The following is a 66,991-nucleotide window of genomic DNA, read 5'->3' as shown; positions in this document are numbered from 1 at the left end:
GGTGAGGGTGTGAGTGAGGGTTCGGGTTCGGGTTAGCTTTAGGGTTAGGGTGAGGTTGAGGGTGATGGTTAGGGTAATCATTAGGTTTAGGGTGAATTTAGGGTTAGGGTGAGGTTTAGGGTTAGGCTTAGGGTGAGGGTGATGGTGAGGGTGAGGTTTAGGGTTAGGGTTCATTTTAGTGTGAGGTTGAGGGTGAGGGTTACGTTTAGGATTAGGATTAGGTTTAGGGTTAGACTGAGGGTGAGGGTGAGGGTGAGGGTTAGGGTTATTGTTAGGGTGAGGTTTAGGGTTAGGGTGAGGGTTAGGGTTAGAGTTAGAGTTAGGGTGAGGTTGTGGGTGACGGTGAGGGTTCAGGGTAGCTATAGGGTTAGGGTGAGGTTGAGGGTGACGGTTAGGGTTATCATTAGGGTTAGGGTGAGGTTTAGGGTTAGGGTGAGGGTTAGGGTTAGGGTTAGAATTAAGGTGAGGGTGTTAGTGAGGGTGAGGGTTAGGGTTAGGTTTAGGGGTAGGGTGTGGGTGAGGGTGAGGGGTAGGTTTAGGAATAGGTTTAGGGTTAGGCTTAGGCTGAGGGTGAGGGTTTGGTTTTGGGTTAAAGTTAGGGTGAGGGTAAGTGAGGGTGAGGGTTAAGGTTAGGGTGAGGGTTAGGAATAGGTTAGGGTGAGGCTTGGGTTAGGGTGATGTTTAGGGTGAGGGTGAGGGTTAGTGTGAGGGTGAGGGTAAGGGTGAGGTTTAGGGTTAGGGTTAGAGTTATGTGAGGGCTAGGGTGAGGGTAAGGGTTAGCGGTAGGTTTAGGGATAGGGTGAGAATTAGGGTTAGGGTTAGGGTGTGTGTTAGGGTTAGGGTTAGGGTTAGGGTAAGGGTTAGGGTGAGGGTGAGGGTAAGGGTTAATGTGAGTGTTAGATTGAGAGTGAGGGTAAGGGATAGGTTGAGGCTTAAGGTGAGTGGGACGATTAGTGTTAGGGTTTGGGTTAAGGTGAAGCTTAGGTTGAGGGTTAGGGTTAAGGTTAGGGATAGGTTTCGGGTGAGGGTTAGGTTTAATGTTAAGGTTAGGGTTAGCATAAGGGTTAGGTTGAGGGTTAGGGTTAGGGTTAGGCATAGAGTTAGGGTGAGAGTTAGCATTAGTTTTAGGGTTAGGTGAGGTTTAGGTTTAGGTTTAGGGTGAGGGTTAGGTTTAGTGTGAGGGTTAGGGTTCGGGTTTGGGTTAGGGTTAGGGTGAGGATAAGCTTTAGGGTGAGGGTTAGTGTGAGAGATAGGGTTAGGGTTATCGTGAGTGTTTGGGTGAGTGTTAGGGTGAGGGTTAGTGTGAGGGTTAGGTTTAGGGTTGTGGTTAGGGTGAGCGTTAGGGTATGGGTTAGGGTTAGTGTTAGATTTAGGTTTAGGGTTAGGCTTAGTGTTAGTGTTAGGGTTAGGGTTATTTTTAGGGTTAGGGTTAGGCTGAGGGTGAGGGTGACGATGAGGGTGAGGTTTAGGTTTCCAGTTAGGGTTAGGTTTAGTCTGAGGATGAGGATGAAGGTTAGGGTTAGGGTTAGTGTTATGCTTAATTTTAGGTTGAGGTTTGGGTGTGTGAGTGTTAGGTTTAGGGTTAGGTTTAGTTTGAGGGTAAGGGTTAGCGTGAGTTTTATGGTGAGCGTGAGGTTTAGGCTTAGGGTTAGGGTTAGGAGTAGTGTGTAGATGTGAGTGAGGGTTAGGGTTAGGGTGAGGTTTAGGGTTAGTTTGAGGGTTAGGGTTAGGGTTAGGGTGAGAGAAAGGCTTAGGGTGAGGGTGAGGTTTAGGATTAGGATTAGGGTTAGGGTTAGGGTGAGGGTTCGGGATAGGTTTAGGGTTAGTGTTAGGGTTAGGCTGAGGGTGAGTTTGAGGGTGAGGGTTAGGGTTAGGGTGAGGGTTTGGTTTAGGGTTAGGTTTAAGGGTAAGGTGAGGGTTAGGGTTAGGGTTAGGTTTAATATGAGTTTTAGGCTGAGTGTTAGGGATAGGGTTGGTGTGATGGTAAGGGTTAGGGTGAGGGTTAGGGTGAGGGTGAGGGTTAGGTTAGGCTTAGGTTTAGGGTGAGGGTTAGTGTTATGGTAAGGGTTAGGGTGAGTGTTAGGGTTAGGGCTAGTGTTAGGGTGAGGGTTAGGGTTTGGGTTAGTGTTAGGTTTAGGGTTAGGGTTAGGGTGAGGTTTAGGGTGAGGGTAAAGTTTAGGGTGAAGTTTAGGGTGACGGTGAGGTTTAGGATGAAGGAGAGGGATAGGGTTAGGGTTAGGGTAAGGGTTAGGGTTAGAGTGAGGGCTAGTGTGAGCTTGAGGGTTAGGGTGAGTGTGAGGGTTAGGGGTAGGGTTAGGTTTAGGGTTAGGTTTAGGCTGGTGTTTTGGATAGTGTGAGTGTGAGGGCTAATTTTAGCATTAGGGTTATGGTTAGGGTTATGTTGAGGGTGGGGGGGAGGGTGATGGTGAGGGTGAGGGTTAGGCTTAGTTTTAGGGTGAGGGCTAGGGTGAGGGTGACGGTTAGGGTGACGGTTATGGTAAGCGTGAGAGTTTCCATTAGGAAAGGCTTAGGGTTAGGATTAGGGTGAGGATTAGGGTGAGGGTGAGTTTTAAGGTGAGTGTTAGGTTTAGGGTGAGGATTAGGGTTAGGGTTAGGGTGAGGGTTAGGATTAGGGTGATGTTTAGGGTGAGGGTGAGTGTTAGGGTGAAGGCAAGTGTGAGGTTTCGGGTTTAGGTGAGGGTTAGGGTTAGGGTGAGTGTTAGCGTGATGGTGAAGTTTAGGGTTAGGGTGAGGGTTAGGTTTAGGGATAGGGTGAGGGGATGGATGAGTGGTAGGGTAAGGGTTTGGTGTGAGGGTTAGGGTTAATGTGAGGGTTAGGGTTAGGTTTAGGGTTAGGGTGAAGTTTAGTATTAGGGTTTGGGTTAGGGTGAGGGTTAGTGTGAGGGCTAGGGTTCGTGTTGGGGTGAGGGTTAGGGTTAGTGTGAGGGTTACGGTTAGGGACAGGGTTAGGGATAGTGTGAGGATAAGGGTTAGGTTGAGGGTTAGATTGAGGGTGAGGGTTAGGGTTAGCGTTAGGGTTAGGGTGAGGGTTATGGTGAGTTTTAGGGTTAAAGTGAGTGTTAGGTTTGGGGTTAGGATGAGGGTTAGTGTTAGGGTGAGGATTCGTTTTAGGATTGGTGTTAGGGTGAGTTTTATGGTTAGGTTTAGGGTTAGGGTGAGGGTTAGGGTTAGGAATAGTGTTAGGGTTAGTGTTAGGATAATTGTTAGTGTTTCCGATAGGGTTAGGGTGAGTGTAAGAGTTAGTGTTAGGGTTAGGGTGAGTGTTAGGTTGAGGTTTAGGGTTAGGGTGAGGGTTAGGGTTAGGAATAGGGTTAGGGTTATTGTTAGGGTAATTGTTAGTGTTTCCGATAGGGTTAGGGTGAGTGTAAGAGTTAGTGTTAGGGTTAGGGTGAGTTTTAGGTTGAGGTTTAGGGTTAGGGTGAGGGTGAGTGTAGTGGTGAGGGGTAGGTTTAGGATTAGGGTTAGTGTTAGGGTTGGGGGAGGGGAGGGAAGGGGGAGCGTGAGGTTTAGAGTTAGGGTTATGGTGAGGGCTAGCATGAGGGTGAAAGTTAGGGTGAGGGTGAGGGTGAGGGTGAGTGTTTCGGTTAGGAAAGGGTTAGGGTTATTGTTAGGGTGAGGATTAGGTTGAGCTTGAGGGTTAGTGTGAGATTTAGGGTTGGGTGAGTGTTAGGGTTAGGGTTTTGGTGAGTGTTAGGATTAGTGTGAGGTTTAGGGTGAGAGTGAGCTTTAGGGTGATGGTTAAGTTTCGGTTGAGTTTGAGATTTAGGGTGTGGGTGAGGATGAAGGTTAGGTTGAGGGTTAGGTTTAGGGTGAGGGTATGGTGACTGTGAGGGTTAGGGAAAGGTTGAGGGTGAGGGTTAGGGTTAGAGTTAGGGTTAGGGTTAGGGTGATGGTTAGGGTGAGGGGTAGGGTTAGGTTTAGGATGAGGCTTAGGGTTAGGGTTAGTGTGAGGGTGAGGGTTAGGGTGAGGGTTAGGTTTAGGGTTTGGGTTAGGATGAGAGTGAGGGTCAGGGTTAGGGTTAGGGTTACGGTGAGGTTTAGGGTGAGAGTGAGGGTGAGGGTTTCAGTAAGGTAAGGTTAATGTTAGGGTTAGGGAGAGGATTAGGTTGAGGGTGAGGTTTAGGTGGATGGTTAGGATTAGGGTGAGGGTTAGGGTTATGGATAGAGTGTGGGTTTTGGTAAGTGTGAGGTTTCGGGTAGGGTTAGGGTTAGGGTTAGGTTAGAGTTAGGGTTAAGGTTAGTGTTAGGGTTAGGATTATTTTTAGGGTTAGGGATAAGGTTAGGATGTGGGTGAGGGTTAACCTTAAGGTTAGGGTGAAGGTTAGGTTTCGAGTGAGGTTGAGCCATAGCGTGTGGGTGAGGTTGAGGTTTAGGTTGAGGGTTAGGTTGACGGTGAGGCTTAGGGTGACTGTGACGTTTAGGGATAAGTTTAGGATGAGGGTTAGGGTTAGGGTAAGGGTTAGGGTTAGGGTGACGCTTAGGGTGAAGGGTAGGATTAGGATTAGGTTGAGGTTCAAGTTTAGTGTGAGGGTTAGTGTTAGTGTTAGGGTTAGAGTTAGGTTGAGGGGAAGGGTTAGGGTGAGTGTTAGAGTGAGGGTAAGCGTTAGGGTTAGGGTTAATGTGAGGGTTACTGTTAGGATTAGGGTTAGGTTTATGGTTAGGGTGCGGGTGAGGGTGAATGTTAGGGTTAGGGTTAGGGTTAAGCTGAGGCCGAGGGTGAGGGTGAGGGTTAGGGTTTGGGTTAGGCTTACGGTGATGGTGAGGGCTTGGGTGAGGCTGAGCTTTTGGGTGAGGATGAGGGTTTGTGTGAGGGTTATGGTTCGGGTGAGTTTTTGGGTGACGGTGAGGGTAAGGGTGAGGGTGAGTGTTAGGGATAGGGTTAGGGTTAGAATTAGGGTGAGGGTGTGGGTGAGGTTTAGCATTAGGATTAGGGTTAGGGTTAGAGTTAGGGTGAGGGTGAGGGTGAGTGTGAGGGTTAGGGTTAGGATTAGGGTTTTATGTGAATTTGAGTGTTAGGGTTAGGTTTAGGGTTTGTGTGAGGATCAGGGTTAGGATGAGGTTTAGAGTGAGGGTGAGGGTGAGGGTTAGAATGAGCTTGAGGATTAGGGTGAGGGTGAGGGTTTGGGTGAGGTTTAGGTTTAGGGTGAGTGTTAGGTATAGGTTTAGGGTAAGGTTTTGATTTAGGGTAACGGTGAGGGTTAGGTTTAGAGTTAGGATGAGAGTGAGGGTGAGGGTAAGGGTTAGTTTTCAGGTTAGGAGGAGGGTGGGGGTGAGGGTTTGGTTTAGCATTAGAGTTAGGTTTAGGGTTAGGTTTAGGTCGAGTCTGAGGGTGAGTGTGAGGTTTAGGGTTAGGGTGAGGATAAGGGTGAGGGTGAGTGTTAGGTTCAGTGTTATATTTAGGGTGAGGGTTAGTGTTGGGGTTAGGGTGAAGGTTATGTTTAGGGTGAGGTTTAGGTTGAGCGTGAGGGTTAATGTGAGGGTGACGGTTCGGGTTAACGTGAGCATGAGGGTTAGGTTGTGGGTTAGGTTTAGGGTTCGGGTGAGTTTTAGGGTGACGGTGAGGGTGAGGGTTAGGATTAAAGTTATGATTAGGGTGTGTGTTAGCGTTAGGGGTAGGGTTAGGGTGAGGTTTAGGGTGAGGGGTAGGGTTAGGTTTAGGGTGAGGGTTAGGGTTAGTGTGAGAGTTAGGGTTATGTATAGGGTTATTATTAGTGTGAGGATAAAGGTTAGGGTTAGGGTTAGGGTGAGGGTGAGGATTAGGGTTATCCTTAGGGTTAGGGTGCGGTTTAGGATGAGGGTTAGTTTTAGGGTTAGGGTGAATGTTAGGGTGAGGTTTAGGGTTAGGGTGATATTTAGGGTTAGGGTGAGGGTTAGGGTGAGACTGAGGCTTAGGGTTAAAGTTAGGGTTAGGGTTAGGGTTAGGGTTATGGTGAGTGTGAGTATGAACGTGAGAGTTCTGGCCAGGTTGAGTGTTAGGTTGTGGTTGACGGTTAGGGTTAGGGTGAGGATTAGGGTTAGGGGTAGGTTTAGGGTTATCGTGAGGGTAAGGGTTAGGGTTAGTGTGAGGGTGAGGTTGAGAGTTAGGGTTAGCAATAATGTTAGGGTGATGGTGAGAGTTAGGGATAGGGTTAGACTTTTGGTGAGGCTGAGGTATAGGTTTAGGGTTAGGGTTAGGATTGGGGTTAGGTTAAGGTTAGGCTGAGGCTGAGGGTGAGGATGCGTGTTAGGGTTTTGAGAGAGGGTTAGGGTTAGGGTTCGGTTTAGGATGAGCGTTAGGCTGAGGGTTAGGTTTAGGGTTAGTGTGAAGATTAGGGTTAGTGTTAAAGTTAGGTTGAGGGTAAGTGTTACGGTGAGGGTTAGGGTGAGTTTCAGGTTTAGGGTTAGGGTGAGCTTTAGGGTTAGGGTTAGGGTTAGGGTTAGGGTTAGGGGGAGGTTTAGGGTGAGGTTTAGGGTGAGGGTTAGGGTTAGTTTTAGGGTGAGGGTTAGGGTGAGGGTAAGGATTAGAGTGAGGGTTATGATGAGGGTGAGAGTTAGGGTTATGGTGAGGGTAAGATTTAGGGTGAGGGTGAGGGTGAGGGTTAGTATTAGGGTTAGGTTGAGGGTGAGGGTTAGTTATAGGGTTTGTGATAGAGTTAGTATGAGTGTAAGGGTGAGGGTTAGAGTGAGGGTGTGGGTTAGGGTTAGCCTTAGGTTTAGGGTGAGGGTTAGTGTTGGGGTAAGGGTTAAGGTGAGGGTTAGGGTGAGGCTTAGGATTAGAGTTAGGGTAAGGGTTAGGGTTAGGGTGAGAGTTAGGGTTAAGTTTAGAGTTAGGGTCAGGGTGAGGGTTACGGTTAAGGTTAGGGTTAGAGTGAGATTTAGGGTTAGTGTTAGGGTTAGGGTTAGTGTAAGGGATAGATTTAGGGTGAGGGTTAGGGTTAGGGTTAGGGTGAAGGTGAGGGTTAGGGTTAGGGTTAGGGTTAGGGTTAGTGTTAGGGTGAGGGTGAGGTTGAGGGTTAGTGTGAGGTTTAGGTTTAGGGTGAAGGCTACAGTGATGGTGAGGGTTAGGGTGAGTGTGAGGATGAGGGTGAGTTTTTCCCTTAGATAAGGGTTAGCGTTAGGGTTAAGGTGAGTATTAGGTTAGGTGAGGGTTATGTTGAGAGTTAGGGTTAGGGTGAGGGTTAGGGTGAGGGTGAGGGTTCAGGTGAGTGTGAGAGTTCAGTTGAGGGTGAGGGTGAGGGAGGGGGTGAGGGTTAGGGTGTGGGTTAAGGCTAGGTTTAGGGTAATTATTAGAGTGATGATGATGGTTAGAGTGAGGGTGAGGGTTAGGGTTAGGGTGAGGGTTAGGGTTAGGTTTAGGGTTAGGGTGAGGTTAGGGTGAGGTGTAGGGTTAGGGTTAGGGAGAGGCTTAGGGTTAGTGTGAGGGTTAATGTTAGCTTTAGAGTAAGGTTTAGTCTGAAGATAATGGTTAGGGTGAGGTTTAGGGTTAGGTTTAGGTTTAACGTTAGGGTTAGGGTGAGGTTTATTGTTAGGTGATATTTAATGTGAGGGTGAATGTTAGGATGAGGGTGAGGTTGAGTATGAGGGTTAGGGTGTGGGTTAGGGTGAGGTTGACGGTGAGGGTTATGTTTAGTTTGAGGGCAAGGCTTAGGTTTAGGATTCGGGTTAAGTTTAGGGTTAGGCTGAGGGTGAGGGTGAAGGTGCGGGTTAGGGTTAGGGTTAGGGTGAGGGTTAGGGTGCGTTTGAGGGTTAGGGTGAAAGTGAGTTTGAGGGTGAGGGTTAGGGTGAGGGTGATGGTGAGGGTGAGGGTTAGGTTTAGGATTAGGGTTAGGGTAGGGTGACGGTTAGGGTTAGAATTCGGGTTAGGGTGAGGGTGAGGTTGAGGGTTAGGGTTAGGATTAGGTTTAGGGTGAGGGTTAGGTTTAGGTTTAGGGTTAGGGTGAGGGTTAGCGTGAGGGTTTGGGTTAGTGTTAGGGTTAGTGTGAGAATGAGGGTTAGGATTAGGGTTAGTTTTAGGGTTAGAGTTAGGGTGAGGGTTAGGCTTAAGGTGATATTTAGGGTGAGGGTGAGGTTTAGGGTTAGGGTTAGGGTTAGGGTGAGGGTGAGGGTGAGGGTTAGGTGTAGGGTTAGTGTTAGGGTTAGGGTTAGAATGAGTGTGAGCATTAGGGTGAGGTTGAGGGTGAGGTTGAGTGTTAGGGTGTAGTTGAGGGTTAGGGTTAGGGTGAGGATTAGGGTTAGGTTTAGGTTTAAAGTGAGCTTTAGAGTTAAAGTGAGGTTTAGGTTGAGGGTGAGGTTTAGGGATAGCAATAGGTTTAGGGTGAGGATTAGTGTAAGTGTTAGGTTTAGGGATAGGATGAGGATGAGGGTTAGGTTTAGGATTAGGGTTAGGGTTAGAGTTTTGGTGTGGCTAAGGGTGAGGCTTAGGGTTAGGATTAGCGTTAGGGTTAGGGTTAGGATGAGGGTTAGGTTTAGGGCGAAGGTTAGGGTTAGGGTGAGTGTTACTGTGAGGTTTAGGGTTAATGTTAGGGTTAGGGTGAGGGTTAGGGTTACAGTGAGGGTTAGGGTTAGGGTGATTTTTAGGTTGAGGGTGAGGGTTAGGGTTAGTGTTAGGGTTAGGCTGAGGGTGAGGTTGAGCCTCAGTGTGAGGGTTAGGGTAAGGTTGAGGGTTAGTTTTAGGTTTAGAGTTAGGGTTAGTGTTAGGATGAGGGTTAGGGCTAGGGCGAGGGTTAGGTTTAGTGTGATGGCAAGGGTTAGGTTGAGGCTTAGGCAGAGTTTGAGAGTTAGGGTAAGGGTGAGTGTTAAGTTGAGTTTTAGGTTTAATGTTAGGGTTGGGGTTAGGGTGAGGGTTAGGGTTAGGTTGAGGGTTAGGTTTAGGGTGCGGGTAGGGTGAGGGTTATCTTTAGGTTTAGGCTTAGGGTTAGGGTGAAAGTTAGGGTTAGGGTGAAGTTTAGGGTGATGGTGAGGGTTAGGGTGCAGGTGAGGTTGAGTGTGAGGATTAGGGTGAGGGTGAGTTTGAGGGTTTTAGTGAGGGTTATTGTTAGTGTTAGGGTTAGGGTGAGTGTGAGGGTTAGGGTTAGGTTATGGGTTAGGCTGAGTGTGAGCGTGAGGGTGTGGGTTAGATTTAGGGTTAGGGTGAAGGTTAGGTTTAATGTGAGGTTAGGGTTAGGGTGAGGTTGAGGGTCAGGATTAGGGTGAAGGTGAGAGTGTGTGTGAGGGTTAGGTTTAGGATTAGGGTTAGGGTGAGTTTAAGCTTAGGGTTAGGGTTAGTGTGAAGGTTAAGATTAAGATTAGGGTTAGGGTTTGGGTTAGGGTTATTGTTAGGTTTAGGGTTAGGGTTAGAGTTGAGAATGAGGTTTAGGTTAGGGTTAGGATGAGGTTTAGGTTTAGGGTGAGGGCTACGATGAAGTTGAGGTTTAGGGTGAGGGTAATGGTTAGGATTTGGTTTAGAATTATGGTTAAGGTGAGGATGACGGTGTGGGTGAGGGTGAAGGTTAGGGTTAGTGTGAGGGTTAGGATTAGTGTGAGTGTTAGGGTTAGTGTTAGGGTTAGGGTAAGGGTTAGGTTGAGGGATAGGGTGAGGGTGATGGTTAGGGTTAGCGTTAGGGTTCATGTGAGGGTTAGGGCTAGGGTTAGGGTTAGGGTGAGGCTGAGGGTTAAAATGAGGGTTAGGGTTAGGGTGAGGATGAGGGTTAGACTTAGCATTCGGGTTAGATTGAGGGTGAGGGTTAGGGTGAGGTTTAGGGTTAGGGTTAGGGATAGGGTGAGGATTAGGGTTATTGGGAGGGTGAGGGTTAGGTTTAGGGTTAGGGTTACATTTAGGGTGAGGTTTAGGGTTAGAATTAGGATTAGAGTTAGGATTAGAGTTAGGATGAGGGTGAGGGTGAGGGTTAGGGTTTGGATTAGGGTGAGGGTTACGGTGAGGTTTAGGGTTAGGGTGAGGGTTAGGGCTAGGGTGAGGTTTAAGTTGAGGGTGAGGGTGACGTTGTGGGTTAGGTTGAGCTTTAGGTTTAGGTTTAGGGTGAGGGTTAGGGTGTTATTTAGGGTTAGGGTGAGGATTAGAGCTAGGGTGATGTTTATTGTGAGGGTGAGGGTTAGGGTGAGGGATTTGGTAAGGGTTTGGGTTAGGTTCAGGGTGAGGCTTATGGTAAGGACTAGGTTTAGGTTTAGGTTTAGGGTGAGGGTGAAGGTGAGGTTTAGTGTTAGGGTTCGGGTAAGGATTAAGTTTAGGGCGAGGGCTAGGGTAAGGGGGAGGGTTAGGGTGAGGGTGAGCATTTCAGTTAGGAAAGTGTTTCGTTTTGGGTTACGGTGAATATTGGGTTGAGGGTGTGGGTTAGATTGAGTGTTAGGTTTAGGGTGAGGGTTAGGGTTAGGGTTAGTGTGAGAGTTAATGTTAGGGTGATGTTTAGGGTGAGGGTTCGGGTGAGGGCTCAGGTGAGGGTGAAGATTAGTGTTAGGGTTAGGGTTTGGGTGAGGGTTAGTATTAGCGTTAGGGTTGGGGTCAGGGTTAGGGTCAGGGTTAGGGTTAGGGTTAGGGTTAGTGTGAGGATAAGGGTTAGGGTTAGGTTTAGTTTGAGGGTGAGGGTTAGGGTTAGATTTAGGGTTAGTGTGAGGTTTAGGGTGAGGGTTTTGTTTAGGGTGAGCGTTAGGTGTATGGTTAGGGTGAGGTTTAGTGTAAGGGTGAGGGTTAGGGTTAGGTTAAGGGTTAGTGTGAGTTATAGGGTTAGGTTTAGTATTAGTGTGAGGGTTAGCATTATGATTAGGTTTAGGTTTAGGGTTACCATTATTCTTAGGGTGAGGGTTAGGGTTAGGTTGAGGGTGAGGGTGCGGGTTAACATTAGGGTTATGGTTAGTGTAAGTGTGAGTGAGGGGGTAATGGTTAGTTTTAGGGTTAGGGTTAGGTTTAGGGTTAGGCTGAGGCTGAGAGTGAGGCTGAGGTTGATGGTAAGGCTGATTGTGAGGGTTATTTTTAGGATTAGGGTTAGGGTGAGTGTGAGGGTTAGGGTTTGGTTAAGGGTTAGGCTGAGTATGAGGGTGAGGCTGAGGGTTAGGGTTAGGGTTAGGGTGAGGGCTTGGGTTAGTGTGAGGTTTAGGGTGAGGGTGATGTTGAGGGTCAGGGTTAGGGTGAAAGTTACAGTGAGGGTGAGGTTTAGGGTTAGGATTAGGGTTAGGGTGACTTTTAGGTTTAGGGTTAGGGTTAGTTTGAGGGTTAGGGTTAGTATTAGGGTTAGGGTTGGGGTTATTGTTAGGGTTAGGTTTAGGTTTAGGGTTAGGGTAAGAGTGAGCTTTAGGGTTAGGTTTAATATGTTTTGGTTTAGGCTGAGGGCTATGTTGAGGGTGAGGTTTAGGTGAGGGTAAGGTTTACGATTTGGGTGAGGGTTATGGTTAGGCTGAGGGTGATGGTGAGGGTGAGGGCGAAGGTTAGGGTTAGGGTTAGGGTAAGGTTAGGCTGAGCGTGATGATGAGTGTGAGGTTGAAGTTTAGGTTTAGGGTTAGGGTTATGGTTAAGGTGAGGTCCAGGGTGAGTGTGCAGGTTAGGGTGAGAATGAGAGTGAAGGTGAGTGTTTTGGTTAGGTAAGAGTTAAGTTTATTGTTTGGGTGAGGATTAGGTTGAATGTGAGGGTTAGTGTGAGGGTTAGGGTTATGGTGAGGGTTAGGTTTAGTGTTAAGGTTAGGGTGAGGGTGAGGTTGAGGGTGACGGTGAGGGTGAGGGTGACAGTGAGGGTTAGGTTTAGGGTGAATGTGAGGGTTACGTTTAGAATAGGGTTAGGTTTTGGGTTAGGCTGAAGTTGCCGGTCAGGGTGAGGGTTAGGTTTAGGGTTAGGGTGAGTGTTAGAGTTACTTTGAGGGTTAGGGTGAAGGTGAGTTTGAGGGTGAGGATTAGGGTGAGGGTGACAGTGAGGGTGACGGTTAGGGTTAGGGTTACGGTTAGGGTTAGGGTGATGGTGAGTGTGAGGGTTATGGTTAGGTTTAGGGTAAGGATTAGTGTTAGGGTGAGGGTTAGGGTTAGGGTTAGTTTGAGGTTTAGGGTTAGGGTTAGTTTTAGGTTGAGGGTTAGGGTTAGGGTGAGGGTGAGCGTGAGGGTGAGGGGTAGGTTTAGGTTTAGGGTTAGGTTGAGGGTGATGGTGAGGGTTAGGGTTAGGGTTAGGATTAGGGTGAGTGTTAGCGTTAGGTTTAGGGTTAGTGTGAGGTTTAGGGTGAGGGGTATGGTTAGTGTTAGTGTGACGGTTAGGTTAGTGTGAGGGTTAGGGTTAGGTATAGGGTTAGGGTTAGTGTGAGGATGAGGGTTACGATGAGGGTGAGGGTTTGGGTTAGCGTTAGGGTTATGCTGAGGTTACGATGAAGGTTAGGGTTAGGGTTAGTGTTAGGGTTAGGGTTAGGGTGAGGGTTAGGGTTAGGGTGATATTTTGGGTGAAGGTGAGGGTTAGGTTCTAAGGTTAGGGTTAGTGTGATTGTGAGGTTGAATTTTAGGGTTAGAGTTAGGGTTGGGTTGAGGGTAAGGGTTAGGTTTAGGGTTAGGGGAAGGGTTAGGTTTAGTTTGAGGTTTAGGGTTAGGGTTAGGGTAAGAGTTAGGGTGAGGGTTAGTGTTAGGGTTAGTGTGAGGTTTAGAGTGAGGTTTAGGGTTAGGGTTAGGGTGAGGGTGAGGGTTAGGGGGAGGGGGATGGTTAGGGTTAGAGTAAGGGTTGAAAGACCCTAGTACCCTAGGATACTTTCGTCAATGGGAGGGCGTCCAAGAAAACTCAGACTCCAGGCCGGGAGATGCAATAAGCAAGAGGAGTTTATTCGACGTTTGTGCAAACGGACTCCCTGCCCCGGGTGGTCAGGGAGCCCTGAGCAGCGGTTACAAGCCTTCTTTTAAAGGCAAAAACCACAAGATTAATGCATAACACAAAGCATGCCATGATTGGTCCATTTAAAGGTCATCATATACGCCAACAATCACTTTGCCAAGCGGAAAATTTTGTAACACTCTTTGTAAAATGACTGGCCCATGGTTGGTTTAAGGGGGGGGTTACATGGTTACAGGCCCATGATTGGTTGACACTTGGCTCAGCTTGTGGTCTTGCCAGGTGGTCGTTATCTCAAGGTCCTGTCTGGGGAATTTCTAAAAGGGAACTGAGGAACACGTACTGTCTGTTCTTTATCTACGACCACTGCCCTTGTCCTGGGGCCAGCATCTGGTCCCTGAAACTTCTTAACTCATTTCTGGGAAGGGAAGGGTCAATGCTAGCGTAAGCAAGTTTACAGAAGCAGAATCAGCAGTTAGCAAGTTAGTAATGGTAATGGTCAATTTTTAATCTTTCATTTTCCCCACTTCTTCTCTGAACTAATTTTAATCTTAAAATTTAGGGTGTCTCTATATTATTTTGTGGGGTGTCACTTGTTCTTAGTGCTTGGTAATGAGACCCCAGAACTAATAGACGGACTGCGCTGATTTTTTTTTTTACAAAAGACATCAGTCTGTTGAGTATACAAGGTCCGATTGTAACAAAAGTAACAGTACCAGAGCCCCTTACATTTTTTTTTACCAGTCCTGCGTCCGTGTATCACAGTTAACTTAATTTTATACCAGTTGTACTTGTAAGCTCCAATTTTAAGACATACTCATACTATTTGCGACATACTCATACCATTTGCTACATACTTAAACTTTCTGAGGTTTGTCTTCTTTCCCTTTTCCAAACAATAAAAGACAATCCTTACTTTTCAAATCCTTCCTTATCTAAAGGGGATACCAATTTTTCCCCAATTCCCTTCCCAAGGCTTTCTTTACTACCCCCTCTCCTTTATAATTCCTTTTCCAAGGCTTTCTTTACCACCCCCCTCTCCTTTACAATTTTCATTGATAACACACTCAGTTTATTACCATACCAGAGCCAAACTAGGCTGTGACCATAGAGTGGATTTTCAGTCACTATGCACTGAAGTGCCTAAGACAAGCAAGCCACCGATATCCTTGTCCTCAGTATCCACTGTGGGAAGAGAGTGTTTCTGGATATCACCCAAAAGAATGTCTCACAAGAACTTAGATTTAGCAGCAGTCAACCAGGAAGCAGACTCAGGTGATGGAATCAGGCAGGAGTTCCTCCAGGTGGCTGTCAGGCCGTCCTTGAACTTTACCCATCAGGGTATGCAGCAGCAGCAGCAACAGCAGCAGCAGGGTCTGTCAGTGGCTCCAAGGGACTGTCACACCTCATGCTCGGCTGTAAATTCCTACACAGACTGGTTAAAAATACATTGCATAGGCTTGGCAGGCTTTGATCCTGCTGATTGTTATGATCTTTAAACAATAGTCCAGGACAATTTACCAAAATCACAACTTTCTACTAACCAGATATTTTTGTAAATAGACACAGAAGGCTCAGAAGGCTTAGTCTTGTAGCCATCTCTGACAGATACAGTCTTTACACCTTGTACACCGACAACTGTTAACACTATTTTTTATGCCATCTATTTTGTCTCATTTTTTTCAAAACTGACTCTGGACACTTGATCTTAAAATGGGGTAGAAGGGCGAAGGTCCATCTTCTGTAACTTCTTCAAGCTGACTTCAGGGGAGTTGATCCTACCTAGCCAGGAACCTATAACCTTAGCCTATTTTACAAAGAGGCCATCAGGGTTAGATATCATTAAGAACAGTATTTAACTGTTGACAACTCCACAGACCTTTTTTCCGGCTACAGCAGTGTAGCTTGTTTAGCACTCTGGTTTGCAAAAGCATCTTTCTAGATGGCTTAGGAATGTGATCTCTAATGATCCCAAACAATGCCTAAGTTACCTTTGCAGGCCTTTAGACAGATATCAAATAGAAACACACTCTCAGGTTTACAAACTTTTTCCTTAGCAGATGAACTTCATGTAACTAGTGTCAGCTCAATTAGAGCTTTTGGCACATAAAGGGGTTGAGATTTAAACTATCCCCCACATTTTATAACATTGGCTTTTACTGTCACAGAGGACTGGCACGTTCCTGTCCCTGACAAGGTAGATAGTCATGGACATTTGGCATGCTTATAAACTCTTTTTATGACCTCCCGGCTCTGACCAGTTTTGAAGGTCCACGCACAAGTGACTCTAGGATCTCACATTTCTGCCATCCAAGCAATAGCTTACTTCCTCTGGATGCTCCTCCATTGCTTTTGTCCCAGGAGTGTCTTCTTCACATTGGGAAAAATGCCTCATTGGCATTTCCCGTTAGCTGGTCGCTGGACTTGAACTCGGGGCCTGAGCACTGTCCCTCAGCTCTACAGCTCAAGGCTAGCCCTCTGCCACTTTGAGTCCCAGACTTGGGGCTTGAATGCTGTCCCCTAACTCTTCAGTCCAGGGCTAGTACTCTGCCACTGTGAGTCTCGAGCTTGGGGCTTGAGTACTGTCCCCTGACTCTTCAGTCCAGGGCTAGTACTCTGCTGGCTGAATAGAGGTGACAGTCTCACAGGAACCTTTTTGTGCCTGGGCTGGCTTTGAACCAGTTTGCAGATCAGTGAGTCTTATAAAAGGCCATTTTACTCCAATTAAAAGCAACAAGGTGGTCAACATAGAAGTAGCTTTTAAGCATGCTCTTACCTGAAACTTATTAAGAGTCAAAGTTACATCTGACAAACTTTTAAGAATCCTCTGTGCTTTGCTCTGGGCTTGCTGGAAACTTAAAAAAACAACCTATAAGACCAAACTGGAATAGCAATTATTTTGGTAATCCTAATTTTTTCCTTTGTGTACATTGAGGCCAATTTTAAGGACAATTTTACATTTAAACTTTATATCCAAAAATCCATTTCTATTTTTTTTAAACCTCTTATTTGCATTTTGAAAAGATCCCTTGAAATCTTGAGGCCAAGTGTCACTCATTGCCTCTTAGTTGCTTGTTTTAAAACAGACACACATTTAGATTTTTAAACTCAAATGACAATTTTTCCTTAATGCGAAAATAACAATCATCATAACTGAACCAAAAAGCCAGACTTAGCGTCTTTATGACCTTTAATCATCCTAATTGTAAAACATTAAAAGCAAGTCACATTATACAAATAACTTTTTAGCCCTCTTTTTAAGGCCTTCCTAATTTTAATGTTAACATATCCAAGGGGAAGTTTTAGCAATAATAATCAGATCATCACATCCCTTATTTTAACCATCATGTTTTCAGTGTCTATCTGCATGGAAAAGAGAGAACAAAGATGGGCCACTCAGCCCCTTCTATGGAATGGGTACACACCCAATCCGACTCTTTAGGGTTAGATGAACTGCGTTTGTGCCAGCTTGCCATCTTTCACCATGCATGGACTCTTCCCAGGACCTGTCCCACCATGCATGACTAGCTGAATTGCACTTCTGCTTGTTCACCCTTTATCCCTAAAGATAGGTCTTCTGTTGGCTTCTAAGTTTTTCCCCGTCTCTTTTCTTGGTTCTTGAATGAAATACACAGTTTTTAGACAGACAGAACAGGTAACATCTTTGACAGTGTTAAACTAACTTTTACATTTAAATTTTTAATATTTATCCCAAATTTTAGCCAAGGGAACCAGATCCCAAACAGCCAATGCATTTTGTTAAGCCAGATAACTTGATTACAGTATAAACAGTCTTATGCATTTAAAATATAAGTTTTTTAAAATACCAGATTTTCTAATTTGCAAGTTAAAAAAATCTTTAAAAAGCCATTTAAAACAATGTGAAGATTTTTTTAGAATTTTTGGTAATGTCCAAACCTCATAACCTTTTGAATTTTAAATTTAAACTCACCCAATTGTTACAGCATGCTGACACTTCTTATCTTTGAACATGTTCACAGACACACACAAAACACTCACACAGATAGACAAGAACACTATACAAATTGTTACATTGTCAGGACTAGTTGAAAAAGTCCAAACTAGGCACACAGCCTTCTACACCCTCCCTGCTGGCAGCCTCTACAAGGAGAAAATGCAGCTTAAGGCTTGAAGGGAACCAAACTAGCCCAGTAACCTTCCATGCCTCGGGGGGGGGGGTGGGGGTGGGGGGTGGGCATAGCAGGTCTGTGACTGAGCCCAGCTGGAACTTTTATTTCCCCAGAGATGTTCAAATAAATAACAAAAACACAGATAAACACAAAAACCAAGGATCCACATTTAAAACTGGTACCAATTCTAAAACAGAACTAGACAAGAACTGAAGGCTGAGTTGGGGACTAATGGGCCCCAGTTTATCCCTACCGGAACTCTGTGCTGTTCTCAGCAAGCTGAACCCAGAGTCTGCTGGGTGAGCCTGCCACACTCACCCAGAACTTCCCTATCCCAGAAAACATAAAACAAACACACACACTAAAGTAAACAAGACAAAAAAGTGGCCACAAAGACAAAATCAGGTCTCAGTGAATGGGGCAACATCTCACCACCATTCACTTACCAGGGGACTCAACACCACTACTCACCTCCGGAGGATTTTTCTCTTAGATTCCTGCAGACGTTGACCCAGAGGCCTTCCAAGGTGGAGGAGAATTGCCAGTCATCTTGGGGCAAGGGAAAGAAGTCCCTAGCGGCCATCCCCTCAGACTGACAGGTTCTCCCCCACGTTTAGACCCCCCCGAGCCAAGGCCCGAGGCTGAGATCTAACTGAGGCCACTCGCAGGTGGTCAATGGCAGCTTCATAATTGACAAACAAGCAAGTTACAAAAGCAGAACCAGCGGTTTTTGTTTTTAAATGAACTAGGACAAGGTCTCAGGTGTCCTAGGAGTGGATTCAATTGTTGACCCATTTCCTTGAAAGTCACAAAACAAACACCAAAGACAATTAACGTCAGACAGACACAGACAAGACTAGACAAATGCCGAGCAGTCCCCGAGTGAGCACAAATGAGGAGAGAAACTTCAGAAGGGAGAGGCCGGCCGTGCCTTAAATCCCCCAAACACAGAGACACTCGGATCTCGTCCCCCCTCCACGCGACCCTGGAGTAGGACTCCAGGGCGGGACTAGGGTAGTGGCCACGTCTGCTTTTCCCTCTAGTACACCACAAATTCATGCACACTGGAGTAGAACCCCAGGGCGGGACCAGGGTAGTGGGCACGTCTGCTTTTCCCTCTGGTCCACCACACAATTCCTGTACAGGCACTTTTGGATCCCCAAAACATAAAACGAACACGACAAACACGAAAGACAAGAGCTCTATCTTACCTCCTGCTGGTCCTGGAATCTGGGGTTTGGGGGTGCCTGGTTCCCAGCCCAATGCACCAAATGAAAGACCCTAGTCCCCTAGGATACTTTCGTCAATGGGAGGGCGTCCAAGAAAACTCAGACTCCAGGCCGGGAGATGCAATAAGCAAGAGGAGTTTATTCGACGTTTGTGCAAACGGACTCCCTGCCCCGGGTGGTCAGGGAGCCCTGAGCAGCGGTTACAAGCCTTCTTTTAAAGGCAAAAACCACAAGATTAATGCATAACACAAAGCATGCCATGATTGGTCCATTTAAAGGTCATCATATACGCCAACAATCACTTTGCCAAGCGGAAAATTTTGTAACACTCTTTGTAAAATGACTTGCCCATGGTTGGTTTAAGGGGGGGGGGGGTTTACATGGTTACAGGCCCATGATTGGTTGACACTTGGCTCAGCTTGTGGTCTTGCCAGGTGGTCGTTATCTCAAGGTCCTGACTGGGGAATTTCTAAATGGGAACTGAGGAACATGTACTGACTGTTCTTTATCTACGACCACTGACCTTGTCCTGGGGCCGGCATCTGGTCCCTGAAACTTCTTAACTCATTTCTGGGAAGGGAAGGGTCAATGCTAGCGTAAGCAAGTTTACAGAAGCAGAATCAGCAGTTAGCAAGTTAGTAATGGTAATGGGCAGTTTTTAATCTTTCAGGGTTTGGGTTAGGTTGAGGGTTAGAGTTAGGGTTAGGGTTACGGTGAGGGTAAGGGTGAGGGTGAGGGTTAGGGTTAGGGTTAGGGTGACGGTGAGGGTGAGGGTTAGGTTTAGGGTTAGGGTGATGGTGAGGTTGAGGGTTAGGATTAGGGAAAGGGTTAGTATGAGGATAAGGGTTAGGGTGAGGGTTAGGGTGAGGGTGAGGGTTAGGGTTATCGTTATGTTTAGGGTGAGGGTTAGTGTTAGGGTTAGGGTTAAGGTGAGGGTTAGGGTTAGGGTTAGGGTTAGGCTGAGATTTAGGGTAAGAGTTACAGTAAGAGTTAGAGTTGGGGTGAGGGATAGGGTTAGGGTGAGGGTTAGGGTGAGGGTTCGGGTTAGGGTTAGTGTTAAGGTCAGGGTGAGGGTGAGGGTTAGTGTGAGGTTTAGGTTTAGGTTGAGGGCTAAGTTGATGGTGATTGTTAGGGTGAGTGTGAGTGTGAGGGTGAGGGTTTCTGTTAGGTTAGGGTTAGCATTAGGGTTAGTGTGAGGATTAGGGTTAGGGTGAGGGTTAGGTTGAGGGTTTTGGTTAGTGTGAGGATGAGGGTTAGGGTTAGGATGATATTTAGGCTGAGGGTGAGGGTTATGGTTAGGGTTAGGTTTAGGGTAAGGTGAGGGGGAGGGGGAGGATTAGGTGTAGGGTTAGGGTTAGGTTTAGGGTTAGAGTGAATGTGAGTGTTAGGGTGAGGGTGAGGGTGAGGTTGAGTGTTAGGGTGTGGTTGAGGTTTATGGTTAGGGTTTGTATTAGTGTTAGTGTTAAGGTTAGGGTTATAGTGAGCTTTAGAGTTAGAGTGAGGTTTAGGCTGAGTGTGAGTTTTAGGGTTAGCAATAGTGGTAGGGGGAGGATTAGGGTAAGGTTTAGGTTTAGGGATAGAGTGAGGGTGAGGGTTAGGTTTAGGATTAGGGTTAGTGTTAGAGTTTTGGTGAGGCTGAGGGTGAGTGTTAGGGTTAGGATTAGGGTTAGGTTTAAGATTCGGCTGAGGCTGAGGGTGAGCTTCAGTGTTAGGGTTAGGGTAAGGGTGAGGGTTAGGTTTAGGGTTAGAGTTAGGGTTAGGTTAGGATGAGGGTTAGGGTTAGGGCGAGGGTTTAGTTTAGGGTGATGGCAAGTGTTAGGTTGAGGTTTAGGGTGAGTTTGAGGGTTAGGGTTAGGGTGAGTGTTAGGGTGAGTTTTAGGGTTAATGTTAGGGTTAGGGTTAGGGTGAGGGTTAGGGTTAGGGTTAGGGTTAGGGTTAGTGTGAGGTTCAGGGCTAGGGTAAGGGTTAGGGTGAGGGTTAGCGTGAGCTTTAGTTTTAGAGATAGAGTGAGGGTTAGGGTGACGTTTAGTGTGAGGGTGAGGGTTAGGGTTAAGGTGAGGGATAGGGTTTGGGAGAGGGTTAGGGTGAAGGTTAGGGTTAGGGTTAGGGTGAGGGTTATGGTGAGGTTTAGGTTTAGGGTTAGGGTTAGGGTGAGGCTGAAATTGAGGGTTAGGGTTAGGGTGAGGTCTAGGGTGAGGATGAGGGTTAGGGTGAGGGTGAGGATGAGGGTGAGAGTTTCTGGTAGGTAAGGTTTAGTGTTTGGTTATGGTGAGGATTGGCTTGACAGTGAGGATTAGGTTGAGGGTTAGGGTTAGGGTGAGGGTTAGGTTTAGGGTTAGGGTGAGGGTTAGTGTTAAGGTGATGTTTAGGGTGGGGTTTCAGGTGAGGGTGAGAGTTAGTGTTAGGCTTAGCGTTAGGGTGAGGGTTAGGATTAGGGTTAGGGTTATTGTTAAGTTGAGTGTGAGTGTGAGGGTTAGCATTAGGGTTATGGTTAGGATGAGGGTGAGGGAGGCGTTGAGGGTTAGGTTTAAGATTAGGTTTAGGCTTAGGGTTAGGCGGAGGGTGAGGGTGAGGGTGAGGTTGAGGGTTAGGGTTAGGGTGAGGGTTAGGGTTAGTGTTAGGATGAGGATTAGGGTGAGGGGTATGGTTAGGGTTAGGGTGAGGGATAGGGTGAGGTTTAGGGTGAGGGTTAGGGTTAAGGTTAGGTTTAGGGTTAGGTTGAGGGTTAGGGTTAGTTTGAAGTTTATGGTGACGGTGAGTGTTAGGGTGAGGGTGAAGTTGAGGGTGAGGTTAGTGTGAGAGTGAGGGTGATGGTGAGGATTATTGTTAGGGTTAGGTTTAGGATGAGTGTGACAGTTAGGGTTAGGATTAGGGTTTGGTTATGGGTTTGGCTGAGTGTGAGGTTGAGGGTGAGTGTTAGGCTTAGGGTTTGTGTGAGGGTTAGGTTTAGTGTGAGGGTTAGGGTGAGGGTGAGGTTGAGGTTCAGGTTTAGCGTGACGGTGACAGTGAGGGTGAAGGTTAGGGTTAGCATTAAGGTTAGGGTTAGTTTTATTGTTAGGGTTAGGGTTAGGGTGAGGGTTAGTTTTATTGTTAGGGTTAGGGTTAGGGTGAGGGTTAGGGTGAGGTTTAGGGTTAGGGTTAGGTTTACGGTCATGGTTAGGTTGAGAGGTAGGATTAGGGTTAGGGAGAGTGTTAGGGTTAGTGTGACAGTTAGCGTTAGGGTTAGAGTTAGGGTTAGTATGAGGAGAAAGCTTACGGTGAGTTTTAGGGTGAGCGTGAGGGTAAGATTTATAGTTAGGTTTAGGGTGAGTGTTAGGGTTAGGCTTAGGTTTAGGGTAATGGTTAGGTTTAGGGTGATGTTTACGGTGAGGGTGAGGGTTAAGGTGATGGTGAAGTTGAGGGTGAGGGGTAGGGTTAGGGTGAGGGTGAGTGTGAGGGTGATGGTGAGGGTTAGGTTTAGGGTGTGGATGAGGGTTAGGGTGAGGATTAGGGTTAGTTTTAGGTTTAGGGTGATGGTGAGGGTTAGGTTTAGGGTTAGGGTGAGGATTAGGGTTAGTTTGAGAATTAGCGTGAAGGTGAGGTTGAAGGTGAGGGTTAGGGTGAGGGTGCCAGTGCGGGTGTGGGTTAGGTTTTAGGTTTGGGGTTAGGGTGAGTGTGAGAGCTAGGTTTTAGTGTTAGTGTTAGGGTTAGTATGAGGATAAAGGTTAGGGTGAGGGTTAGGGTTAGGGTTAAGATCAAGGTTAGGTTTAGGGTGAGGGTTAGGTTTAGGGTGATGTTTAGGCTTAGGGTGAGGGTTAGGGTGAGGGTGAATTTGAGGATGATGTTGAGGGTGAGGATGACGGTGAGGGTTAGGTTTAGGGCGAATGTGAGGGTTAGAGTTATGATTAGGGTTAGGTTTAGGGTTAGGCTGAAGTTGAGGGTGAGGGTGAGGGTTAGGGTTATGGTTAGGGTGAGATTTAGAGATAGTTTGAGGGTTAGGGTGAAGGTGAGTTTGAAGGTGAGGATTAGGGTGAGGGTGACGTTGAGGGTGAGGGTTAGGATTAGGATTAGGGTTAGTGTTAATGTTAGTGTTAGGGTGAGGGTGAGGGTGAGGGTTAGAGTTAGGGTTATTGGTAGTGTGAGGGTTAGGGTAAGGATTAGGGTTAGGGTGAGGCTTAGGGTGAGGGTTAGGTTGAGGTTTACGGTTAGGGTTATATTTAAGGTGAGGGTTAGGGTTAAGGTTAGGGTGAGGGTGAGGGTTAGGGTTAGGTTTAGGATTAGGTTGAGGGTGAGGCTTAGAGTTAGGTTTAGGTTTATGGTGAGGGTTAGGGTAAGGGTTAGGGTTAGGGTGAGGTTTAGGATTAATTTTAGGTTTAGGCTGACTGTGATGGTGAGTGTTAGGGTTAGGTTTAGGTTTAGGGTGAGGGTTAGAATTTGGGTGAGGGTTAGGGTTAGGGTGACCCTGAGGGTTAGGGTGACCATGAGGGTTAGGGTGAGGGTGAGGGTTAGGGTTAGGTTTAGGGTGAGGGTTAGTGTTAGGGTTAAGTTTAGGCTTAGAGTGAGGGTTAGGTTGAGGGTTAGGGTTAGGGTTAGGGTGACGGTTAGTATTAGTGTGAGGGTTAGGGTTATGTTTAGACTTAGGGTTAGTGTATGGTTAAAGGTTCGTTTGAGGGTCAGGGTTAGTGTTAGGGTTAGGGTTAGATTTAGGTTGAGGGATAGGATGATGTTTAGGTTTAAGCTTAGGTTTAGGGTGAGGGTGAGAGTTAGTGTTAGGGTTAGGGTGAGGGTTAAGTTTAGGGTGAGGGCTAGTGCCGAGGACCGGCTCTGTTGGGACGACTGAGCATACTTAGGGGAGGAACCTGGAATAGGGGACGAGATGGCAAACAGACAACTCACACACAAGAGGAGTGGATGCTGAGTGCGATTTAATGCAGAGGATAACAAACTTTTATAGCAGAAAGTCTCCATATGAAAAAGGCAAAAGTTTACACAATCTTGCTACAGGGCTTCATTCTTGGATGGTCACCAGCTGGTCGCCTGAAAGGGCTAAAGTTTACACAATCTTGCTGCAGGGCTTCATTCTTGGGTGGTTACCCCAGCTGGTCGCCTGAAAGGCACTTGTTTCCAGCTTATCTCTAAGAAATATAATGCGTTTCGACGTTTGTCACCATCTATAGAGGCCTAAATTATCCCATAAGATTTTTCCTGTTCCTTCTTTAATAGTAAGGTCATGGAGGCCTACATCTAGCAAGTCTCTTAGTAAATGCAAGAGAATAACAGGAAGTTCTTTCTCCCAAGTAGTTATCTCAGCAATTGCCATACATTCTTTCTGTTCTAGCCACACCTACAGCTTCTTGTAAATCTCTTACAGACAATTCCTTCTGCTGAAGTGACTTGGTGAAACCCCCAATACTTTTATATTTGCTTATGACTTGTCTACTAGTGTCCATAAGAGGGCTTCCAGGGTAGCACTTAACTCTGGTGATTTAGTCATATTTTTAAGAAATTCATCATATATTGGAGTCGTCAACACTCTTAAGAAAGAGCTTTGACTAAGGGAACGTTGACAACGAGTAAGTACAAAGAGCAGTAGAAACAGTAAAAGATTAATAGGCACTCTTATACAGTGAGGAAAAGAAAGGCAGAAACACATCTTTCCCAGGGGTTTGCCAGCCTTTCCAGGAGTAGGCCTCTTAGAAGCCCTATTCTCCGAGGTAGATATTGGTGAAATCCCAATACTCGGAGATAGGTCTCTGTAAAACCCCATTCTCTGAGGTAGACTTCGGTGAAGTCCCAGTACTCAGAGATGGGTCTATGAAGCCCCATTATCAGGTCTGAAAGCTGGTTTCCCATCCTAAGAAGACTCCACTGGAGTAGGCATGGCAGGCTAGGGAGAGGGTAAGTGTTAGGTGGGGGTGAGGGTGAGGGTGAGGGTTTCGGTTAGGTAAGAGTTCGGGTTAGGTTTATGGTGAGGATTAGGGTGAGGGTGAGGGTTAGGTTGAGGGTTAAAGTTAGGGTGAAGTTTAGGGTTAGGGTTAAGGTGAGGGTTAGGTTTAGGGTGATGTTTAAGGTGAGGGTGAGGGTTAGGGTGAGGGTTAGGGTTAAGGTGAATGTTAGCATAAGGTTAGAGTTAGGGTCAGGGCTAGTGTGAGGGGTGGGGTTAGGGTTCGGGTGAGGGTTAGGGTTAGTGTGAGGTTTAGGGTTAGGGTTAGGGTCAGTGTGAGGATAAGGTTTAGGGTGAGGGTTAAGTTGAGGGTTAGGGTTCGGGTGAGGGTTAGAGTTAGTGTGAGGTTTAGGGTTAGGGTTAGGGTTAGTGTGAGGATAAGGTTTAGGGTGAGGGTTAAGTTGAGGGTTAGGGTTCGGGTGAGGGTTAGAGTTAGTGTGAGGTTTAGGGTTAGGGTTAGGGTTAGTGTGAGGATAAGGGTTAGGGTGAGGGTTAAGTTGAGGGTGAGGGTTAGGGTTAGCGTTAGGGTTAGGGTGAGGGATAGGCTGAGGTTTAGGGTTAGGGTGAGTGTTAGGGTTAGGGTTAGGGTGAGGGTTAGGTTTAGGGAGAGGGTTAGGGTTAGGATTGGTGTTAGGGTGAGTTTTAGCGTTAGGTTTAGGGTTAGGGTGAGGGTTAGGGATAGGATCAGGTTTAAGGTTAGGGTTAGTGTTATTGTTAGGGTTAGGGTTAGGGTTAGGATTGGGGTGAGGGTGAGGGTTAGCGTTAGGGTTAGGGTCAGGGTTAGGATTAGGGTTAGGTTTAGGGTTAGTGTGAGGGCTAGGGTGAGGGTGAAGTTTTGGGTGTGGGTGAGGGTGAGGGTAAGGGTTTCGGTTAGGTAAGGGTTAGGGTTATTGTTAGGGTGAGGATTGGGTTGAGGTTGAGGGTTTGTGTGAGGGTTAGTGTTAGGGTGAGGGTTAGCGTTACTGTTTTGGTGAGGGTTGGGGTTCGAGTGAGGTTTAGAGTGTGGGTGAGGTTTAGGGTAAGTGTTAGGGTTTGGGTGATGTTGAGCGATAGGGTGTGGTTGAGGTTTAGGGTAAGGATGACGGTTAGGGTGACAGTGAGGGTTAGGGTGACTGTGAGAGTTAGGGTTAGGGTTAGGGTTAGGTTGAGGGTAAGAGTTAGGCTGAGGTTAATTTTAGGGTTAGCGTTTGTGTAAGGGTGAGGCTTAGGGTTAAGGTTAGGGTTAGAGTTAGGGTGAGGGTTAAGGTGAGGTTTAGGGTTAGGGTTACTGTGAGGGTGAGGGTGAGAGTGAGGGTTAGGGTTAGGGTGAGGGTGAGGGTTACGGTGAGAATGAGGGTGAGGGTGAGGGTTTCGGTTAGGTAAGGGTTATGGTTAGGGTTAGGGCGAGGATTAGGGTGAGGGTGAGGTTTAGGTTGAGGCTTAGGGTTAGGGTGAGGGGTAGGGTTAGGGTTAGAGTTAGGGTTAGGGTTAGGTTGATGTTTAGGGTGAGGCTGAGGGTTGGGGTGAGATTGAGGGTTCGGGTGAGGGTGAGGTTTCGGGTGAGGGTGATGGTTAGTTTGTGGATTAGTGTTAGGGTTAGGTTGAGGGTTAGGGTTAGAGTGAGGGTTACGGTGAGGGTGAGGGTTAGTGTTAGGTTGAGGATGAGGGTTAGGGTTAGGGTGAGGGTGAGGGTTAGGGTTAGGGTGAAGGTGAGGGTAAGGGTGAGGGTTAGGGTTAGTGTGAGGTGTAGGGTTAGGGTTAGAATTAGTTTTAGTGTGAGGTTAAAAGTTAGGGTGGGGGTTAGGGTGAGGGTGATGGTAAGTGTTATGGTTACGGTTAGTGTGAGGGTTAGGGTTTGGATGAGGGTTATGGTTAGGGTTATGGTGAGTGTTAGGGTGCGAGTACTGCTTAGGGTGAGGGTTAGGGTTAGGGTTAGGGTGAGGTTGAGGGTGAGTGTTAAGGTGACTGTGAGGGTGACGGTGACGGTGAGGTTTAGGTTTAGAGTTAGGGTGATGTTGAGGGTGAGGGTTAGGTTTAGGATTAGGCTTAAGTGTTTGGTAAGGCTTAGGGAGAGTGTGAGGGTGAGGGTCAGAGTTAAGTTTAGGGTGATGGTTAGGGTTAGGGTTAGGGTTAGGTTGAGGGTGAGGGTGAGGTTTAGGTTGAAGGTGATGATGAGGGTGAGGGTGGGGGTTAGGTTTTGGGTAAGATTTAGGGTTATGGTTATGGTTAGGTTGAGGGTGAGGGTGAGGGGTAGGGTGAGTGTGATGGTGAGGTTGATGGTGAGGGTGAGGATTAGGGTTTGGGTGAGGGATAGGGTTAGGGTTAGGGTTAAGTTTAGGGTGAGGGGTAGGGTTAGCTTTAGGGTTAAGATGAGGGTTAGGCTGAGGGTTAGGGTTAGGGTTAGTGTAAGGGTTTGGGTGAGGTTGAGGGTTAGGATTAGGATTAGGGTTAGGGTTTGGGTGAGGGTTAAGGATAGGTTTAGGGTTAGGGTGATGGTTTTGTTTAGGGTTAGGTTTAGAGTTAGGGTGATGGTGAGGGTGAGGGTTAGGGTTTGGATTAGGGTTAGTGTTAGGGTAAGGCTGAGGGTGAGGTTTAGTGTGAGCGTGAGGTTTAGGGTTAGGGTGAGGGTTAGGTTTAGGGTTAAGGCTAAGCTGAGGTTTAGGTTTAGGATTAAGTTTAATATGAGGGTTAGGCTGAGTTCGTGTGAGGGTAAGGGAAAGGGTGAGTGTTAGGGTGAGGGTTATGGTTAGGGTTAGCCTTAGGGTTAGGGTGATGGTTAGGGTGAGGGTTAGTGTTAGGGTTATGGTTAGGGTTAGGTTGACAGTTAGGTTGAGGGTAAAGGTTAGGGCAAGTTTTATGATGACGGTGAGGCTTAGTGTGAAGGAGAGGGTTAGGGTTATGGTTAGGGTGAGGGTAAGGGTTAGGGGTAGTGTTTGGGTTAGGGTTTGGCTGAGGTTTAGGGATAGTGTGAGGTTGAGGGCTAGTTTAAGCATTAGGGTTAGGGTTAGGGTTAGGGTGAGGGTGAGGGTGAGGGTGAGTTTGAGGTTAGGGTTACCGGTAGGGTTAGGCTGATGGTGAGGGTGAGGATGAGCATGACGGTGAGGGTTAGGGTTAGTTTAGGGTGAGGGCTAGGGTGAGGGTGAGGGTTAGGATGATGGTTCGGGTGAGGGTGAGGGTTTCGGTTAAGAAAGGCTTAGGGTTAGGATTAGGGTGAGGATTTGGGTGAAGGTGAGGTTTAAGTTGAGAGCTAGAGTTAGGGTGTAGGTGAGGGTTAGATTTAGGGTGAGGGTTAGGATTAGGGTGATGTTGAGGGGGAAGGGGAGAGCTAGGGTGAGGGCGAGTGTGAGGGTTCGGGTGTAGGTGAGGGTTAGTGTTAGGGTGAGGGTTAGGGTGACGGGGAGTGTTAAGTCAAGTTGAGGTTTAGGGTTAGGGTTAGGGTGAGGGTTAGTGTTAGGGTTAGGGTGAGGGGTTGGGTGAGGGGTAGGATAAGGGTTAGGTGAGGGTTAGGGTTAATGTGCATGTTAGGGTTAATGTTAGGGTTAGTTGAGTATAAGGGATAGGGTGAGTGTAAGGTTGAGAGTGAGGGTTAGGATTAGCCTTAGGGTTAGTGTGAGGTTTAGGGTGAGGGCTTATGTGAGGGTTAGGCTTAGGGTTAGTGTTAGTGTGAGGATAAGGGTTAGGGTGAGGGTAAATTTGAGGGTGAGTTTTAGGGTTAGTGTTAGGGTTAGTGTGAGGGTTAGGGTGAGCTTTAGGGTTAGTGTGAGTTTTAGGTTTAGGGTTAGGGTGGGGATTAGGTTTAGGGTGAGGGTTAGGGTTAGGATTGGTGTTAGCGTGAGTTTTAGCATTAGGTGTAGGTTTAAGGTGAGCGTTAGGGATAAGATTAGGGTTAGGGTTAGGGTTAGGGTTATTGTTAGGGTTAGGGTTAGGGTTAGGTTTGGGGTCAGGTTTAGGGTTAGACTGAGGGGGAGGGGGAGAGTATGGGTGAGGTTTAGCGTTAGAGTTAGTGTTAGGGTTAGTGTGAGAGCTAGGGTGTGGGTGAAGTTTTGGGTGACGGTGAGGGTGTGGGTAATGGTTTCGGTTAAGTAAGTGTTAGGGTTATGGTTTTGGTGAGGGTTAGGGTTAGAGTGAGGTTTAGAGTATGGTTGAGGGTTAGGGTGAGTGTTAGGGTTCGGGGGATGTTGAGCGATCGGGTGTGGGTGAGGTTTAGGGTAAGGATGAGGGTTAGGGTGACGGTGAGGGTTAAGGTGATTGTGAGGTTTAGGGTTAGGATTAGGGTTAGGTTGTGGATAAGGGTTAGGGTGAGGTTTAGGGTGAGTGTAAGGGTTAGGATTAGCATTAGTGTTAGGTTGAGGGTGAGGGTGAGGGTTAGGGTTAGGGTTAGGTTTAGAGTGAGGGTTAGGGTGAGGGTTAGGGATAGAGTTAGGGTTATTGTGATGGTGATGGTGAGGGTTAGGGTTAGGGTTATGGTGAGGTTTAGGGTGAGAGTGAGGGTGTGGGTGAGTGTTTCGTTTCGGTAAGCGTTATTGTTAGGGTTAGTGTGAGGACTAAGGTGAGGGTGAGGTTTAGGTTGAGGGTTAGGGTGAGGGTTTGGGTTAGGGTTAGAGTGAGGGTTGGGGATAGGGTGATGTTTAGGTTGAGGCTGAGTGTTGGGGTGAGATTGAGGGTTCAGTTTCGGGTGAGGTTTGGGGTGAGTGTGACGGTTAGTTTGTGGGTTAGGGTTAGGCTTAGGGTGAGGGTTAGTGTGACAGTGAGTGTTAGGGTGAGGATGAGGGTTAGGGTTATGTTGAGGGTGAGGGTTAGTGTTAGGGGGAGGGGGAGGGGGAGATTTAGCGTGAGGGTGAGGGTGAGGGTTAGGGTTAGGGTTAGGGTTAGGTTTAGTGTGAGGTTAAAAGTTAGGGTTAGGGTTAGGGTTAAGGTGAGGGTAAGTGTTATGGTTAGGGTTAGGGTGAGGGTTAGGGTGTGGGTTATGGTTGGGATGGGGGTTATTGTTAGGGTTAGGGTGAGGGTTAGGATGAGACTACTGCTTAGGGTGAGGGTGAGGTTTAGGCTGAGGGTGAGATTGAGGGTGAGTGTTAAGGTGATGGTGAGGGTGACGGTGACGGTGACGGTTAGGTTTACGGTTAGGGTTATGGTTAAGGTTAGGGTCAGGTTTAGATTTAGGGTGAGGATGAAGGTGAGGGTTAGGTTCATGATTAAGCTTAGGTGTATGATAAGGCTTAGAGTGAGTGTGAGGGTGAGGGTCAGAGTTAAGTTTAGGGTGATGGTTAGGGTTAGGGTTAGGTTTAGGGTTATGGTTAGGGTTAGGGTGAGGGTGAGAGTGAGGGTGATGGTGAGGTTGATGGTGAGGTTGAGGGTTAGGGTTTGGGTGAGTGATAGGGTTAGGGTTAGGGTTAAGCTTAGGTTGAGGGTTAGGGTTAGGGTTAGGGTTAGGGTAAGCGTTAGGGTGAGGGTGAGTGTTAGGATTAGGATTAGGTTTAGAGTTAGGGTGTGGGTTAGGGATAGTTTTAGGGTTAGGGTGATGGTTTGGTTTAGGGTTAGAATTATGGTGAGGGTGAGGATGAGGGTTAGGCTTTGGATTAAGGATAGGGTTTGGATTAGGGTTAGTGTTATGGTTAGGCTGCGGGTGAGGTTAAAGGTGAGCGTGAGGGTTAGGGTTAGGGTGAGGGTTAGGTATAGGGTTAGGATTAAGGGTAAGGTGAGGGTTAGGGTTAGGGTTACGTTTAATATGTGTGTTAGCCTGAGTGTTATGTTTAGGGTTCTTGTGAGGGTAAGGGTTAGGGTGAGTGTTAGGGTGAGGGTGAGGGTTATGGTTAGGGTTAGGTTTCAGTTTAGGGTGAGGGTTAGTGTTAGGGTTAGGTTTCGGTTTAAGGTGAGGGTTAGGGTGAGGGTAAGGGCTAGGGCGAGTTTTAGGGTAACGGTGAGGGTTAGTGTGAAGGAGGTTAGGGTTGGTTTAATGTGAGGGTTAGGTTTAGGGTGATGGCTAGTGTGAGTGAGAAGGTTGGTGTTAGGGTGAGGGTTAGGGGCAGGTTTAAGGTTAGGGTTACGGTTAAGCTGAGGGTTAGGGTTAGTGTGAGTGTGAGGGCTAGTTTTAGCATTAGGGTTCGGGTTAGGGTTAGGGTGAGGTTGAGGGAGAGGGTGAGTTTGAGGTTAAGGTTAGGGTTAGGGTTAGGTTGAGGGTGGGGGTGAGGGTGAGTGTGAGTGTGAGGGTTAGGGTTAGTTTTCGGGTGAGGGCCAGGGGGTGAAGGTTAGGGTGACGGTTAGGGTGAGGGTGATGGTTTCGGTTAGGAAAGGCCTAGGATTAGGATTACAGTGAGGATTATGGTGAGGGTGAGGTTTAAGGTGAGGGTTAGGTTTAGGTTGAGAATTAGGGTTAGGCTGAGGGTTAGGGTTAGGGTTAGGGTTAGGGTAAGGGTTAGGGTGCTGGTGAGGTTTAGGATTAGTATTAGGTTTAGGGTTAGGGTGAGGTTTAGGGATAAGTTTAGGGTTAGGGTGAGCGTTTTGTTTAGGGTTAGGTTTAGAGTTAGGGTGAGGATGAGGATGAGGGTTAAGGTTTGGATTAGGGTTAGTATTAGGGTTAGGCTGAGGGTGATGTTGAGGGTGAGCCTGAGGGTTAGGTTGAGGGTTAGGTTTAAGGATAGGGTTAAGTGTGTAAGGTGAGGGTTAGGGTTAGGGTTACGTTTAATATAAGGGTTAGGCTGAGTGTTAGGGTTAGGATTCCTGTAAGGGTAAGGGTTAAGATGAGTGTTAGGGTGAGGGTGACCGTTAGGGTTAGGCTTAGGGTTAGGCTTAGGGTTAGGGTGAGGGTTAGTGTCAGGGTTAGGGTTAGATTTAGGGTGAGGGTTAGGGTGAGGTTAAGGGTTAGGCCGAGTTTTAGGATGACGGTGAGGGTTAGGGTGAAGGAGAGGTTTAGGTTTAGGGTGATGGTGAGGGTTAGGGTTAGGGTGAAGGCTAGTGTGAAGGAGAGGGTTAGGGTTGGGTGAGGGTTAGGGGTAGGGTTAGCATTAGGTTGAGGTTTAGGCTGAGGTTTAGGGATAGTGTGTGTGTGAGGGCTAGTTTTAGCATTAGGGTTCGGGTTAAGGTGAGGGTGAGGGTGAGAGTGAGGGTGAGGTTGAGGTTAGGGTTAGGGTTAGGGAAATGCTGAGGGTGGGGGTGAGGGTGAGGGTGAGGGAGAGGGTTAGGGTTAGTTTTAGGGTGAGGGCCAGGGTGAGGGTGAGGGTTAGGGTGACGTTTAGGGTGAGGGTGAAGGTTTCGGTTAGGAAAGGCTTAGGGTTAGGATTAGGGTGAGGATTAGGGTGAGAGTGAGGTTTAAGGTGAGGGTTAGGTTAGGGGGAGCATTAGGGTTAGGGTTAAGGTGAAGGTTCGGATTAGGGTGATGTTTAGGTTGAGGGTGAGAGTTAGGTGAGGGCGAGTGTGAGGGTTAGGTTGTAGGTGAGGGTTAGGTTTAGGGTGAGGGTTATGGTGACAGGGAAGGTTAGGGTCCAGGTGAGGGTTAGGGTTATGGGTAGGGTGAAAGTTAGGGCTAGGGTTAGGGTGAGGGTTTGCGTGAGGGGTAGGGTAAGAGTTTTGGTGAGGGTAAGCGTTAATGTGAGGGTTAGGGTTAGGGTTAGAGTTATTGTGAGTATAAGGGTTAGGATGAGGGTTAGGTTGAGAGTGAGGGTTCGGGTTAGCGTTAGGGTTAGGGTGAGGTTTAGGGTGAGGGATAAGGTGAGGGTTAGGTTTAGTAATAGGGTGAGGGTTAGAGTTAGCTTTAGGGTGAGGGTTAGGGTTAGGGTGAGGTTTAGGGTAGGGTTCACGTGAGGGTGAGTGTTCGGGTGAGTGTGAGTTTTAGGGTGTGGGTGATGGTTAGGGTTAGGGTGAGGGTTATGGTGATGGTGAGGATTAAGGAGAGGGTGACGGTTAGGGTTACTGTGAGCATTAGGTTGAGTGTTAGGTTTAGGGTTAGTGTAAGAATTAGGGTTAGGTTTAAGGTTATAGTGAGGCTAAGATTTAGTTTGTGGTTTAGGGTAGGGTGAGGGTTAGGGTTAGCATTAGGTTTATGATTAGGGTTTGCGTTAGGATTAGGGTGAGGGTTAGTGTGAGGGTTTGGGTTAGCTTGAGGGTTAAGGTTAGGGTGAGGAACAGGGAGCGTGTGAGGGTGAGCATGAGGGTGAGAATGAGGGTGAGGCTTTAGTTCAGGTAAGGGTTAGAGTTAGGGTCATGGTGAGGATTATGGTGAGGGTGAGAGTTAGGTTGATGGTTAGGGTTAGGGTGAGGGTTACAGTTAGATTTAGGGTGATGTTTAGGGTGAGGGGGAAGGTTAGGGTGAGGGTGAGTGTTTGGGTAAGGGTGAGAGTTAGGGTTAAGGATAGCGTCAGGGTGAAGTTTAGAATTAGGCTTAGCATATGGGTGAAGGTTAGTGTGAGGGGTATGGTTCGGGTTAGGGTGAGTGTTGGGGTTAGTGTGAGGTTTAGGGTTAGGGTTAGGGTTAATGTGAGGATAAGGGTTAGGGTTAGCGTTAGGATTAGGGTGAGTTTTAGAGTTAGGTTTAGGGTTAGAGGGTTAGGGTTAGAGTTATGGTTAGGGTTAGGGTGAGGGTTAGGGTGTCGTGAGGTTGAGAGTGAGGGTGAGGGTGAGTGTTAGGTTTAGGGTGAATGTGAGGGTTAGGATAAGGATTAGGGTTTGGTTTAGGTTTAGGCTGAAGTTAAGGGTGAGGTTGATGGTGAGGCTTAGGGTTAAGGTGTGGGTTATTGTTACTTTGAGGGTTAGGGTGAAGGTGAGTTTGAGGGTGAGGATTAGTGTGAGGGTGACGGTGAGGGTGAGGTTGAGGGTTAGAGTTAGGGTTAGGGTGAGGGTTAATGTTAGGTTGAAGGCTAGTGTGAGGGTGAGATTTAGGGTGAGGGTGAGGGTTTCTGTTGGGTAAGGGTTAGGGTTAGGGTTAGGATGAGAATTAGGTTGAGGGTGAAGGTTAGGTTGAGGGTTAGCTTTAGGGTGAGAGTTAGGGAAGCGGTTAGGGTGAGGGTTAGGTTTAGGTTGATGTGTAGAGTGATAATGAGGGCGAGTGTTAGGGTGTGGGTTAGGGTTAGGTTTCAGCTGTGTGTTAGGGTGACGATGAGGGTTAGAGTGAGGGTGAGGCTTATGATTATGGTTAGTGTTAGCGAGAGGGTTAGGGCTAGGGGTAGTGTTAGGGTGAGGGGTAGGGTTAGGGTTAGGACCAGGGTTAGGGTGAGGGTTAGGGTTAGGGTGATATTAAGGGTGAGGGTGAATGTTAGGGTGAGGGTGATGGTTAGGGTTATAGGGTAAGAGTTAAGTTCAGGGTGAGGTATAGGTATAGGATTAGGTTTAGGGTTAGGGATAGGGTAAGGGTTCAGTTGAGGAATCGGGTGACCTTGAGTGTTAGGGTTTGGGTGAGTGTTAGCGTTAGGGTTCATATTAGTGTTAGGGTTAGGGTCAGGGTTTTGATGAGTTTAAGGGTTAGGGTGAGGTTTAGGGTGAGGGTGGGTGTTAGGGTTAGGGTTAGGGTGAGGGTGAGGGTTAGGGTGAGGGTTTGGGTTAGGGTTAGGGTGAGGGTGAGGGTTAGGGTGAGGGTTTGGGTTAGGGTTAGGGTGAGGGTGAGGGTGAGGCTTATGATTAGTGTTCTGGTTAGAGTTAGGGTGAGCCTGAGTGTGTGGTTTAGGGTAAGGATTAGGTTTAGGGATAGGGTTAGCCTGAGGCTGAGGGTGAGGGGGAGGGTTAGGGTTAGGGTGCCGTTTAGGTTTAGGGTTATGTTTAGGGTTAGGATGAGGGATAGGCTGAGGGTTAGGGTTAGGGTTAGTGTGAGGGTTAAGCTTAGTTTTTGGTTTAGGGTTAGGGTGAGGGTAAGGGTTAGGGTGAGGGTGAGGGAGAGTTTGAGGGTTAGGGACAGGGTGAGGTTTAGGGTTAGGTTGAGGTTTATGGTTAGGGTGAGGGTTAGGGTGAGGGTTAGGGTTGGGTTTAGGGTTAGGGTGAGGATTAGGGGTAGTGTGATCATTAGGGTTAGGGTTAGGATTAGGGTTAGGATTAGGGTTAGGGTGAGGGTGAGAGTGAGGGTTAGGGTTAGGGTTAGAGTTAGGGTGATGGTGCAGATGAGGGTTAGTGTTAGGATTAGGGTTAAGGTTAGGGTTAGGGTGAGAGTGACGGTGAATGTTAGGGTTAGGGTCAGGATAAGGGTTACAATTAGTGTGACGATAAGGGTTAGAATGAGGGTTAGCGTGAGGGTGAGGTTGAGTGTGAGGGTTAGCGTGAGGTTGAGGATTAAGGTTATGTTGAGGGTTAGGGTGGGCGATAAGGTTAGGGTTAGATATAGGTTGAGGGATAGATTGAGGTTTAGGGTTAAGCTTAGGTTTAGGATGAGGGTGAGAGTTAGTGTTTGGGTTAGGGTGAGGGTTAAGTTTAGGGTGAGGGCTAGGGTGAGTGTGAGGTTTAGGGTGAGGGTGAGGGTGAAAGTGAGGGTTTCGGTTAGGTAAGAGTTAGGGTTAGCATTATGATGAGGATTAGGGTGAGGGTGAGGGTTAGGGTTAGGGTGAGGGTTAGGGTGAGGTTTAGGGTTAGGGTGAGTGTTAGCGTTAGGGTTAGAGTGAGGGTTAGGTTTAGGATGAGGGTTAGGGTTAGGATTGGTGTTAGGCTGAGTTTTAGCGTTACATTTAGGGTTAGAGTGAGGGTTATGGATAGGATTAGGTTTTGGGTTAGGGTTAGGTTTAGCGTTAGGTTTGGGGTGAGGTTGAGGGTTAGGGTTAGGGTTAGGGTCAGGGTTACGGTTAGGCTGAGGGGGAGGAGGAGTGTGTGGGTGAGGTTTAGGGTTAGGTTGAGGGTAAGGGTTAGGGTGAGGGCTAGGGTGAGGGTGAGGTTGAGGGTGAGGGTGAGGTTTAGGGTAAGGGTTTTGGTTAGGTAAGGGTTAGGGTTATTGTTAGGGTGAGGATTAGATGCAAGGTGAGGGTTTGTGTGTGGGTTAGTGTAAGGGTGAGCGTTAGCGTTATGGTTTTGGTGAGGGTTAGGGTTAGAGTGAGGTTTAGAGTATGGGTGAGGGTTAGGGTGAGTGTTAGGTTTCGGGTGATGTTGAGCGATCGGGTGTGGTTGAGGTTTAGGGTAACGATGAGGGTTAGGGTGACGGTGAGGGTTAGGGTGACTGTGAGAGTTAGGGTTAGGGTTAGGTTGAGGGTAAGGGTTAGGGTGAGGGTTAGTGTGAGGGTGAGGTTGAAGGTGAGGTTTGGGGTTAGGTTTAGGTTTACTGTGAGGGTGAGGGTTGGGGTGAGTTTTAGGGTTAGGGTTAGGTTGAGAGTTAGGTTGAGAGTGAGGGTGAGGGTGAGGGTTTAAATTAGGTAAGGGTTATGGTTAGGGTTAGGGTGAGGATTAGAGTGAGGGTGAGGTTTAGGTTGAGGGTTAGATTTAGCATGAGGGTTAGGGTTAGGGTTAGAGTGAGGGTTAGTGTTAGAGTGAAGTTTAGGATAAGGCTGAGGGTTGGGGTGAGATTGAGGGTTCTAGTGAGGGTGACTGTTAGTTCGCGGGTTAGTGTTAGGGTTAGGGTGAGGTTTAGGGTGACATTTAGGGTCAGGGTGAGGGTGAGGGTTAGGGATAGGTTCAGGGTGACGGTTAGGGTTAGGGTGAGGGTGATTGTTAGGGTTAGGTTGAGTGTGAGGTTCAGGGTTAGCGTTAGGATAAGGCTGAGGTTTAGGGGAGGGGTAGGGTTAGAGTTAGGTTGAGGGTAGGATTAGTGTGAGGGTTATGGTTAGCGTTAGAAGGTTAGTGTGAGGTTAAAGGTTAGGGTGGTGGTTAGTGTGAGGGTGAGGGTAAGTGTTATGGTTAGGGTAAATGTGAGGGTTAGGGTGAGGGTTAGGGTTAGGATGAGGGTTCTGGTTAGGGTTAGGCTGAGAGTTCGTGTGAGAGTACTGCTTAGGGTGAGGGTGAGGGTGAGGGTGAGGGTGAGGGTGAGGGTGAGTGCTAAGGTGACAGTGACGGTGACTGTGACAGTGAATGTTAGGTTTAGGGTTAGTGTTAGGGTGAGGGTGAGGGTTAGGTTTAGGATTATATTTAGGCCGAGTTTTAGGGTTAGCATTAGGGATAGGGTTAAATTTAGTGTGAGGGTTAGGGTTAGGGTTAGGGTTTGGATGAGGGTTAGGCTGAGGGTTAGGGATAGGTTTAGGGTGAGGGTGAGCATTTTGTTTAGGGTTAGGTTTAGAGTCAGGGTGAGGGTGAGGGTGAGGGTTAGGGTATATATTAGGGTTAGTGTTAGGGTTAGGCTGAGGGTGAGGTTGAGGGTGAGGGTGAGGGTTAGGGTTAGGGTCAGGGTTTGGTTTAAGGTTAAGTTTAAGGGTAAGGTGAAGGTTAGGGTTAGGGTTAGGTTTAATATGAGGTTTAGGCTGAGGGTTAGGGTTACGGTTCGTGTTAGATAAGGGTTAGGGTGAGTGTTAGGGTGAGGGTGAGGGTTAGGGTTAGGCTTAGGGTTAGGGTGAGGTTTAGTGTTATGGTTAGGGTTAGGGTGAGTGTTAGGGTTAGGATTAGGGTAAGGGTTAGGATGAGGGTTATGGAGAGGGTTAGGGTTAGTGTTAGGGTGAGGGTAAGGTTTAGGGCGAGGTTTAATGTAACAGTGAGGTTTATGGTAAAGGAGAGTGTTAGAGTTAGGGTTATGGTTAGGGTGAGGTTTAGGGTTAGAGTGAGGGCTAGTGTGAGGATGAGGGTTAGGGTGAGGGTGAGTGTTAGGGTAGGGTTGGGGTTACGGTTAGGGTTAGGCTGTGGGTTTGGTTAGTGTGAGGGTGAGGGCTAGTTTTAGCATTAGGGTTAATGTTAGGGTTAGGGTTAGGGTGAGGATGAGGTTGAGGGTGAGTTTGAGGTTAGCGTTAGGATTAGGATTAGGCTGTGTGTGTGGGTGAGGGTGAGGGTTAGGTTTAGTTTTAGGTTGAGGGCTACGGTGAGGGTGACGGTTAGTGTGATGGTTAGGGTGAGGGTGAGAATTTTGGTTAGGAAAGGCTTAGGGTTAGGGTTAAGGTGAGGATTAGGTTGAGGGTGAGTTTTAAGGTGAGGGTTAGGGTTAGGGTGAGGATTAGGGTTAGGGTTAGGGTGAGGGTTAGGCTTAGGCTGATGTTTAGGGTGAGGGTGAGTTTTAGGGTGAGGACACGTGTGAGGGTTAGGGTATAGGTGAAGGTTAGGGTTAGGGTGAGGGTTAGCGTGACGGTGAGTGTTAGGGTTAGGGTAAGGGTTAGGTTTAGGGATGGGGTGAGGGGTTGGATGAGGGGTAGGGTAATGGTTGGGGTGAGGGTTAGGGTTAATGTGAGGGTTAGGGTTAGGGTTAGTGTTAGTGTTTGGATAAGGTTTAGGGTGAGGGTTAGGTTGAGATTGAGGGTTAGGGTCAGTGTTAGGGTTAGGATGAGGTTTAGGGTGAGGGATAAGGTGAGGGTTAGGGTTAATATGACAGTTAGGGTTAGAGTTAGTTTTAGCGTGAGGGTTAGGGTTAGGATGAGGTTTAGGGTTGGGTTAGCGTGAAGGTGATTGTTCGATTGAGGGTGAGGTTTAGGGTGTGGGTGATGGTTAGGGTTAGGGTGAGGGTTAAGGTGACGGTGAGGGTTAGGGTGAGGGTGAGGGTTAGGGTTACGGTGAGCGTTAGGGTGAGGGTTAGGATTAGAGTTATTGTGAGGTTTAGGGTTAGTATTAGGGTTATGTTGAAGGTAATGGTTAAAGTGAGGTTTAATGTAGGGTGAGGGTTAGGGTTAGAGTTATGTTTACGGTGAGGTTGAGGGTGGGTGTTAGGGTTAGGGTGAGGGTTAAGGTTAGGGTGATGGATAGGGAGAGCGTGAGCATGATTGTGAGGGTGAGGGTGAGGTTAAGGATTTTGGTAACGTAAGGGTTAAGGTTAGGGTTATGGTGAGGATTAGGGTGAGGGTGTGTGTTAGGTTGAGGGTTAGGTTTAGGGTGAGGGTTAGGGTTAGGGTTAGGGTGAGGGTTAGGTTTAGGTTTAGGGTGAGGGTTAGGGTGAGGGTAATGTTTAGAGTGAGGGTGAGGGTTAGGGTGAGGGTGATGGTTTGTGTGAGGGTGAGGGTAAGGGTTAGGATTAGGGTTGCGGTGAAGGTTAGGATTACTGTTAGGGTTAGGGTGTGGGTTAGTTTGAGGGGTAGGGTTTGGGTTAGGGTGAGGGTTAGGGTGAGGTTTAGCGTTAGGGTGACTGTTAGTGTTAGGTTTAGGGTTAGGGTGAGGGTGGGGGTGAGGGTTAGGTTTAGAATTAGGGTTAGTGTTAGTGTTAGGATGAGGGGGAGGGGAAGAGAAGCGTGTGGTTTAGAGTTAAGGTTAGGGTGAAGGCTAGCATGAGGTTGATACTAGGGTGAGGGTGAGGGTGAGTGTTTCGCTTAGGAAAGGGTTAGGGTTATTGTTAGGGTGAGGATTATGTTGAGCTTGAGGGTTAATGTAAGATTTAGGGTTGGGTGAGTGTTAGTGTGAGGGTTTTGGTGAGTGTTATGATTAGGGTGAGGTTTAGGGTTAGGGTGAGGTTTAGGGTGAGGGTTAGGGTTCGGGTGAGGTTGAGCATTAGGGTGTGGGTGAGGATGAGGGTTAGGTTGTGGGTTAGCGTTAGGGTGAGGGTTAGGGTGACTGTGAGGTTTAGGGATAGGTTTAGGGTGGGGGTTAGTGTTAGAGTTAGGGTTAGGGTTAGGGTGATGGTTAGGGTGAGGGGTACGGTTAGGTTTAGTGTTAGGGTGAGGGTTAGGGTTAGTGTGAGGGTGAGGGTTAGGGTTAGGGTTAGTTTGAGGGTAAGGGTTAGAGTGAGTGTTAGGGTGAGGGTAAGCCTTAGGGCTAGCGTTACGGTTACGGTCAGGGTTAGGGTGAGGCTGATGTTTAGGGTTAGGGTTAGGGTGAGGGTTAGGGTGAGAGTGAGGGTGAGGGCTTCAGTTATTTAAGGGTTAGGGTTAGGGTTAGGGAGAGGATTAGGTTGAGGGTGAGGGTTAGGTGGACGGTTAGGATTAGTGTGAAGTTTAAGGTTAGGGATTGAGTGAGGGTTATGGTTAGTGTGAGGTTTAGGGTAGGGTTGGCATGAGGGTGAGGGTTTGGGTGAGGGTGAGTGTTAGTGTGTGGGTGAGGGTTAATGTGAGTGTGATTGAGAGGTTGAGGTTTTTGGTTAGGTAAGGGTTAGGGTTAGGGTTATGGTGAGGATTAGGATGAGGGTGAGGATTAGGTTGAGGGTTAGGGTTAGGGTGAGGGTTAGGGTTAGGGTAATGTTTAGTGTAAGGGGGAGGATTAAGTTGAGGGTGAGGGTTAGGGTTAGGGTTAGGGTTAGGGTGAAGGTTAGGATTAGGGTTAGGTTTAGGGTGAGGGTTATTGTGAGGGTAGGGTTGGGTTAGGGTGAGGGTTGGGGTTAGTGTGAGGTTTAGGGTTCGGGTTAGCCTAAGAGTTAGTGGATAAGGGTTAGGGTGAGGGTTAGGTTGAGGGTGAAGGTTACGGTTAGCTTTATGGTTAGGGTTAGGTTTATTGTGAGGTTTAGGTTTAGGGTGAGTGTTAGGTTGAGGGTTATGATTGGTGTTAGGGTGAGTTTAGGTTAGGTTTAGGGTTAGGGTGATGATTAAGATTAGGATTAGGATTATTTTTAGGGGTAGCTATAGCGTTAGTGTGAGGTTGAGGGTTATCATTACTGTTAGGGTGAGGGTTAGGGTTCGAGTGAGGTTGAGCATTAGCATGTAGGTGAGGTTGAGGTTTAGGTTGAGGGTTGGCTTACGGTGACTCTTAGGGTGACAGTGAGGGTTAGGGATACGTTTAGGATGAGCGTTAGTTTTAGGGTAAGGGTTAGTGTGAGGGTTAGGGTTAGGATTAGGGTTAGGGTTATGGTTATTTTTAGGGTTAGGGTTAGGGTTATGGTTAGGGTGAGAGTGAGGTTTAGGGTTAGGGTTAGGGTGAGGGCTATGGTGAGGTTGAGGTTTAGGGTGAGTGTGAGGGTGAGGATAATGGTTAGGATTTGGGTTAGGGTTATGGTTAAACTGAGGATGACGGTGTGGGTGAGGGTGAAATTTAGGGTTAGGGTTAGTGTGAGGGTTAGGGATAGTGTGAGGGTTAGGGTTAGTGTTAGGGTTAGGGTAAGGTTTAGGTTGAGGGTTAGGGTGAGGGTGAGGGTTAGGTTTATTGTTAGGGTTAATGTGAGGTTTAGGCCTAGGTTTAGGGTTAGGGTGAGGGTTAGGTTTAGGGTTAGGTTAAGGACAAAGGTTAGGGTTAGCATTAGGGTTAGGTTGAGGGTGAGGGTTAGGGTGAGGTTTAGGCTTAGTGTTAGGGATAATATGAGGATTAGGGTTAGTGTGAGGGTGAAGGTGAGTGTTAGAAGTAGGATTAGAGTTAGGTTTAGAGTTGGATGATGGTGGGGGTGAGGGTTAGGGTTTGGATTAGGGTGAGGGTTAGGGTGAGGTTTAGGGTTAGGGTGAGGGTTAGGGCTAGGGTGAGGTTTAAGGTGAAGGTGATGGTGTGGTTAGGGTGAGCTTTAAGGTTCGGGTTAGGGTGAGGGTTAGGGTGAGGTTTAGGTTTAGCGTGAGGATTAGAGCTAGGGTGATGTTTAGGGTGAGGGTGAGGGTTATGGTGAGGGATAGGGTAAGGGTTTGGGTTAGGTTTAGGGTGAGAGTTATTTAAGGATTAGGTTTAGGTTCAGGTTTAGGGTGAGGGTGAAGGTGAGGGTTTTTGTTAGTGTTAAGGTGAGGGTTAAGTTTAGGGTGAGGGCTAGGGTGAGGGTGAGGATTAGGGTGAGGGTCAGGGTGAGGGTGAGCATTTCGGGTAGGAAAGTGTTACGGTTTGGGTTACAGTGAGGATTGGGATGAGGGTGAGGCTTATGTTGAGGGTTAGTTTTAGGGTGACGGTTAGGTTTAGGGTTAGGGTGAGAGTTAATGTTAGGGTGATGTTTAGGGTGAGGGTTCAGGTGGGGGTTCAGATGAGGGTGAGGTTTAGTGTTAGGGTTAGGGTTAGGGTAAGCGTTAGGATTAGGGTTAGGGCTAAGGTCAGGGTTAGTGTGAGGGGTAGGGTTAATGTTAGGGTGAGGGTTAGGTTAAGTGTGAGGGTTAGGGTTTAGGTTAGGTTTAGGGTTAGTTTGAGGATAAGGTTTAGCGTTAGCGTTACGTTGAGGGTGAGGGTTAGGGTTAGCTTTAGGGTTAGGCTGAGGGTTAGGGTGAGGGTTACGTTTAGGGTGAGGGGTAGGGGTAGGGGTAGGGTGAGGGTTAGTGTTAGGGTGAGTATTAGGGTTAGGTTTAGGGTTTAGGGTGAGTTATAGGGTTAGGTTTAGGGTTAGAGTGTGGGTTAGCGTTAGGCATAGGGTGAGGGTTAAGGTTAGAGTTAGTGTTATGGTTAGGGTTAATGTGAGGGTAAGGGTTAGGGTGATATTTCGGGTGAGGTTGAGTGTTAGGGTTAGGGTTAGGGTGAGGGTGAGGTTGAGGGTTAAGTGTAGGGTTAGTGTTAGGTTTAGGGTTAGAGTGAATGTGAGCATTAGGGTGAGGGTGAGGTTGAGGTTGAGTGTTAGGGTGTGGTTGAGGTTTAGGGTTAGGGTGAGTATTAGTGTTAGTGTTAGGGTTAGGGTTATAGTGAGCTTTAGAGTTAGGGTGAGGTTTAGGGTGAGCAATAGGGTTATGGACAGGATTAGGGTAAGGGTTAGGTTTAGGGATAGGGTGAGCGTGAGGGTTAGGGTTACGATTAGGCTTAGAGTTAGAGTTTTGGTGAGGCTGAGGGTGAGTGTTAGGGTTATGAATAGGCTGAGGTTGAGGGTGACCGTCAGTCTGAGGGTTAGGGTAAGGGTAAGGGTTAGGTTTAGGGTTAGAGTTAGGGTTAGGTTAGGATGAGGGTTAGGGTTAGGGCGAGGCTTAGGTTTAGGGTGATGGAAATGGTTAGGTTGAGGTTTAGGGTGAGTTTGAGGGTTAGGGTTAGGGTGAGTGTTAGGGTGACTTTTAGGGTTAATGTTAGCCTTAGGTTTAGGGTTAGGGTGAGGGTGCGGATGAGGGTGAGGGTTAGCGTGATCTTTAGGTTTAGAGTTAGAGTGAGGGTTAGGGTGACGTTTAGGGTGAGGGTGAGGTTAGGTTTAGGTTGAAGGATAGAGTGTAGGTGCGGTTTAGGGTTTGGGTTAGGGTGAGGGTTTGGGTTACGCTTAGGGTGAGGGTTATAGTGAGGATTAGGTTTAGGGTTAGGTTTAGGGTGAGGGTGAATTTGAGGGTTAGTGTTAGGGTTAGGGTGAGGGTTAAGTATAGGGTGAGGACTAGGGTGAGGTTGAGGTTTAGGGTGAGGGTGATGTTGAGGGTGAGGTTTTCCTGTAGGTAAGGGTTAGTGTTTGGGTTACGGTGAGGTTTGGGTTGACAGTGAGCATTAGGTTGAGGGTTAGTGTTAGGGTGAGGGTTAGGGTTAGTGTTAGGGTGAGGGTTAATGTTAAGGTGATGTTTAGGGTGAGGTTTCGGGTGAGGGCTAGCATTCCGGTGAGAGTGAGGGTTAGTGTAAGGTTTAGCGTTAGGGTGAGGGTTAGGATTAGGGTTAGGTTTAGGGTCAAGGTTAGTGTGAGGGCTAGGGTTAGTGTTAGGGTGAGGGTTAGGTTTAGTTTGAGGGTCAGAGTTAGTGTTAGGTTTAGGGTTAGTGTGAGGATAAGGTTTAGGGATACGGTTAGGTTGAGGGTGAGGGTTAGGGTTAGGTTTAGGGTTATTGTGAGGGTTATGGTTAGGATTAGGTTTAAGGTTAGGGTAACAGTTTTTGATAGTGTTAGTGTTAGGGTTAAGTTGTGTGTGAGGGTGAGGGTTAGCATTAGGGTTATGGTTAGGTTTAGGGTGAGGGAGGGGTTGAGGGTTAGGTTTAAGATTAGGGTTAGGGTTAGGGTTAGGCTGAGGGTAAGGGTGAGGGTGAGGTTGAGGGTTAGGGTTAGGGTGAGGGTTAGGGTTAGGTTTAGGATGAGGGTTAGGGTGAGGGGTAGGGTTAGGGTTAGGTTGAGGTTTAGGGTGAGGATTAGGGTTAGGGTAGGGTTTAGGGTTAGGTTGAGGGTTAGGGTTAGGGTGAAGTTTAGGGTGACGGTGAGTGTTAGAGTGAGGGTGAGTTTGAGGGTGAGCTTGAGGGTGAGAGTGAGGGTGATGGTGATGGTGAGGGTGTTTGTTAGGGTTAGGGTTAGGGTAAGTGTGAGGGTTAGGGTTAAGATTAGGGTTTGGTTAAGGGTTAGCCTGAGTGTGAGGTTGAGGGTGAGGGTTAGGCTTAGGGGTAGGGTGAGGGTTAGGTTTAGTGTGAGGGTTAGTGTGAGGGTGAGGTTGAGGGTCAGGGTTAGATTGACGGTGACAATGAGGGTGAGTTTTAGGGTTAGGATTAGGGTTAGGGTGAGTTTTAGGGTCAGGGTTAGGGTTAGGATTAGGGTTAGGGTTAGGGTTATTGTTTGTGTGAGGGTTAGGGTTAGGGTTAGGTTTACGGTGAGGTGTAGGTTGAGGGGTAGGATTAGGGTTAGGGAGAGGGTTAGGGTAATTGTGACGGTTAGCATTAGGGTTAGAGTTAGTGTTAGTATGAGGAGAAAGCTTAAGTTGAGTTTTAGGGTGAGCGTGAGGGTAAGGTTTATCATTAGGGTTAGGGTGAGGGTTAGGGTTAGGGTTATTTTTGGGGTGAGGGTTAGGCTTAGGGTGATGTTTACGGTGAGTGTTAAGGTGATGCTGAAGTTGAGGGTGAGGGTTAGGGTTAGGGTGAGGGTGAGGGTCACGGTGATATTGAGGGTTAGGTTTAGGGTGAGGGTGAGGTTTAGGGTGAGGGTGACAGTAAGGGTCCGGGTTAGGGTTAGGATTAGTGTTAGGGTGAGTGTGAGAGTTAGGGTTAAGTTTATGGTGAGGGTGAGGTTGAGGTTTAGGGATAGGGTTAGGGTTAGAGTGAGGGTAAGTGTTAGGTTTACGGTGAGGGTTAGAGTTAGGGTTAGGGTGAATGTTTTGGTTAGTATTAGGGTTAGGGAAAGAGTTAGGGTTAGGGTGAGGCTTAGTGTTTGGTTTAGGGTGAGGGTTAGATTTAGGGTTAGGTTTAGAGTGAGGTTTAGGGTTAGGGTTAGGGTGAGGGTGAGGGTTAGGGTTAGGTTTAGTGTTAAGGTGAGGGTTAGGGTTAGGGTGAAATTTATGGTGACAGTGAGGGTTAGGGTGAGGATGAGGATGAAGGCGAGGTTTAGGGTGAGGGTGAGGGTGTGGGTGATGGTGAGGGTTATTGTTAGTATTAGGGTTAGGGTGAGTGTGAGGGTTAGGGTTAGGATTAGGGTTTGGTTAAGTGTTACTCTGAGTGTGAGGGTGAATGTGAGGGATAGGGTTAGGGTTAGGGGGAGGGCTAGGGTTAGTGTGAGGGTTAAGGTGAGGTTGAGTTTGAAGGTCAGGGTTAGGTTGACGGTGACAGTGAGGGTGAGGGTTTGGGTTAGGATTAGTGATAGAGTGAGTTTTAGGTATAGGGATAGGGTTAGGATGAGGGTTAGAGTTAGGATTAGGGTTAGGATTTGGGTTATTGTTAGGGTTAGGTTTAGGGATAAGGTTAGGGTAAGAGTGAGGTTTAGGGTTAGGGTTACAGTGACGTTTACGTTCAGGGTGAGGGCTATGGTGAGGGTGAGGTTTAGGGTGAGTGTGAGTGTTTGGGTGAGGGTAAGGGTTACGATTTGGGTTAGAGTTATGGTAAGGCTGAGGGTGAGAGTGAGGATGAGGGTGAAGTTTAGGGTTAGGGTTAGGGTTATGGTGAGAGTGAGTTTGAGGGTTAGGTTTAGGACTAGGTTTAGGATTAAAGTTAGGCAGTGGGTGATGGTGAGGTTGAGGTTGAAGATTAGGGTTAGGGTTAGGTTTAAGGTGAGGGCTAGAGTGACTGTAAGGGTTAGGGTGAGAATGAGGGTGAAGGTGAGGATTTCAGTTTGGTAAGAGTTAGGGTTCATGTTAGGCTGAGGATTAGGTTGAATGTGAGGGTTAGTGTGAGGGTGAGGGTTAGTGTGAGGGTTAGGGTTAGAGTTAAGGTGAGGGTTAGAGTTAGGGTTAGGGTTAGCGTGAGGGTGAGGTTTAGGGTGAGAGGTAGGGTTAGGTTTAGTGTGAGGGTTAGGGTTAGGTTTAGTGTGAGGGTTAGGGTTAGTTTGATGGTTAGGGTTAGGGTTTGGGTCAGGTTGAGGGTAAGGGTTAGGTTGAGTGTTAGTGTGAGTGTGAAGTTTAGGGTTCGCGTTAGGGTTAGTGTGAGGATTAATGTGAGGGTTAGATTTAGGGTTAGGGTTAGTTTGAGGGTGAGGTTTAGAATGAGAGTTATTGTTAGGGTTTGGGTGAGAGTGAGGGTGAGGTTTAGGGTTAGGGTTAGGGTGAGGTTTAGGTTTAGGGTGAGTGCTATGGTGAGGGTTCAGGTTAGGGTGAGTGTGAGGGTGAGAGTGAGGTTTTCAGTTAGGAAAGGATTAGGGTTAGGGTTAGGGTGAGGTTTAGGTTGAGGGTTCGGGTGTGATTTAGGGTTAGGTTTATGGTGACGGTTAGGGTGACGGTAAGGTTTAGGGTTAGGGTTAGGGTAAGGTTTAGGATTAGGGTGAGGGTGAGGGTTAGGGTTAGGTTTAGGTTTAGGGTGAGGGTGAGGGTGAGGGTTAGGGTTAGGTTTAGGGTGAGGTTTAGGGTTAGAGTTAGGGTTAGTGTAGGTGTTAGGGTTAGGTTGAGGGTTAGGGTTAGGGTGATGTTTAGGGTGACTGTGAGGATTAGGGTGAGGGTGAGGGTGAGGGTGAGTGTAGCAGTGAATGTTGGGGTTAGGGTTAGGGTTAGGGTGAGGGTGAGGGTTAGGGTTAGGGATAGGCTTTTGGTTAGAGGAAGGGTTAGGGTTAGGGTGAGGGTTAGGTTCCGGGTTAGGGTTAGGGTCAGGATGAGAGTGAAGGTCAGTGTTAGGGTTAGGTTTAGGGTTAGGTTGAGGGTTAGTGTGAGGGTTAGGGTTAGGGTTAGTGTAAGGGTTAGGGTTAGGGTGAGTGTTAGGTTTCAAGTTAGGGTTAGGTTGAGGGTGTGGTTGAGGGTTAGGGTTAGGGTTAGTGTGAGGATAAGTGTTAGTTTGAGGGTTAGTGTGAGGGTTAGGTTTAGAGTAAGTGTTAAGTTTAGAGTGAGGGTAAAGTTTAGGGTTAGGTTTAGGGTGATGGTGAGGGTGAGGTTTAAGGTTAGGGTTAGTGTGAGGATAAGGGTTAGTGTGAGATTTAGGGTGAGGGTGAGTGTTAGGGTTAGCATTAAGGTTAGGTTGAGGGTTCGGGTTCGGGTTAGGGTTAGTTTGAGGGTTAGGGTTAGGGTTAGGCTAAGGGTTAGCGTTAGGCTGAGTGTTTGGGTTAGGGTTAGGGTTAGGGTTAGGGTGATGTTAGGGTTAGGGTTACTGTTAGGGTGAGTGTGCGGGTTAGGGTTAGGGTTAGGGTTAGTATAAGGGTTAGGGTTAGGTTGAGGGTTAGGGTTAGGGTGATGGTGAGGGTTAGCGTGAGGGTGAGGATGAGGGTGAAGGTGACTGTGAATATTGGGGTTACGTTTAGCGTTACGGTGAAGGTGAGGCTTAGGGTTAGGGTTATGGTTAGGGTAAGGGATAGGATGAGGGTAAGGGTGAGGGTGAGGGTGACATTTAAGGTTTGGGTTAGGGTTAAGGTGAGGATGAGGGTTAGGGTTAGCGTTAGGGTTAGGGTGACGGTGAGGGTTAGGTTTAGGATTATGTTGATGTTTAGTTTTAGGGTGAGGGCTATGGTGAGGGTGAGGGTTAGGGTGAGTGTGAGTGTGAGGGTGAGGTTTTCGGTTGGGTAACCGTTTGGTTTATGGTTAGTGTTAGGGTTAAGGTTAGGTTTAGATTGAGGGTTAGGTTTAGGGTGATGTTTAGGGTGAGGCTGACGGTTAGGGTGAGGGTGAAGCGTCAGGTGAGGATTCGGTTTTGGTTTCAGGTGAGTGTTATGTTGTGGGTTAGGGTTGGGTTTAGGGTGAGGTTAGGCTGACGATGAGGGTGAGGGTGAGGGTTATGGTTAGGTTGAGGGTTAGGTTTAGGGTTACGGTTAGGGTGAGTTTGAGGGTGAGGTTTAGGGTGAGGGTGAGGGCTAGTGTGAGGGTTAGGGTGAGGGTTAGGGTGAGGTTTAGGGTGTGGGAGAGGGTTAGGGTAGGGTGAGGGTTAGGGTTAGTGTGAGGGTTCGGGTGAGGGTGAGGTTGAAGGTCAGGTTTAGGGTGACAGTGACAGTGAGGGTGAGTTTTAGGGTTAGGATTAGGGTTACTGTGAGTTTTAGGGTTAGAATGAGGGTGAGGGTGAGGGTTAGGGTTATTATTATTGTTAGGGTTAGGATTATTGTTAGGGTTAGGGTTAGGGTTAGGGTAAGAGTGAGGTTTAGGGTTAGGGTTAATGTAAGTTTTAGGTTTAGGGTGAGGGCTATGGTGAGGGTGAGGTTGAGGGTGAGTGTGGTTTGAGGGTGTGGGTAAGGGTTACGATTTGGGTGAGGGTTATGATAAGGCTGAGGTTGACGGTGAGGGTGAGGGTGAAGGTTAGGGTTAGGGTTAGGGTTAGGGTTAGAATGAGGGTGAGGTTGAGGGTTATGTTTAGGATTAGGGTTAGGGTTAGGATTAGGCTAAGCGTGCCAGTGAGGGTGAGGGTGAAGGTTGGGTTTAGGGTTAGGGTTAGGTTTAGTGTTATGGTGAGGGTGAGGTTGAAGTTTAGGTTTAAGTTTAGGGTTAGGATTAGGGTTAGGCTAAGCGTGACAGTGAGGGTGAGGGTGAAGGTTAGGTTTTGTGTTAGGGTTAGGGTGAGGGTGAGTTTGAGGGTTAGGTTTAGGAATAGGGTTAGTGTTAGTGTTAGGCTGACGGTGACCTGAGGGTGAGTGTGAAGATTTGGGTTAGGTTTAGGGTTAGGGTTAAGGTGAGGACTAGCGTGCATGTGAAGGTTAGGTTGAGAATGAGGTTGAACGTGAGGGTTTCGGTTTGGTAAGAGGGAGGGTTATTGTTAGGGTGAGGATTAGGTTGAATGTGAGGGTCAGTGTGAGGGTTAGGTTTAGGGTGAGGTTTAGGGTTAGGGTGAGGGTGAGGGTTATGGTGAATTGTAGGGTTAGGGTTAGTGTGAGGGTTAGGGTTAGTGTGAGGGTTAGGGTTAGGGTTAGTGTTAGGGTGAGGGTGAGGGTTAGGGTTAGCTTTAAGCTTAGTGTGAGGATTAATATGAGGGTTAGGGTTAGGGTGAGGGTTAGGGTGAGGGTGAGAGATAGGGTGAGGTTTAGTGTTAGGATTAGGGTTAGGGTGAGGTTGAGGGTGAGGTTTAGGGTTAGGGTTAGGTTGAGGTTTAGGTTTAGGGTGAGGGCTACGGTGAGGGTGTGGGTTAGGGTGAGTCTGAGGGTGAGGGTGAGGTTTTCAGTTAGGTAAGGATTAGGGTTAGGGTTAGGGTGAGGATTAGGATGACGGTGACGTTTAGTTTGAGTGTTAGGGTTAGATTGAGGGTTAGGGTTAGGATGATGGTTAGGGTGAGTCTGTGGGTTAGGGTGAGGGTGAAGTTTTGGGTGAGGGTGAGGGTGAGGGTGAGGTTTAGTGTGTGGTTTAGTGTTAGGTTTATGGTGAGGGTTAGTGTGACGGTGCGGGTTAGGGTGAGGGTGAGGTTTAGGGTTAGCTTTAGGATGAGGGTTATGGTTAGGTTTAGGTTTAGGGTGAGGGTTAGTTTGAGGGGTAGGATTAGGGTTAGGGAGTGGGTTAGGGTTAGTGTGACGGTTAACTTTAGGGTTAGTGTTAGCGTTAGTATGAGGATAAAGCTTAGGGTGAGTTTTAGGGTGAGCGTTAGGGTAAGGTTTATCGTTAGGCTTAGGGTGATGGATAGGGTTAGGGTTAGGGTGAGGGTTAGGGTTAGGGTGATGTTTACGGTGAGGGTGAGGGTGAAGGTGAGGGTGAAGTTCAGGGTGAGGGTTAGGGTGAGGTTGAGGGTGATGGTGAGTGTTAGGTTTAGGGAGAAGTTGAGGGTTAGGGTGAGGATTAGCGTTAGATTTAGGGTTAGGGTGAGGGTGTGGGTGAGGGTTAGGGTTAGGGTGAGGGTGAGGGTTAGGGTTAGTTTGTGGGTTAGGGTGAAGGTGAGGTTTACGAAGAGGGTTAGAGTGAGGGTGAGAGTGAGGGTGTGGGATAGGATTAGGATTAGGGTTAGGGTGAGTGTGAGAGTTAGGCTTATGTTTAGGGTGAGGGTGACGTTGAGGGTTAGAGTTAGGGTGAGAGTTAGGGTGATGGTTAGTTTTAGGGTTAGGGTTAGGGCGAGCGTTGGGGTTAGGGTGAGGTTTACGGTGAGTGTGAGTGTTAGGATGAGGGTGAGGATGAAGGTGTGGGTTAGGGTGATGGTGAGGGTGAGGGAGAAGATAAGAGTGATAGTGAGGTTTAGGATTAGGGTGAGGGTGAGGTTTAGGCTGAGCATTAGTGTTAGGTTTAGAATTGGGGTGAAGGTGAGGATGAGGGTGAGGGTGAGGTTAGGGTTATTGTGAGGGTGAGGGTTAGGTTTAGTTTGAGGGTTAGTGTGAAGGTGAGTTTGAAGGTGAGTTTTTGGGGTGAGAGTGAGAGTGAGGGTGTGGGTTACGTTTAGGATTAGGGTTAGGGTGAGTGTGAGAGTTAGGGTTAAGTTTAGGGTCTGGTTGAGGTTGATGGTTAGGGATAGGGTTAGGGTTAGGGTGAGGTAAGGGTTAGGGTTAGGGTTAGGTTTAGGTTTAGAGTGAGGTTTAGGTTTAGGGTTAGGCTGAGGGTGAAAGTTAGGGTGAGGGGTAGGGTTAGGGTTAGGTTAAGGGTTTGGGTTAGGGTGAGTATTAGGGTTAGGGTTAGTTTGAGGTTGAGGGTGAGGGTGAGGGTTAGGTGTAGGGTGAGGGTTAGTGTGAGTGTTAGGGTTAGGGTTAGGGTAAGTGTTAGGGTTAGGGTGAGGGTTAGGGTTAGGGTTAGGGTTAGGGTGATGGTGAGGGTGAGGGTTAGGTTTAGGGTTAGGGTGATATTGAGGGTGAGGGTTAGGGTTAGGGTTAGGGTTAGGGTGATATTGAGGGTGAGGGTTAGGGTTAGGGTTAGGGTTAGTGTGAGAATAAGTGTTAGGATGAGGTTTAGTGTGAGGGGGAGGGTTAGTGTTAGTGTTAGGTTTAGGGTGAGGGTTAGTGTTAGGGTTAGGGTTAAGGTGAGGTTTAGGGTGAGGGTGAAGGTTTGGGTTAGGGTTAGGGTTACGGTGAGATTTAGGTTTAGGTTTAGGGTTAGGGTAAAGGTTAGAGTTAGGGTGATTGTTATGGTTATGGTTAGGGTTAGGGTTAGGTTGAGTTTTAGGGTTAGGTTAGGGTTAAGCTTAGGTTTATCGTGAGGGTGAGTGGTAGTGTTAGGATTAGGGTGAGGGTTAAGGTTAAAGTGAGGTTTAGGGTGAGGGTGAGGTTGAGGGTTAGGGTGTCGATTAGGTAAGAGTTAGGATTATGGTTATGTTGAAGATTATGGTGAGGGTTCGGGTTAGGTTGAGGGTTAGGGTTAGGTTGAGGTTTAGGGTTAGGTTTAGGGTGAGGGTTAGGTTTAGGGTGATATTTAGGGTGAGGGTGAGGGTTAGGGTGAGGGTTCGGGGGAGGGTGGGAGTGAGGGTTAAGGTTAGGGTTAGTGTTATGGTGAGGGTTAGCATTAGGGTTAGATTTAGGGTGAGGGTTAGTGTGAGGGTTAGGGTTAGGGTTCAGGGGAGGGTTAGTGTTAGTGTGAGTATTAGGGTTAGCGTGAAGGTAAGGGTTAGGGTGAAGTTTAAGTTGAGGGTGAGGTTTAGGGTTAGCGTTAGGGTTAGGGTGAGAGTTAGCGTGAGGTTTAGGGTTAGGGGGAGTGTTAGGGTTAGGGTTAGGGTTAGGGTGAGGGACAGGTTTAGGGTGAGGGTTAGGGTTAGGATTGGTGTTAGCGTTAGTTTTAGCATTATGTTTAGGGTTAGGGTGAGGTTTAGGGATAGGATTAGGTTTAGGGTTAAGGTTATGTTTAGGGTTAGGTTTCGGTTGAGGTTGAGGGTTAGCGTTAGGGTTAGGGTCAGGGTTAGGTTTAGGCCGAGGGGGAGTGGGAGGGTGTGGGTGAGGTTTAGGGTTAGGGTTAGGGTTAGGGAGAGTGTGAGCGCTAGGGTGTGGTTGAAGTTTTGGTTGCGGGTGAGGGTGAGGATAAGGGTTTCGGTTAGGTAAGGGTTAGGGTTATTGTTAGGGTGAGGATTAGGTTGAGGGTGAGGGTTTGGGTGAGGATTAGTGTTAGGGTGAGGCTTAGCGTTACTCTTTTGGTGAGGGTTAGGGTTAGAGTGACGTTTAGAGTATGGGTGAGGGTTAGGGTGAGTGTTAGGGTTCGGGTGATGTTGAGCGATCGGGTGTGGGTGAGGTTTAAGATAAGAATGACGGTTAGGGTGACGGTGAGGGTTAGGGTGACTTTGAGGGTTAGCGTTAGGGTTAGGTTGAGGACAAGTTTTAGGGTGAGGGTTAGGGTGAGGGTGAGGTTGAGGGTGAGGGCTATGGTGAGGTAAGGGTTTTGGTTAGGTAAGGGTTAGGGTTATTTTTCGGGTGAGGTTTGGTTGAGGGTGAGGGTTTGTGTGATGGTTAGTGTTAGGGTGAGGGTTAGCGTTACAGTTTTCGTGAGGATTAGAGTTAGAGTGAGGTTTAGAGTATGGTGAGGGTTAGGGTGAGTATTAGCGTTCGGGTGATGGTGAGCGATAGGGTGTGGGTGAGATTTAGGGTAAGGATGAGGGTTAGGGTGACAGTGAGGGTTAGGCTGACTGTGAGGGTTAGGGATAGGGTTAGGTTGAGGGTAAGGGTTAGGGTAAGGGTTAGGGTGAGGGTGAGGTTGAGGGTGAGGGTTAAGTTTAGGGTTAAGGTTACTGTGAGGGTGAGGGTTAAGGTGAGGGTTAGGGTTAGGGTTAGGGTGAGGTTTAGGTTGAGAATGAGGGTGAGGGTGAGGGTTTCTGTTAGGTTAGTGTTATGTTTAGGGTGAGGATTAGAGTGAGGATTAGAGTGAGGGTGAGGGTTAGGGGTAGGGTTAGGGTTAGGCTGAGGGTTAGGGTTAGTGTGAGAGTGAGGGCTAGTTTTAGCAATTGGGTTAGGGTTAGTGTTAGAGTTAGGGTGAGGGTGAGGGTGAGGGTGAGGTTGAGGTTAGGGTTAGGATTAGGGTTAGGCTGAGGGTGGGGGTGAGGTTGAGTGTGAGTGTTAGGGTTAGTTTGAGGGTGAGGGCTACGGTTAGGGTGACGGTTAGGGTGAGTGTGAGGGTTTTGGTTAGGAAAGGCTTAGCGTTAGGGTTAGGGTGAGGATTAGGGTGAGGGTGAGTTTTAAGGTGAGGGTTTGGTTTAGGGTGAGGATTAGTGTTAGGGTTAGGGTTAGGTTTATTATTAGGGTGATGTTTAGGGTGAGGGTGAGAGTTAGGGTGAGTTCAAGTGTGAGGGTTAGGGTGTATTTGAGGGTTAGGGTTAGGGTGAGGGTTAGCGTGACACTGAGGGTTTGTATTAGGTTTGGTGAGAGTTTGGCTGAGGGGTTGGATGAAGGTATGGTAAAGGTTGGGGTGAGGGTTATGGTTAATGTGAGGTTTAGGATTAGGGTTAGTGTAAGTGTGAGGATAAGGGTTAGGGTGAAGTTTAGGTTGAAAGTGAGGGTTAGGGTTAGCATTAGGGTTAGGATGAGGATTAGGGTGAGGGATAAGGTGAGGGTTGGGGTTAGTATGAGGGTGAGGGTTAGAGTTAGTTTTAGGGTGAGGGTTAGGGTTAGGATGAGTTTTAGGGTAGGGTTAGCATGAAGGTGAGGGTTCGGGTGAGGGTGAGTTTTAGGGTGTGGGTGACGGTAAGGATTAAGTTGAGGGTTAAAGTGACGGTGAGGGTTAGGGTTAGGGTGAGGGTTAGGGATAGGGTTAAGGTTATGGTGAGGGTAATGTGTAGAGTGAGGTTTATGGTAGGGTGAGGGTGAGGGTTAGCGTTAGGTTTAGGGTGAGGTTTAGGGTGAGTGTTAGGGTTAGGGTGAGGGTTAAAGTTAGGGTGAGGGATAGGAGAGTGTGAGGGTGAGTGTGAGTGTGAGGGTGAGGTTAAGGGTTTTCGTTAGGTAAGGGTTAGGTTTAGGGTTATGGTGAGGATTAGCTGAGGGTGAGGGTTAGGTTGAGGGTTAGGGTTAGGGTGAGGTTTAGCGTGATGTTTAGGGTGAGTCTTAGGGTTAGGGTGAGTGTTAGGACTAGGGTTAGGGTGAGGGTTAGTGTTAGGGTGAGGATTCGCGTTAGGATTGGTGTTAGGGTGAGTTTTAGGGTTTGGTTTAGTGTTAGGGTGAGGGTTAGGGTTAGGATTAGGGTTAGGGTTAGGGTTAGGATTGTTGTTAAAGTTACAGATAGGGTTAGGGTGAGGGTGAGGGTTAGCGTTATGGTTAGGAAAGGGTTAGGGTGAGGTTTAGGGTTAGGGTGACTGTTAGTGTTAGGTTCAGTGTTACGGTGAGGGTGGGGGTGAGGGGTTGGTTTAGGATTTTGGTTAGTGTTATGTTTAGGGTGAGGGTGAGGGGCGGGGGAGGGTGAAGTTTAGGGTTAGGGTTAGGGTTAGGGTGAGGGCTAGCATGAGGGTGAAAGTTAGGGTGAGGGTGAGGGTGAGGGTGAGTGTTTCGGATAGGAAAGTGTTAGGGATATTGTTAGGATGAGGATTAGGTTGAGTGTGAGGGTTAGTGTGAGAGTTAGGGTTGGGTGAATGTTAGGGTTAGGGTTTTGGTGAGTGTTAGGATTAGGGTGAGGTTTAGGGTGAGGGTGAGGTTTAGGGTGAGGGTTAGGTTTCGGGTGAGGTTGAGTGTTAAGGTGTGGGTGAGGATGAGGGTTAGGTTGAGGGTTAGGGTTAGGGTTAGGGTTAGATTGAGCTAAATGTTACAGTGAGTGTTAGGGTGAGGGTAAGTGTTAGGGTTAGCGTTAGGGTTAGGGTGAGGGTTAGGGTGAGGCTTAGGGTTAGGGTTAGGGTTAGGATGAGTGTTTGGGTGAGGGTTAGGTTTAGGGTTAGGATTAGGATGAGGGTGAGGTTCAGGGTTAGGGTTAGGGTTAGGGTGATGGTTAGGGTGAGAGTGATGTTGAGGGTTTCTGTTAGGTAAGGGTTAGGGTTAGGTTTCGGGAGAGGATTAGGTTGAGGGTGAGGGTTAGGTGGATGTTTAGGATTAGGGTGAGGGTTAGGGTTAGCGATAGAGTGAGGGTTATGGATAAGGTGAGTTTTAAGGTAGGGTTGGCGTGAGGGTGAGGGTTTGGGTGAGGGTGAGTTTTAGGGTGTGGGTGACGGTTAGGGTTAAGGGAGGGTTAAGGTGACGGTGAGGGTTAGGGTGAGGACGAGGGTTAGATTTACAGTGAGCGTTAGGATGAGGCTTACTGTTAGGGTTAGTGTGAGGTTTAGGGTTAGGGTTAGGGTTATGGTTAGGGTAAGGGTTAGGATGAGGTTTATGATAGGGTGAGGCTTAGGGTTAGCGTTAGGTTTAGGGTGAGGGTTAGGGTGAGGGTAAGGGTTAGGGTGAGGGTTAAGGTTAGGTTGAGGGATAGGTTGAGGGTGAGGGTTAGGGTGAGTGTGAGGGAGAGGGTGAGGTTTTTGGTTAGGTAAGGGTTAGGGTTAGGGTTATGGTGAGGATTAGGGTGAGGGTTAGGTTGAGAGTTAGGGTTAGGGTGAGGGTTAGGGTCAGGTTTAGGGTGAGGGTTAGGGTTAGGGAGTTGTTTAGGGTGAGGGGGAGAATTTAAGTGAGGGTGAGGGTTAGCGTTAGGGTTAGCGTTAGGGTGAAGATTAGGATTAGGGTTAAGGTTAGGGTGAGGGTGAGTGTGAGGGGTAGGGTTTGGGTTAGGGTGAGGGTTGGGGTTAGTGTGAGGGTTAGGGTTAGGTTTAGGGTTAGGGTTAGTTTGAGGATAAGGGTTAGGGTGAGGGTTAGGTTGAGGGTGAAGGTTAGGGTTAGCGTTAGAGTTAGGGTGAGATTTAGGTTGAAGTTGAGGGTTAGGGTGAGTGTTAGTGTTAGGGTTACGATTGGTGTTAAGGTGAGTTTTCCCGTTAGGTTTAGGGTTAGGTTTAGGGTTAGGATTATTTTTCGGGTTGGGGATAGGGTTAGGGTGAGGGTGAGGGTTATGGTTAGGGTTAGGGTGAGGGTTAGGGTTCGGGTGAGGTTGAGCATAAGCGTGTGGGTGAGGTTGAGGTTTAGGTTGAGGATTAGGGTGATGGTGAGGATTAGTGTGACTGTGAGGGTTAGGGATAGGTTTATGGTGAGGGTTAGGGTTAGGGTAAGGTTTAGGGTTAAGGTGATGCTTAGGGTGAAGATTAGGGTTAGGGTTAGGTTGAGGTTCAGGGTTAGTGTGAGGGTTAGGGTTAGTGTTAGAGTTAGGGTTAGGTTGAACGAAAAAGTTAGGGTGAGTGTTAGAGTGAGGGTAAACGTTAGGGTTAGCTTTAGGATTAGGGTTAGGGTGATGGTTAGCGTTAGAATTAGGGCTAGCTTTAGGCTTAGGGTGAGAGTGAGGGTGAGAGTTAGGCTTAGGGTTAGGGTTAGGCTGAGGGCGAAGGTGAGGGTGAGGGTTACGGTTAGGGAAACGGTGAGGGTGAGGGTGAGGGTGATGCTGAGGTTGAGGATGAGGGTTAGGGTGTGGGTGAGGGTTATGGTTCGGTTGAGTTTTTGGATGACGGTGAGGGTTAGGGTGACTGTGATGGTTAGTGATAGGGTTAGGGTTAGACTTAGGGTGAGGGTGAGGGTGAGGTTTACAATTAGTATTAGGGTTAGGGTTAGAGTTAGGGTGAGGGTGAGGGTGAGCGTGAGGGTTAGGGTTAGGATTAGGGTTAGTGTGAGGTTGAGGATTAAGGTTAGGTTTAGGGTTCGTGTGAGGATCGGGTTAGGGTGAGGTTTAGAGTGAGGGTGAGGATGAGGGTTAGAGTGAGCTTTAGGGTTAGGTTTAGGGTGAGGGTTAGGTTTAGAGTGAGGGTTAGGTATAGGGTTAGGGTAAGGGTTTGAATTAGGGTGAGGGTTAGGGTTAGGTTTAGAGTTAGGATGAGGGTGAGTGTGAGGGTGAGGGTCAGGGTTAGGATTAGGAAGAGGGTGGGGGTGAGGCTTTGGTTTAGGATTAGAGTTAGGGTTAGGGTTAGGCTTAGATCGAGTTTGAGGGTGACGGTGAGGGTTAGGGTTAGGGTGAGGGGTAGGGTTAGGTTTAGGGTTAGGGTGAGGGTAAGGGTTACGATGATGGTTAGGGTGAAGATCAGGTTTAGTGTTGGCATTAGGGTTAGGGTTAGGGTGAGGGTGAATGTGAGGGTGAAAGTGAGGTTGAGGATGAGGGTTTCGGTTAGGTAAGGGTTAGGGTTAGGGTGAGGGTTAGGTTTAGGGTTAGGTTTAATATGAAGGTTAGGCTTAGGGTTAGGTTTAGTGTTCGTGTGAGGGTAAGGGTTAGGTGAGGGTTAGGTTGAGGGTGAGGGTTAGGGTTAGGCTTAGGGTTAGGGTTAGGTTTAGGGTGACTGTTAGTGTTATGGTTAGTGTTAGGGTGAGGGTTAGGGTGAGAGTTAGTGTTAGGGTTAGGCTTAGGGTTAGGGTGAGTGTTAGGGTGAGGGTTAGGGTTATTTTAAGGGTGAGGGCTAGGGTGAGGGTGAGGTTTAGGGTGACGATTAGGGTGAGGGTGAGGTTTTCGGTTAGGAAAGGCTTAAGTTAAGGGTTCGGGTGAGGATAAGGGTAAGGATTTGTTTTAAGGTGAGGGTTTTTGTTAGAGTGAGGATTAAGGTTAGGGTTAGTGTGAGGGTTAGGATTAGGGTGATGTTTAGGGTGAGGGTGAGGGTTAGGATGAGGGCAAATGTGAGGGTTAGGGTGTAAGTGAGGGTTAGGTTTAAGGTGAGGGTTAGCGTGACGGTGTGTGTTAGGGTTAGGGTTAGGGTGAGAGTTAGGGTTAGGGTAAAGGTGAGGGATTGGATGAGGGGTAGGGTCAGGTTTGGGGTGAGGGTTAGGGTTAGGGTTAGTGTTAGTGTGAGGATAAGGGTTAGGGTGAGGTTTAGGTTGAGAGTGAAAGTTAAGGTTAGGGTTAGGGTTAGGGTGAGGTTTAGGGTGAGGGATAAGGTGAAGGTTAGGGTTAGTATGAGGGTGAGGGTTAGAGGTAGTTTTAGGGTGAAGGTTAGGGTTAGGATGAGGTTTAGGGTAGGGTTAGCATGAAGGTGAGGGTTCGGGTGAGGGTGAGATTTCGGGTATGGGTGACGGTTAGCGTTAGGGTGAGGGTTTAGGTGACGGTGAGGGTTAGGGCGAGGGTGAGGCTTAGGGTTACGGTGAGGGTTAGGGTGAGGGTTAGGGTTAGGGTTAGTGTGAGGATTAGGGTTAGTTTTAGGGTTATGGTGAGGGTAATGTTTAGAGTGAGGTTTAAGGTAGGGTGAGCATTAGGGTTAGCGTTAGGTTTGGGGTGAGGTTGAGGGTGAGTGTTAGTGTTAGGGTGAGGGTTAAGTTTAGGGTGAGGGATAGGTAGAGGGTGAGGGTGAGTGTGAGTGTGAGGGTGAGGTTAAGGGTTTTGGTTAGGTCAGGGTTAGGTTTAGGGTTATGGTGAGGATTAAGGTGAGGTTGAGGGTTAGCTTGAGGGTTAGGGTTAGGTTTAGGGTGAGGGTTAGGGTTAGGGTGATGATTAGGGTGAGGGGGAGTTTTAGGGTGATGGTGAGGGTTTGTGTGAGGGTGAGGGTTAGGGTTAGGGTTAGGTTTAGGGTGAAGATTAGGATTAGGGTTAGGGTTAGGTTGAGGGTTAGTGTGAGGGGTAGGGTGAGGGTAAGAGTGAGCTTCAGGGATAGGGTTAGGGTGAGGGTGAGGGTGATGTTTAGGGTTAGGGTGAGGGATAGGGTTAGCGTTAGTGTTAGGATGAGGCTGAGGGTTAGGGGTAGTGTGAGGTTTAGAGTTAGAGTGAGGGTGAGGGTGAGGGTGAGGTTTAGGGTCAGGGTTAGGAGGAGGGTGGGGGTGAGGGTTTGGTTTAGGATTAGAGTTAGGGTTAGTCTTAGGTCAGGTTTGAGGGTGAGAGTGAGGGTTAGTATTAGGGTGAGGGGTAGGGTTAGGGTTAGGGTTAGGGTGAGCGTAAGGGTTACGGTGATGGTCAGGGTGAAGGTCAGGTTTAGGCTTGGCATTAGGGTTAGGGTTAGGGTGAGGGTGAGGGTGAGGGTGAGAATGAGGGTGAGGGTGAGGTTTTCGGTTAGGTAAGGCTTAAGGTTTGGGTGAGGATTAGGGTCAGGGTGAGGGCTACGGTGATGTTGAGGGTTAGGGTGAATGTGAGGGTGATGGTGAGGTTTTCCCTTAGGTAAGGGTTAGCGTTAATGTTAGGGTGAGAATTAGGGTTAGGTTGAGGGATAGGTTGATGGTTAGGGTTAGGATGAGGGTTAATTTGAAGCTGAGGGTTAGGGTGAGGGTGAGGGTTCAGGTGAGGGTGAGGGTAAGGGTGAGGGTGAGTGTTAGGGTGTGGGTTAGGGTTAGGTTTAGGGTGAGGATTAGAGTGACGATGAGGGTTAGGGTGAGGATGAGGGTTAGGGTTAGGTTAGGGTGAGGTTTAGGGTTAGGATTAGGGTTAGGGTGAGGGTTAGGGTGAGTGGTAGGGTTAGGGTTAGGGAGACGGTTAGGGATAGTGTGAGGGTTAGTGTTAGCTTTAGAGTAACGATTAGGCTGAAGATAATGGTTAAGGTGAGGCTTAGGGTTAGGGTTAGGTTTAACGTTAGGGTTAGGGTGAGAGTTAGATTTACGGTGATGTTTAGATTGAGGGTGAATTTTAGGGTGAGGGTGAGGTTGAGTATGAGGGTTAGGGTGTGGGTGAGGGTGAGTTTGACGGTGAAGGTTATGTTTAGCGTGAGGGTGAGGGTTAGGGTTAGGATTAGTGTTAGGTTTGGGGTTAGGCTGAGGGTGAGGGTGAGGGTGGGGGTTAGGGTTAGGGTTAGGGTGAGAGTTAGGTTTCATTTTAGGGTTAGGGTAAAGGTGAGTTTGAGGGTGAGGTTTAGGTTGAGGGTGAGGTGAGGGTTAGGTTTAGGATTAGGGTTAGGGTAGGGTGAGGGTTAGGGTTAGGGTTCGGGTTCGGGTGAGGGTGAGGTTGAGGGTTAGGTTTAGGGTTAGGTTTAGGGTTAGTGTAAGGGTTAGGTTTAGGGTTAGGGTAAGGGTTAGCATGAGGGTTAGGGTGAGGGTGAGAGTTAGGGTTAGCATTAGGGTTAGGGTTAGGGTTAGTTTTAGGTTAGGGTTAGGGTGATATTTAGGGTTAGGGTGAGGTTTAGGGTTAGGGTTAGGGTTAGAGTGAGTGTGAGGGTGAGAGTGAGGGTTAAGTGTAGGGTTAGTGTTAGGGTTAAGGTTAGAGTGAATGTGAGTGTGAGGGTGAGGGTGAGGGTGAGGTTGAGTGTTACTGTGTGGTTGAGGGTTAGGGTTAGGGTGAGGATTAAGGTTAGGGTTAGAGTTAGGGTGATTATCAGGGTTAGGGTGAGGTTTAGGGTGTGGTTGAGGATGAGGGCTAGGGTGAACTTGAGGGTTAGGTTTAGGGTGATGGTTAGGGTGAGGGTGAGGGTTAAGGATAGGGTTAGGGTTAGGGTTAGGTTTAGGGAGAGGTTTAGGGTTATGGTTAGGGTGAGGGTGGGGTTGAGTTTTTGGTTTAGGATTAGGGTTAGGTTTAGGGTTATGCTTAGGACGCAGTTGAGGTTGAGGTTGAGGGTTAGGGTTAGGTTGTTGGGTAGATTTATGGTTAGGGTAAGGGATAGGGTTAAGGTTAGGGTTAGTTTTAGAGTGTGGTTAGGGTGAGGATAATGGCAACAGTGAGGGTTATGGTGAGGGTGAGGGTTAGGGTTAGGGTAAGGGTATGGGTTAGGGTGAGGGTTAGTATTAGTGTTAGGTTGAGGGTGAGGGTTAGGGTGAGGGTGAGGGTGAGGGTTAGTTATAGGGTTAGGGTTAGAGTTAGTGTGAGGGTGAGGATGAGGGTTAGAATTAGGATTAGGGTTAGGATTAGACTTAGGGTGAGGTTGAGGGTGAGCTTGAGGTTTAGGGTTAGCATTAGGGTTAGGGTGAGGGTGAGGATGAGGGTTTCCCTTAGGTAAGGGTTAGTGTTAGGGTGAGGATTAGGGTGAGGATGAGAGTTAGAATGGGGGTGAGGATTAGGGTTGCGGTTTGGGTGAGGGTTAATGTGAGGGGTAGGGTTCTGGTGAGGGTGAACGTTAGGGTTAGAGTGAGGGGTAGGGTTAGTGTTAGGGTTAGTGTGAGGGTGAGGATTAGGGTGAGGGTGACAGTGAGGGTGAGGATTAGGTTTAGGGTGAGGGTTAGGGTTAGGGTTAGGTTGAGGTTTAAGTTTAGGGTCAGGTTTAGTGTGAGGGTTAGTTTTAGGGTGAGGGGTAGGTGTAGGGTTAGTGTAAGGTTTAGGGGTAGGGTGAGGATTAGGGTTAGGATTAGGGTTAGGTTTAGGGTGAGGGTGAGGTTCAGGGTTAGGTTTAGGGTGAGGGTTAGAGTGTGGGTGAGGGTTAGGGGTAGGGTGAGGGTTAGGGTGAGCGTGAGGGTTAGCGTGAGGGTGAGTGTTAGGTTTAGGGTTAGGATTAGGGTGAGGGTTAGCATTAGTGTTAGGGTTATCGTGAGGTTTAGGGTAATTGTAGGGTTATTGATAGGGTGAGGGTTAGGTTAGCGTGATGGTTAGGGTTAAGGATAGGGTTAGGGTAAGTGTGAGGATGAGGGTTAGGGTGAGGGTGAGGGTATGGGTGAGCGTTTGGGCTAGGCTGAGGGTTACGGTGAGGGTTAGGGTTAGGATTAGTGTTAGGGTTAGGGTGAAGGTTAGGGTTAGGGTGATATTTAGGGGGGGTGAGTGTTACGGTTAGGGTTGGGATAGGGTGAGGGTGAGGGTGAGGGTTAAGTTTAGGGTGAGGGTGAGGTTGAGTGTTAGGGTTAGGGTTAGGGTTTAGGTGAGGGTAAGGGTTAGGGTTATGGTTAGGGTAAGGTTTAGGTTTATGGCGAGTGTTAGTGTTAGGATTAGGGTGAGGGTTAGGGTTAGGGTTAGGGTAAGAGTTAGGGTTAGCTTGAGGGTTAGTGTTAGGGTTAGGGTGAGGGTTAGCGTGAGGGTTAGGTTTAGAGTGAGGTTTAGGGTTAGGGATAGGGTGAGGGTGAGGGTTAGGATGAGGGGTAGGGTTAGTGTTAGGGTAAGGGTTTGGGTTAGGGTGAGGGTTAGGGTTAGGTTTAGGGTTATGGTGAGGGTGAGCGTGAGGGTTAGGGTTAGGTTTCGTGTTAGGGTGACGGTTAGTGTGAGGTTTAGTGTTAGCGTAAGTGTTAGGGTTAGGGTGAGGGTTAGGGTTAGGGTAAGGGGTAGGGTGTTGGTGAGGGTGAGGGTTATGGTTAGGGATAGGCTTAGCGTGAGGATAAGGGTTAGGGTGAGGGTGAGGGTTAGGGTTAGCGTTAGGGTGAAACTTAGTTTTAAGGTGATGTTTAGGCTGAGGTTTCTGGTGAGTGTGAGGGTTCCAGTGAGGGTGAGGGTTAGTGTTAGGGTTAGCATTAGGGTGAGGGTTAGGATTAGAGTTAGGGTTAGGGTCAGGGTTAGTGTGAGGGCTAGGGTTAGTGTTAGGGTGAGTGTTAGGGTTAGTGTGAGGTTTAGGGTTAGCGTTAGGTTTAAGGTTAGTGTGAGGATAAGGGCTAGAGTTAGGGTTAGGTTGAGAGTGAGGGTTAGGGTTAGGTTTTTGGTTCGTATGAGGGTTAGGGTTAGGATTAGGTTTAGGGTTAGGGTTACAGTTTTTGTTAGGGTTAGGGTTAAGTTGAGTGTGAGGGTGAGGGTTAGCATTTGGGTCATGGTTAGGATTAGGATGAAGGAGGGGTTGAGGTTTAGGTTTAAGATTAGGGTTAGGATTAGCGTTAGGCTGAAGGTGAGGCTGAGGGTGAGGTTGAGGGTTAGGTTTAGGGTGAGGGTTAGGTTTAGGGTTAAGATGAGGGGTAGGTTGAGAGGTAGGTTTAGGGCTAGGGAGAGGGTTAGGGTTAGGGTGAGGGTGAGGGTTAGGGTCAGGGTGAGCTTTAGGGTTAGTGTTAGGGTGAGGTTTAGGTTTAGGGTGAGGATTAGAGCTAGGGTGATGGTTAGGGTGAGGGTTAGGGTAATGGTTTGGGTTAGGGTTAGTGTGAGGTTTATGGTAAGCATTAGGTTTAGGATTAGGTTTATTGTGAGGGTGAAGGTGAGGGTTAGTGTTAGGGTAAGGGTGAGGTTAAGTTTAGGTTGAGAACTAGGGTGAGGGTGAGGGTTAGGGTGAGGTTGAGGGTGACGGTGAGCATTTCGGGTAGGAAAGTGTTACACTTTGGGTTACAGTGAGGATTGGGTGGAGGGTGAGGATTAGGTTGAGGGTTAGGGTTAGGGTGAGGGTTAGGTTGAGGGTTAGGGTGAAGCTTAATGTTAGGGTGATGTTTAGGGTGAGGGTTCTGGTGAGTGTTCAGGTGAAGGTGAGGGTTTGTGTTAGGGTTAGGTTTAGGGTGAGGGTGAGGGTTAGGATTAGGGTTAGGGTTAGGGTCAGGGCTAGTGTGAGGGGTAGGGTTAGTGTTAGGGTGAAGGTTAGGGTTAGTGTGAGGGGGAGGTTTAGTGTGAGGTATAGGGTTAGGGTTAGGTTTAGGGTTAGTGTGAGGATAAGGCTTAGGGATAGGTTTAGGTTGAGGGTGAGGGTTAGGGTTAGGGTTAGGGTTAGGGTTAGGGTTAGGATGATGTTATTGTTAGGTTTATGGTGAGGGTTGGGGTGAGGGTTAGGGTTAGGGTTAGGGTTAGTGTTAGAGGGAGGGTTAAGGTTAGTTAGATGTTTAGGGTGACGGTGAGGGTTAGGGTGAGGGTGAGGATGAGGGTGAGGGTTAGGGTGAGTGTGAGTGTTAGGGTTAGGTTTAGTATGAGGGTTAGATTGAGGGGTAGGATTAGGGTTAGGGAGAGGGTCAGGGTTAGTTTGACTGTTAGCGTTAGGGTTAGAGTTAGGGTTAGTATGAGGTTAAACCTTATGGTGAGTTTTAGTGTGAGCATGAGGGTAAGGTTTATCATTTGGGTTACGGTGAGGGTTAGGGTTAGGTTTAGGTTGAGGGTGAGGGTTCGGGTTCGGGTGATGTTTTTGGTGAGGGTGAGGGTTAAGATGAGGTTGAAGTTGAGGGTAAGGGTTAGGGTTCGGGTTAGGGTGAGGGCTAGGGTTAGTGTAAGGGTTAAGGTGAGGGTGAGGTTGAGGGTCAGTGTTAGGGTGAGGGTGAGGGTGATTTTGAGGGTTATTGTTAGGTATAGGGTTAGGGTGAGTGTGAGGGTTAGGTTTAGGATTAGGGTTTGGTTAAGGGTTAGGCTGAGTGTGAGGGTGAGGGTGAGGGTTAGGGTTAGGATTAGGGTTAGGGTGAGTTTTAGGTTTAGGATTAGGGTTAAGGTGAGAGTTGGGGTTAGGATTAGTGTTAGGGTTAGGGTTATTGTTAGTGTTAGGGTTAGGGTTAGGGTTATGGTAAGAGTGAGTTTTAAGGTTAGGGTTATTGTGAGGTTTAGGTTTAGGGTGAGGGCTAATGTGAGGGAGAGGTTTAGGGTGAGTGTGAGGGTGAGGGTGAGGTTAAGCGTTATGATTTGGGTGAGGATTATGCTAAATCTGAGGGTGATGGTGAGGCTGAGGGTGAAGGTTAGGGTTAGGGTTAGGGTTAGGTTGAGGGTGGGGTTGAGGGTTACGTTTAGGAGTAGGCTTAGGGTAAGGTTAGGCTGAGCGTGAGAGTGAGGTTCACGGTGAAGTTTAGGGTTAGAGTTAATGTAAGGGTTAAGGTGAGGTCCAGGGTGAGTGTGCGGGTTAGGTTGAGAATGAGTGTGAAGATAAGGGTTTTGGTCAGGTAAGAGTTAGGGTTATTGTTAGAGTGAGGATTAGGTTGAATGTGAGGTTTATTGTGAGGGTTAGGGTTAGGGTGGGGGTTAGAGTTAGAGTTAGGTTGAGGGGTAGGGTTAGGTTGATGTTTAGGGTGAGGGTAAGTGTTGGGGTCAGGGTTAGGGTTGGGTTGAGAGTGAGCGTTAGGGTTTGGGTATGAGTTCGGTTTAGGGTGATGTTTAGGGTGATGGTGAGGGTTAGGGTTAGGGTTAGGGTTAGGGTTAGGGTGAGGATTAGGTTGAATGTGAGGGTTACTGTGAGGGTTAGGGTTAGGGTGGGGATTAGGGTTAGAGTTAGGGTGAGGGATAGATTTAGGGTTAGGGTGAGGGTTAGGGTGAGAGGTAGGTTTAGGGTGAGAGGTAGGGTTAGGGTTTGTGTGATGGTTAGGGTTAGGGTCAGGTTGAGGGTAAGGCTTAGCTTGAGGGTGAGGGTGAGGGTGAGGGTTAGGGTTATCGTCAGGGTTAGGGTGAGGATTTATGTGAAGGTTAGGTTTAGGGTTAGGTTTAGGGTGAATTGAGGGTGAGGGTTAGGGTGAGGGTTAGGGTTAGGGTTAGGGTTAGGGTGAGGGTGAGGGTGAGTGTGATTGTGAGGGTTATTGTTAGGTATAGGGTTAGGGTGAGTGTGAGGGTTAGGGTTAGGATTAGGGTTTGGTTAAGGGTTAGGCTGAGTGTGAGGGTGAGGGTGAGGGTTAGGGTTAGGATTAGGGTTAGGGTGAGTTTTAGGTTTAGGGTTAGGGTTAGGGTGAGGGTTAGGGTTAGGATTAGTGTTAGGGTTAGGGTTATTGTTAGTGTTAGGGTTAGGGTTAGGGTTAGGGTAAGAGTGAGGTTTAGGGTTAGGGTTATTGTGAGGTTTAGGTTTAGGGTGAGGGCTATGGTGAGGGTGAGGTTCAGGGAGAGTGTGAGTGTGAGTGTGAGGGTAAGCATTACGATTTGGGTGAGGGTTATGGTAAATCTGAGGGTGACGGTGAGGCTGAGGGTGAAGGTTAGGGTTAGGTTTAGGGTTAGGTTGAGGATGAGGTTGAGGGTTACGTTTAGGATTGGGGTTAGGGTTAGGGTTAGGCTGAGCGTGAGGGTGAGGTTCACGGTGAAGGTTAGGGTTAGGGTTAGGGTTAGGGTTAAGGTGAAGTCCATGGTGAGTGTGAGGTTTAGGGTGAGAATGAGGGTGAAGGTGAGGGTTTTGGTTAGGTAAGAATTAGGGTTATTGTTAGGGTGAGGATTAGGTTGAATGTGAGGATTAGTGTGAGGGTTAGGGTTAGGGTGGGGGTTAGGGTTAGAGTTAGGGTGAGGGTTAGGTTTAGGGTTAGGGTGAGAGGTAGGTTTAGGGTGAGAGGTCGAGTTAGGGTTAGTGTGAGCATTAGGTTTAGGGTCAGGTTGAAGGTGAGGCTTAGCTTGAGGGTTAGGGTGAGGGTGAGGGTTAGGGTTGGTGTCAGGGTTAGGGTGAGGATTTATGTGAAGGTTAGGATTAGGATTAGGTTTAGGGTGAGGTGAGGGTGAGGGTTAGGGTGAGGGTTAGGGTTAAGGTTAGGGTGAGGGTGAGGGTGAGTGTGATTGTGAGGGTTAGTGTTAGGTATAGGTTTAGGGTGAGTGTGAGGGTTAGGGTTAGGATTAGGGTTTGATTAAGGGTTAGGCTGAGTGTGAGGGTGAGGGTGAGGGTTAGGGTTAGGATTAGGGTTAGGGTGAGTTTTAGGTTTAGGGATAGGGTTAGGGTGAGGGTTAGGGTTAGGATTAGTGTTAGGGTTAGGGTTATTGTTAGTGTTAGTGTTAGGGTTAGGGTTAGGGTAAGAGTGAGTTTTAGGGTTAGGGTTATTGTGAGGTTTAGGTTTAGGGTGAGGGCTATGGTGAGGGTGAGGTTTAGGGTGAGTGTGAGGGTGAGGGTGAGGGTAAGCGTTACGATTTGGGTGAGGGTTATGGTAAATCTGAGGGTGACGGTGAGGCTGAGGGTAAAGGTTAGGGTTAGGGTGAGGGTGAGGTTGAGGGTTAGGTTTAGGATTAGGGTTAGTGTTAGGGTTAGGCTGAGTGTGAGGGTGGGGTTCACGGTGAAGGTTAGGGTTAGGGTTAGGGTTAGGGTTAAGGTGAGGTCCAAGGTGAGTGTGAGGTTTAGTGTGAGAATGAGGGTGAAGGTGAGGGTTTTGGTTAGGTAAGTATTAGGGTTATTGTTAGGGTGAGGATTAGGTTGAATGTGAGGGTTAGTGTGAGGGTTAGGGTTAGGGTGGAGGTTAGGGTTAGAGTTAGGGTGAGGGTTAGGTTTAGGGTTAGGGTGAGGGTTAGGGTGAGAGGTAGGTTTAGGGTGAGAGGTAGGGTTAGGGTTAGTGTGAGGGTTAGGGTTAGTGTTAGGGTTAGGTTCAGTTTGAAGGTAAGGCTTAACTTGAGGGTTAGGGTGAGGGTGAGGGTTAGGGTTAGCGTTTGGGTTAGGGTGAGGATTTATGTGAAGGTTAGGATTAAGTTTAGGTTTAGGGTGAGGTGAGGGTGAGGGTTAGGGTGAGGGTTAGGGTTAGGGTTAGGGTGAGGGTGAGGGTGAGGTTTAGGTGTACGGTTAGGGTGAGGTTTAGGTTTAGGCTGAAGGCCACGGTCAGTGTATAGGTTACAGTGTGTGTGAGGTTGAGGGTGAGGTTTTCAGTTATAAGTATTAGGGTTAGGGTTAGGGTGAGGATTAGGTTGAGGGTGAGGGTTAGTTTGAGGGTTAGGTTTAGGGAGAGGTTTAAAGTTAGCGTTATATAGAGGGTTAGGGTTAGGGTGATGTTTAGGGTGAGGCTGAGAGTTACAGTGAGGGTGCTGGTTCAGGTGAGGTTGAGTGTGAGGTTTAGGGTGTGGTTTAGGGTTAGGTTTATGGTGAGGGTTGGGGTGACGGTGAGGGTTATGGTGAGGGTGAAGGTGAGGGTTAGGGTTAGGGTGAGGGTTAGGTTTAGGTTTAATTTTACGGTGACGGTTAGGTTGAGGGGTAGGATTAGAGTTAGGAGAGGGTTAGGGTTAGTGTTACAGCATTAGGGTTACAGTTAGGTTTAGCATGAGGATAAAGCTTACGGTAAGTTTTAGGGCAAATTTTAGGGTGAGGTGACAGTGAGGGTGTGGGTTAGGGTTAGGATTTGGGTTAGGGTGAGTGTGAGAGTTAGGGTTAAGTTTAGGGTGATGGTGAGTTTGAGGTTTAGTGTTAGGATTAGGGTTAGGGTGAGGTTAAGGTTTAGGTTTAGGGTTAGGGTAAGCGTTAGGTTTAGGATGAGGGTTAGAGTTAGGGTAAGGGTGCGGGTTAGGGTTAGGGTAAGAGTTAGGGTTAGGGTGAGGTTTAGGTTTAGGGTTAGGT

Source organism: Dipodomys merriami, unplaced genomic scaffold (assembly GCF_024711535.1).
Source record: "Dipodomys merriami isolate MVZ:Mamm:240054 unplaced genomic scaffold, mDipMer1.0.p SCAF_58, whole genome shotgun sequence".
NCBI lineage: Eukaryota > Metazoa > Chordata > Mammalia > Rodentia > Heteromyidae > Dipodomys > Dipodomys merriami.
Note: the sequence above shows the minus strand (reverse complement) of the source record.